This window comes from Pseudopodoces humilis, chromosome 5, assembly GCF_049639895.1.
Source record: "Pseudopodoces humilis isolate 2021_Gansu_Grassland_sample_001 chromosome 5, ASM4963989v1, whole genome shotgun sequence".
Classification (NCBI taxonomy): Eukaryota; Metazoa; Chordata; class Aves; order Passeriformes; family Paridae; genus Pseudopodoces; species Pseudopodoces humilis.
In genome coordinates, this window is record NC_142204.1 from 22,316,471 (window position 1) to 22,387,603 (window position 71,133).

The 71,133-nt window shown below is 44.1% G+C and overlaps 2 protein-coding genes and 1 long non-coding RNA gene across 7 annotated transcripts; 2 read left to right on the forward strand and 1 right to left on the reverse strand.

The window, feature by feature from the left end:
• The first annotated feature begins 7,892 nt into the window (after positions 1 to 7,892).
• LOC148184296 (uncharacterized) lies at positions 7,893 to 21,173 on the forward strand. 4 transcript variants are annotated; one of them, XR_015772536.1, is made up of 7 exons: positions 7,893 to 7,957; positions 17,027 to 17,145; positions 17,463 to 17,520; positions 17,818 to 17,896; positions 18,174 to 18,386; positions 19,195 to 19,282; positions 20,273 to 21,173. It is a non-coding gene; the product is annotated as an uncharacterized LOC148184296 (long non-coding RNA). The 4 variants fall into 4 exon arrangements; XR_015772534.1 differs by having other exon boundaries at positions 18,174 to 19,282; XR_015772537.1 differs by lacking the exon at positions 17,463 to 17,520 and having other exon boundaries at positions 18,174 to 19,282.
• Positions 21,174 to 30,380: 9,207 nt separating this feature from the next.
• On the forward strand, positions 30,381 to 38,497 carry RASD2 (RASD family member 2). 2 transcript variants are annotated; one of them, XM_088055863.1, is made up of 3 exons: positions 30,381 to 31,082; positions 34,473 to 34,773; positions 36,232 to 38,497. In XM_088055863.1, the coding sequence occupies exons 2-3, from the start codon at positions 34,503 to 34,505 to the stop codon at positions 36,759 to 36,761; spliced, it is 801 nt and encodes a 266-aa protein (XP_087911989.1). In that variant the 5' UTR covers positions 30,381 to 31,082; positions 34,473 to 34,502; the 3' UTR covers positions 36,762 to 38,497. The 2 variants fall into 2 exon arrangements, with proteins under 2 accessions (XP_087911989.1, XP_005527609.1); XM_005527552.3 differs by having other exon boundaries at positions 34,494 to 34,773.
• Positions 38,498 to 64,813: 26,316 nt separating this feature from the next.
• MB (myoglobin) lies at positions 64,814 to 68,760 on the reverse strand. Its single transcript, XM_005527553.3, has 3 exons — positions 68,600 to 68,760; positions 66,360 to 66,582; positions 64,814 to 65,662 (listed from the first exon to the last, which is right to left on the reverse strand). The coding sequence occupies exons 1-3, from the start codon at positions 68,692 to 68,694 to the stop codon at positions 65,516 to 65,518; spliced, it is 465 nt and encodes a 154-aa protein (XP_005527610.1). The 5' UTR covers positions 68,695 to 68,760; the 3' UTR covers positions 64,814 to 65,515.
• Positions 68,761 to 71,133: the final 2,373 nt, after the last annotated feature.

The window sequence follows — 71,133 nt, forward strand, 5'->3', positions numbered from 1 at the left end:
TTCTTAATGTGTCTTTTCACTGGGATGAATACTGGAGAGGTAGAGGGGATTGTTTGGGTCAGAGTGAAGTAGAAAATTTTAAATATATTTTTCTCAAAATAAAAAAGTGAAAACCCAAAAGTAAAGGCACTTCAGGTCATCCTGAGGCCTTTTTGCTCAGGCCAAGAGAAAACATTGTCTTCTGAATCTTCTGCAAATCTTTTTTTTTTCTTTTTTTTAATACAAAACTGCTATCAACTATCAAAACCCACTGTTTTGGAATCCAGTGATTGGAATGCTGTTTGAAAGTCTGAAGCCAGTCAGAAAATCTTTCATGTGATTTAGGCTTTTCCAAAACAGAACATCTCATTTTGCACATGTCTAAGTGACATTGCATGGCATTTTCAAAATTCCTCCTTCTCTTCACAACTTTTTTTTTTTTCCCCAGCCAAAATTATTTGTTGATTTTTGCAAGTAGTTCCATTTAGTGCTCGTCAAAACATTTTCCAGATGATCTAGTTGTGCTGGGGTGAGAGGCCAGGAGAAGACATGGGATGCAGCAAGGGCTATGTGAGGAAGGAACAGAGGGCAGAGGTGGGAATGGTTGAGCAGGGGCACAGCTGGTTCCTGGCCACTGTCCTCATTGTAGATGCTTAAATTCAGCAAATGGGGCGTCACAACCACTCAGGGAAGAAGTGGGAGGAAAATCTGGAGTGTGGAAGGCTCGAGGAGAAGAGCTGAGGGGAAAGAGAGAAAGAGTTAATTGGAACATCCAAAATAAAGCATGAATGTGTTTTCTGATGACAGTAAAGCCACACTAATTCATCATAGCTCAATAAGGAACTGAATGCAACAAAAGGGATTTAAAGCAGACCCAAGTCTATGCAGATGGGCATGCAGAGGGTTAAGCTCAGCCAGCTGAGCAACATCTTTGTCTGAAGCTGGCCAAAACAGGAATGGGGAGAAGGTGAAGTCCAAAATGCTGGCTCAATTTTTTTTCCCATTAGACTGCCAGTAGACTGTGAGCTCTTAATCTCACTTGCAATGAAGCAGGCTCTCTTTGCATTGCTATGCCTGTGGTGGCTACAGAAGCCAAGCCCCTCAATGCCCAGACAGATCCTGGAGGGGGAGATGTGTTGTGTACTCTGGTTCCACGTGAATAACTCCCTGAAAGCACAGAAGATACCCCTCAAATTCACTTCTGCCCTTAGGTAACACCATGCTTCTTGAAGGTAAAGCTTCTGTGTTCAAACAGTTTCTTCATGGCCCAGGGTTTGACTCAGCTCCCTGTGGCCAGGTGACAGGGCCAGGCCCAAGGCATGCAACAGAGCTGAACTGTGAAACAAAACGGGGACGGCCTCTGCAGGCAGCAAAGGAAAACTGAGACGGGTGCACACTAAAACATAAAGATCAGGAACACTAGGAAAGGGTTTCAGGAAACAACATCTTTAAAACTTGCAGTCAGTTTTCCCCTCTCCCCTTTTTCAATGGTGTCCTGGTTAGAGAAGTAGAGTGCCAGTTTAGCGCTATGGGAGTGTAACTAAACTCTGTACTCTACTCCCCTCTAGGTAATTTCTGATGAACTGTTGATGATGGGTGGTTTGCAGGAACTGCCCAGGGTACACCTGACACCTCAGGCTACAAGCTGGGTGTTAAATTAGATAAGTAAAAGGAGGCAAACTCTGGAGGCAGGGTAGTGTTTGTTTCTCTTCACAAATGACTTAGCTGTGATAACTCCCTCAGGGAAAGCACCAGCACGGTCACCTGGTCCTGAGAGGATCATCTCTTCTGATGGGTCATGATGGATGCAACGGCACCACCAGAACAGACAGCTGCAAAGACTTGGACCACCAAGGACTTCCAAAGTACCCCATGACTCACAGGATTACATCATTCCATTGTGAAACTCCCTGCCCTGGGTGAGGTACTGAGCATTCTCACCCAAACCTGAGGGTATATAATCTTTGGGTTTGGAGACCTGGGACACCACCACCACCCCTTGATAGATCCAGAGGAGTACTAGAAATTTACAGGACCCTTGCTTTGAACAGGACTGCAACCACCATTTGGTAGGACAGTGGCCACCACCCTGACCAACAGGTTCCACTCTGAGTTGGTGGGTTTAAGCCAGTTTTTCTCTGTATTGTTGCCTTTATTATAATCTCTCTAATTTGTAACTCTGAGAGATTTGAAATCTCTCTTAAGGTAATTGAGTGGGTTTCACTTCTCCTGACAGTTTACTTTCAAACCAGAACAAATGGCCATCCATCCCTCTAGGGCTGCTCAGGGACAGAAGCATCTGGTAGAGGTACACAGCACTCCGTAGATGTCACAGAAGTTTGAGCCAAGCAGATCTTCTGCGCCAATGGGGACCTGTGCTCCCTCCTATTATTTACTTCTTGGGCTGGCTTCCACAGCAAAATACTTTAGACTTGTTTCTGTTCATGTCTGTGTTTTTCTCTGATATTTAAGAAGAGATATCAGTGGGAAAGGGTACTCACCCACAGGGCTGGGGGAAGCCCACATATTTTGGATATTCCTCAAGGATACAGAAAATATCTAGGGATAAAGGAAGCCTGGCAGATTTGGATTTTTGCAAGCAGTGGTGATAGGAAGCCAATAATAATAATATATATCAATATAGGCCAATAACAATGATATATAACAATATAGGCCAATAAGAATAGAGGCTGGTGATTAAAATGCAAAACTCAAATTGCCTTACTCTTCCTTGCAGCAGGCCACGTGTCCCATACCTTGTGTGTAGGACACAATACTCTGACTATTTCCTTCCCCAAAGCCCTCCTGAGCCAGATAGAGCTGAATGTCCTGTGTCTTCTGATCCATGGTACCTGGGTGGGAGAGGCACTGCAGTACCACACTGCCACAGGAAGTGCACCAGCCTCCACAGTTGCTGTTTCCCACTGCAGCCCCTTCCCCATCCTCCCTGATACAATAGATATATCTGTCATCGCATAACAGGATTACTGTAGCATTACACAGAAGGATGCTTGAGAGATCTGGGCAAGGAAGATAGGGGAATTTCCAGAAAGGAGAAGGAACAAATAGTAGTCATCTCTCCAGAGCTAATTGGAGAGAGTTATTGCAAGCTCTTGTTTCTCCTCTGCATAGAGTAATAGTTGTGTAGATCTTCAGCTAGAGTAAATCAGCATTGCTGCTCAGCACACACAGTGAGTTGTTCTCATGCTCTCCCTTCTGTCAGTAAACTGAGAGCATCCTTCTCAGTCCAACGTGAGACTAAAATCCTTAAATCCCTGATGACTCCATTGATCCAGTCGCTGTCTCTGGCTTTGGCTGTGTGCTATATACTCTGACTTTAGTTCCCTGTTTCTCATGGGTGCCCTTTCATTTTATGAATGCTTTTCCAGTGAAAACAACAAAACAGGTAGAGAGCTCTTGGGTATGCTCAGAAAGGAAGAATGACTCCACAGTGAGTGCCATACCATGTTCAAGCCTTTGCTATAGGCTCCCCAGGCTTCTAAGCCATGAAAATGGGGTTAAAAAAATAAGTGTCTAAGCTCCCCTAGCTTTTAACCCATGAAAATTATTTCCTTGTAAAAATACCAACTAGGAACACAGGAAGTCCAGCTCTAGGGAATGTCAGAGAGTCTCAACATCTTCATTTAGTTTCACTTAATTTTACAAGTATTTAAGTGTGGCTCTGTCCTGCCTGAGTGGTGCAGGCAGAGGGAGAAGGCTCGCTCAAGCAGCAGAGGAGTCAGGCTGTGCAGAGGTTGGTGTTGTGCAAGGCTGATCTGTTAAGTGGGAGGAAGCAGCTCTTGGCTTAGGGTGATTACAGAACAACACTGCCTCAGCAGGATAAGGGCACAGTATAAGCCCCAGCCTGACCAACAACTGCCTGGATATGTAGAACTGAAGAAGGATTAGACAGCACTGCGTTCTGTAGTTACAAGCAGGGAAATACAGCAGGAAAAAAAAAAGAAACATGCCAAGGTTAAAATGAAATATCTAAGCAATATATTTTTAAACAAAGTATAAAGATCTGGTGAAAAATGTAGAAAGGTTTTAATTCTAACAAAACAGTGCTGCACTCTAGTTTAGCTGATTGTTTGTCTAATCCCTTAGTTTAAATTCACAAAAGCACTCTGTGTCATGGCAGCAGCTATAGGCACCTAAGACCAGCACTGCCATGGATCCAGGGTATTGCTTTCAGTAAAGGAGAAAAGTCACAATCCCCAGCAGCCTCTCATGGGTACTTCTGACACACATTGGACTCCTTGGTTTGCAGCTTTGACTCACAAAGTTGGAAGAAAATCAGTTCAACCACAAAATAAAAATGGTTAGTCTGTAACAAGGTACTGAGCTTGCACTTCCAGTAGCCCTGGAGCTCCAGGCTTTGTGGCTTTTTTAATCCTAATCCTCTCCCAAACCCTAATTGCAGCCTTTGGCTGAGACTTTGGCCATCATCATGGACTGTCCAGATCAGAAAGGTGTGTGACAGGTACCATTTCCCCTCCTCTCCTTCCTGATGGAACTGGGGCTCATTCAACTCCTTCAGCACACTGGTTAAGAGCAAAAACCTCTTGAGAACTAATTATTTTTTTTCTTTAACCTAACCCTGTTATCTTCACTGCTGGTACAGAAAATCATCAGGGTGAGGGAATGCTATAATTACTAGGTCCCCTGCCCCTCTGCTACCACTGTCCGTCCTGCAGCAGCCAGGGAGGCAGGGGAGGTAGATTAGCTTCCAAAGAAGACCCTAAAAACGAGGCTCTTTCCCTTTGCTGAGATGGCAGTCGCAGCTTTATTTCTTGGGATCTTTCAGGGTGAAGTTGCAGGAGGGAAAGAGGAAGAGGTATCGATAACCAGTCCTTTCTCAATGCACGGGAAAGGGGTGTGGGGGAATTTACACAACCAATAAGGGGAACTGGGGAGAACAAGATAAGGGAAAGAACTTAAAAGTCTACATTTTTGGGGGTACATTTTTTGGGTCATACCATTTTTCCTAACTGCATTACAACAAGGGAAAGGATTAGGGGACCTGGCTGGGGACAGAGGGCAGGACAAACCTACCAGAGATAAGTGGCCTCTGGATTTGAAACCACGCATTCCAGATCATACTGGTCCAGCAGGTGGGGAATGCTTGCCAGGATGCTGATGCTGTCTAGATGCTGAACTGCTGGTATCTTCTGTTCACCTATAACTGCTGGGCCTCACTGACATATTTCTTCCCTCACTACAGATATTTCCTAAAAATAGTCATATTAAAACTGAAGGGTATTTTTTTTTTTTTCAGAAAAGAGTAGTAATCAAACCCTCAACAATGCAAGAGATTACAGGTTTAAGAGGGTCCTTACAAAAGAGACTGAATTTAGGGAGTGCTAATACTTTCCCCTGCCAGCCACTCATTCAAACACAGCCTTGGTCCTTAGTAACTAGAAGTGGTTCCTGCCTGATGGATTTTTCATTGAGCAACATAAATAGAGGTGAAATGGAGAGGATCCTTGACACAATGGCCAGATGCCAACATCACAGCCCCCCAGTGTAATTTTCAATGGAATTCAATGGTTCAAATGTATTATGAACAGCACCTTTTTCACTTGGTCTAAGCATTTTCCTCCATGGTCCTCTCCTGGTGGTGAGTAGCTTGCCTTCCCACTATCACAGCTGTAGCTTTTTTGTGGGTAAGTGGAAGATTTCACTCTTGTGGGCTGCCAATTAGGTGGCTTTCAGTACCAGCTAGAGTCAGAGGGATGATTAAAATAAAGTGCAGCCTTTTGTCCTGTCCTTTGCAAGAGGAACTATCAGTCATTTCAGGGGAGAATAAAGACTTATCCCACCTCCTGCAGTCCAAAAGATGAATAGAATAACTTTTAAAATGTTAGAAATACATATTGATTTTCCACAATGCTCATTTCCCATTGAAAGAGACAACTTGCCTCTTATTTTGTATGAACCCTGTCGTTTTATTTCAGTGGTTTGGCTGTCTCCTGGACCTCTGTTTACAGTGCTAGTGCAAACTAGTGACAGTGTTAGTGCAAGCCTGGCTCTTACAGAATAGACATTTCTTTTCCTGCTGTTTGGCATAACTGTACCATTTTCTTTCCTCAGAAATGTAATACTATCTTTAATAGGAGGCTGACATTCAGGTATCAAAAGACCTTCCAAATTTTGATCAGACAGAAACCCAGGCTACTCATCATTTATGATCATTTGTAAGTTCCTTCTCAAAGAAGTGATCAGACTGCTCATGTCCTGGTCCTATTCCAGTCTGACAAACTTTAATTGCAGTTTGGGATGGATGTTTTGTTTTGTTTTGTTTTTTTTCTGACTATGGAGAACTTAAATCTCTCTCTGGACTGTTACATGGATGTCACATTTCATACCAGATGTGAATTTCCTAAAGTAAATCCTACTGTGTATAGAGAAGGCTAATGTAAAGCCTTCAAAGCCAGTAGCAAAACTTGCTATTGACTCTGGATCACATATCTATGGGCTGTAAAGATATTTGCAAGTTCTTTTGGATAAGAAGACCACATAGATATAGATTATCCCTACAGGCCAATACAAGTTTCTGCAATTCATTTGAGATGGAAATCAGCCTGCAGTCTTCAATGGGAGATAGATTTCAGAATAAATATGTAGAGTACATGTATTTTTCCATCCTTAGAAGTTTTTTGAAGGGCAAATATTCTTCTATTCCTGCATTGATATAAATCTACTGGGGGATGGGTCTCTCTCATCAGTTTCAACAATGGCGAAAAATACACAGCAAAGTGTCTGAATGACAACCAATCTCCCCCAAGGACAAGTTTCAACTCAGATGGTTTATCCCTGAAAAAAAATCCTCAGTTTCAGTGGATGGGCATGAAAACATTAAAAAAAAAAACCTTCTTTGGAAAGTTCCTGACAAGGAATTTTGTTACAGAGGATTCTAAGCACAGGCTGATACTGAGAAAGAGACTGGGAGGTATTTGGCTCCTGCCAGGCATTGTTTCTTAGTTTGATTAAGCTCTTAATCTTATGTTTCCTCTGTGAGTATCAAGCTCCAGAAAACTGCCTTATTCAGATGCCTAAAGGGAAATAAGATTCAACCTTAAACAAACAACAACCACTGCTCCATTTTTGATCATAATCTGGGGGGAAATGTATCATGAAGCATCGTGGCTCAATACCTCAAAAAATCAAGTTTGGGAGTCGGAATTTAAGAATCTGTCAAAGCTAATCACTTCAAATAATGCTGCAGTAGAAGATTGGACTCACCACAAGAAGCATTTGCAGCATGAGATAAAAAGATTACATGCTGAATGGTCTGATGTGAATAGGAAAGATGCTATTCCTAAAAGCCCTGAGCTCCCATGATGCAGTATTACAGCTTTGGACTGAAATGGTAAAGCTAAACTAGAACTGAGCACTGACAACGTCACAGCAATCAGCCTCTGGGATGAGAGCAGAATTCCTACTTCAAAAACTATTTTTTTTGTTGAATTGTGATTATTAGTATTTAAAACACCAGCAATTAGTCACTGAATCCAAGAGGCATTGTGCTGGGCTTCATTCTGTGCTCTATAGTGAAGAGCTCGTGCCACAAGGACTGACTAAAAAATGTGTTAACAGACAAAACAGAAATATTGATGGAGGGGATACAGGGAAGGAATGACCTGCTGAATGCTTAATATCAAATCAGCATCACAGCCAAAAATACAACAGAAGGTTTTAATCTGCTGCTTGCTTCAGCCAAAACTGCCCAGAGCTGCCTTCCCTGAGAATTCACTTAACACCAAAAGAATCTCATCTCAATGATGAGATGGTAGGAATGATTCCTGGTGGGAATAGGGAAGCAAATGACAGCAGCTGTGATAAGGTAAATTCCATGGGTTAGTCACCTGTTCTGCATTCACCTCTGAAATGACAAGCCTTTGGAATGAAGCCTTTGGAAAGCGACAGGAAATTCCTAAGGGAACAGGAAGTGAGTCCAGGACTTCTGAGGATACATGTGAGTACCTTTTCAGGGGATTAAAATCTGAGCATCTGTTCAGATGCTCAGACATCTAAAGAATAGTGGGTATTGGCTGCAGTGAAACTCAAGCTGGCAGGCTGCATTCAACCTTAGTCAAGCCATGCTCAGGAAAGGTGAATCCAGCAGGCAGAGAAAGGAGTTTCCTGGGGAGTTTAAGGAAATGCTGTTATATAAAGGGAGGCCACAACAGCCTATCTCTTGAGTCTGGCTTCAGCTAAACACAGCAGGAGGAAAAGATTATCAAGTTGGGAGAGTAGCTATTCCAGACACAGGACAATGTTAAAAAGTGGTAAATGTGCAAAAGTTTTCTACAAATGCATTTAACCTTTGAGCAACCTCTGCTGAGAAGACTAGTGAGGCAAAAACTAGCAATGCTTTTAAAGTGGAGCTTGTGAACTGGGTATTGCAATGATCTTTGCTATAGAAAAGGGAATAGAGTTAATTGGTCCTCCCAGGCCTTTGTTCTAAGAAGATACTTCTGTCCTTCATAAGACATTTTTATAGAAAAAAGCAATGAATTTTTTAAAAAGCTCTGTGTTACACAGAAATCTTGTAAAGTCTCTTTGCTATTGCAACATCATGGCATATTTTATAAATGTGGGAATATCTGATAACTTCTTGAAGAGGCTCTTGTGATCATTGAGTCATTTAGTCTTTATTATTTTTCAGCTGGCCATTTAACATTTTTAGTAATTATACTTCTATACTAAAACCTGAATACATTTGGCCAGAAATCCCCCCAAGTTCCCCTAAAATTCAGGAAACTGGAAAAACAAAGCTCCCCACCTGAACAGCGAGCCAGCGAACTGCAGTAATCCTAAAGTTCATAACAGACATATTTACAGCGATCTTTTGACCCACACATCTCAAGATGATTCATTTTTGAGAAAGTTTAAAGCCTGCCTTTAAAGGATGTCTTCACTACCACATACACCCATATCTGTTGCCTCTGGGGGAAAAAAATTAATTATAATACATTGCGTTGGTATTGATCATCATACATATGTGGTGATTATTCTTGATAATGCAGCTTAACAATATAATACAGCGTTAAGGTAGAGGTCTGATTACATGTCATTCAGCAAGGGTTGAGCCACTATATTTAGATGCTGACTAATTTGGGAGAGCACTTATCCATCTTCCTGAGGAATTTCTGCAGCTCCTCTTCCTGTGGGATCTGAAGAGTTCACAACAGCTGGGCTTTTCACTCCCAGGGTTCCTGCAAGACTGGAACATGCTGATCCCCCCATTCCACACCTTCCTCCTAGGGCTCCTTCCCTCCACTTGCACAGTGTCTTTCAGGTATCAACACTTCTGGCCCTTCCAGGGGTGGCAAAGCCCTGGTGTCACCTGGACAAGGGTGAACTGAAGGACATGTCCCAGAAAAACTGCATCTGTGATGATGGAGATCTGGTGTCTGTGGTGCAGCATCACCCAGATGTACACTTACACCTAAAATGTGGGTTTGACTTAACTGAACCCGATTCTTAGTTAAAATATGGGCACTTTATTTTTTTGTATGGTGTATGTAGGAAGGGAGGAGTAGAGAGTTCTTGAATGGGTATAAGTGCTACCCTTCAAGTTCTCCTTAAAGGTGCCCCAGTGTATTTCCAGTACAGGGTACTGTGTTTATCTGCAAGGTATCTCTAAGGAAGCATCCTTACCGAGGAGACATGGGCTCCCCACAGCTGCAGTGCAGCTGAGACACGTTTGCTGGGAGCTAGAAGAAAACGTTTCTCACATCTATGATGAGGAGCCATGGTTACAAAGTCCACAGGGACAGCAGAAGTCAGCTCAGCAGTGACTTCCTAGATTGAAAAAGATCCATGTCCTGGACAGACCCAGGGATTTGTAGCAAAAGCCTTTTTTGGAGCTTGTGTGAACTGAGCATGCAGACAGACCCACCAGTGGCAAAAGCTGGAGGAGGTATCAAAGGGCTGACAAGAGGTTGGCAAGGAGAAGCTGCAAGAGCAAAGCTAGACCAAGAGAGCCAGGAATCACCCATCATCCAGCTCAGAGCTACAGCAACATGAAAAGACAAGGCAATCAATCTTTCTAACTTACTTGGCTACATGATCAAGGAACATTAAGCACTGCATCACAAGGCTGCTGTACTTGGAAAGGTATTTCAGGTCCACAGTGTACTGAACCAGAGCGTCCCGAGCAAGACTGGGTGGGAGGTTATTGGTTGGTTCTTACAGAGACAGCAAACTCCTCGGCATAGGAAGAGAGGACCACACATAAAGATTGCACATGTGAGCTATACAATTCACTCCTTTAAGCAGACCCCGGGATCCAAGTGATGAAGCACATTTGAATGTGTCTGGCAAGAACACAATCCCACAGAGTACAGAGACAGCATGGTGCACACAAGGTTAGAGATAGCTGAGCCAGAGGACATGGGAACTCAATCTCATTTCAGCACAGGGAATCTGTGCACACTCTCTATCCCTGCTTTGTAACAGGTGGACAAACAAATAACAGGATCATATTTGATTGCCCCCCTCAGAAATGTCAGGTCATCATTGCAAGGGCAGCTGGCTGAAATGAATGTGTTTTTAAAATCACTGCATTTAGCTGTGCCTAAAGGTACCAAACAAGAAAGTTTAATCTGTTAGTGTTATTCATGAGTTTGAGTTTTTTGTGAGGTTTTTTTTTTCCTTTTCATTTTTTTCTTTTAAATTGTTTCCCGAGAAAAAAGAAGTAATTTTTCTTTCCCCCTTGCTACTTGTCAGTCTGATTTGCAACTAGTTACACACTGAAGAATAAACAAGGTGTTTCTTTTTGCAAATCAAGAGAACAACTTGGCCACAGACTTAAACATCTTAGTATAGTAGAACAATCATTCACTGCTTTTTAAATAGTTACATTTTTAAAATTCCTAATGTAAATATCATTAGGAAACAGCTTAGAATCCAGAAAAATAGCATTTTAACTGGTATTATAAGCTAAGTCAAACAACAATACATGTGCTGGACAGAAGTCACTTATCAAAATATTTTACATTAAAACATATGGTTTGTTACCCAAAGAAAATATGCTAGTGGCAGTTATTTTCCTTTTGGTGTTCATCAGGTCTGTAGAACTAGTAGATATCAGCCTAATTTTGAAGAGAACAGACTTCCCCTTTTCATTGTCTATGCTGCTTCTTAGCTTTGAGTGGGTTAACTGTCGGACTGATATAAACTGGAAACAAAAGCAAGGAAAATGTTATTCAGCTGCAAAAGGGATCTCGGTTGTCAAAGTGATCCACTTCGGTAAACTCTCACTCTTGGCAAATAGCCAGTTCAGCCAGTTTTTTTTTAATTTGTAGCAATTAATCTCTCCTGACAACTGTTAATTTTAAACCTTGGTCATTCACATTTCTTATGCTCCAGAGGAAGCAATGCAGATCCTTAAGGCTAAGAGAAGCCTCCACAGCCTGTCCCATCTGTGTCCCCCTGCTCGTCCCAGTCTGTGAAGGCAGCTGGGTAGGGTACAGCCAGGCATAGAAGGGACCTCTTGCATGGGGAGAGGGAAGAGGAAAAAGGCAGAAGATGCTACAGGCAGATGGTATAGGAGAGGAGGAGATGGCTGCCCAGGTGGCCCACTGTGAGTTAGATGCCTAAGCAATTAATTGGGAGAATTAGGGTTTGCAATTGGTTTACTTGTAGACTAAGACAGTGCCAAAACTAGACAATACACATCTGAAAAGAGAGTTATAGCTACATCTTTCCCAGGTGCTTTGCTGACTGAATTGCTGGGTAGATAGATCAAGGTAGAAAGATCAAGGTGCTTGAATACCACTGCAAGAAGCAGACAAGGACTGACTGTCTTTTAAGGCATGTGCATAATCATGACTTATTTTTGTTCTGGAAACAACTTATGTTCTTCCCATATGGGTGTTTTTGAATGCAGCCCCAAAATAACAACCTCCAGTTGGTTGGGAGTGAGAGTACAGAGGAATGAGCAAAGCTGTAAACAGCCAAATTCTCCAGAGAAATAAGTAGCAGTTAGGAGTTCCTAATCAAAGGCTATTTCATGCCTTTATAGGCATTATTAAACTTCTAAAGGGGCAAGTTAGACTTGGAAACTCCCCATCTAAGAAATCTGCTCCAGAAGGTCTTGGGTGGAAGTTACATGCCACCTCACCATGAAGTCTCAGATCCTGGGGGAGAACTGATTAGCAGCTGCTGAGGATATCATCTCAAAACCAGTTCCCATAGATTTGGAAGGCGTATGAAACTCCTGTGGTTGCTGGGCAGAGTGCCCAGGGATTACTTCAAGGCTTACACTGGATAGTCAGCACTGGGCCAGAGAAAGAGCCAGAGAAGCACCCTGGCAGAAGATATAAGCAGTCAGTGCCTGGGGGTACAACACTGAAAGGCTGTATAGGGCTGAGGAAGACAAGTCTGATGAGGACTCCACTATTCTCCCTGAAGGGTAAAGCTGAATGTCCATAGAAGAACACACAGCTTTTGCCTCGGTAGCAGCTGGTTTATCTGCTCCAGCAGAGGCTAGGAGTAAACTAACATACGTGTAGTGTGGATGTTCCCATAACCACACTCTGCAGTGAGAAAGCTGAGCCAGGATAAGATCAGCCCTGTCCTTCTGCTGGGGTGTAGGACAGACAGAGTTCATGGCCAAAGCAGCAGACTATTCCCTTGCCCAAGTATTGGAGTCTCTTGAACTGCCTTTTAATATTAAAAACTGATTTGTCTCCCACTGCCTCTGATGCTGCCTGTGGAGCTGTCAGGGAGGGGCCTCAGTCAGTTCCCAGCACAGGATTGTTGATTGCACTCACACCAGTGCAGACTGGCTGGGGGACCATCAGTCTTACCACCTAGGTAGTACCTGCAGCACAGTGTTTCCCCAGCTCTTCTCCCAGGTAAGCTGTGTGCTAAAGCACCCCCTGCACAAAGCTGGCATGTGGCACAGTGTTTAGGAGATGTGGAGGCCCATCTTCCCCCACACCCGTGCACAGCCTTCTGAGCTATGCCAGCACTGAACAGAGATGTTCCACCCGCCTGCCTCTCATATTTGTTTTCATCTGTCCAAATACGAGTCTGAAGGCTTGTAGGAAAATCCTGGAGTCCAGATCCAGGCTTCATATAGAAGGAGTAAAAATCACAGATATTTATATTAACATGTATAGTTTTTTTATATGTTGAAAACATATTAAGAAACCCAGAATTATCAGCTATAGCAGATTTTTACTGTACCTCTAATATTTAACTCTACATCCATGTTCACGTTCAGACTGGCTAATGTTTTGTAGCCATACATTTTGGACCTGGTGTAAAAAACATGGCATCAGTAAAATGCCTTATTTAATAGTCTTGAAAGAATAGTCTGATCTACCAGCAGTGAATAAAGATAGAAGAAATTGCATCAAGTTGGCTTTATCGATAAGGAAGAGAAGAAAACTGGAGAGAACTGGCTGATCCTCATGCCCCATTTAGGACTGGGGTCTTAGTGGCAGTTTTGAATCATCTCTAAAGTCTTCCTGAGCAAGTAGAAAAGGCATTTTCCAAAAATTACACCAACCAACGTATCCAGTGGTTCCAGGTATCCATGATATATCTCTTCTCACACGTTTTTTTGCTAAAACCTTCCTTTGGGAGAATAGGGAAGCATATTTTTTCTGGATTGCCAAGTATGCTGATGCAGAGACAGCTCATGAGCCAGGCTCTGACAGGGGTGCCAGGCTATCATTCAATGCTTAGACTATGGATATGGTTTATCCCAAAGGAAACCACAGCAGTCTTTCACCACTGAGCAGCTAATTACCCATAATGTGCTGAGATGCTTTGCAGCTACAGATGGGGGCAGAACTGGCTTCTAGAAGTAAACTCTCTGCAAGTCCTGCATCCTTGCTGTAACAGTAAATAGACAACCTCTCAGTTTCTCGTGGGTAAGGTCTAGTGTAAACTGTGATTTACAAGATTGAATATCTTTTCCAGAGTGGATTTACAGGCTCTGACTTTACCCTCTTCTTTTAACTCAAATAGGGATTTGCAGCTGTGTAAACGAAATGAGAATTGCATCTATATCTATGCCAAGAAAATGTGCTAAATGTTCAAATAGGCTGCAATAAATATGATTTAATCCTCAAAGTAGACACATTTTGAAGGATTTGATTTCCTTTCCCTTCTAAAAATCAAGCTCTTGCTGTGAGCCTGTATCTATAGAAAAATACCATTTGTGGGGTTCCCTGGTTCTTCCTTTGGCTTAGGGAGTACCAAGACCCAGAACAGCTCTGGCAGCCTCTGTCTTAAGACCCTTTTTAGAATGAGGAAATCTGGGTGAGATGAGAGGAGGAAATCCCTTCAGTGGGGAACAGAGTGTGAAGGGATGTTGCCATTTTGGAAGACTCCTAATCAGATCTTTGCAAGCCAGTATTTTTCAGATAAATCACACAGAGGGAGGCTCAGGACAAGGTGTCCCTTGCCCAGCCTAGATTAGCTCCGTGACAAGGACGCTTGTTTCTCTGCACTGTGACATTTCGCTTTCAAGAAGCCAGAGAGGCCAAGGCTCGTTCATCCATGTGCTGGTGGCCTTTCCAGAGTCACGTTGAAGCTGGGCTTGGGGCCATTCTGGCAGCATTGCTGGCTTGGGTTAAATCTGCCTGTTTATTAAGGTAATGTCCCCTTAACTCCCAGTGTGCTGAGAGTTTCCTGTGAGTATGCAGACAGGTGTGTGTGCACTGCAGGTGCAGTGCAGCAAGATTATGATGAGAGAAGCAGGGAATGTTATATCCCTATGTTATATCCCTGTGTGACAGTAACTCACTCTGGGGAGGTGGGATGAGGAGGACACTCCTACCAAAGCAAATGAGGGCCCCAGATCCCCGGGACATTTATGGGAGTTTCTGCCACGCCTGTGTTTGCACTGGGACTGTTTCACACCAGCTGTATGGTTTAATGAGAGGGATCTACCTCCCTGGCAGCAGGCTGGGGCACTCACTGGCTGAGCTGGGAGAACTGGGATGCAAAGCTGTGGTGAAGCAATCATTTATCATGAGCTGCCCAGACTCTGGCATGAGCAGTAGGTCCAGCTGGAGACAGCAAATCTCTATTGCTTAAAGAGAAAAAAGGAAGCAAGGAAAGAGGTTAATACTGCTTACCCTTGATAAAGCTTTTAGCTGCAAAATGTCACATTCTTCAAAACCCAATCAGCCAGTCATGCCTTAGGCTTTAGCAGCTGTATCTCTAATTGGACCAAGAAAATTAGTTGATCTGCAGCATGAAAACACAAAACACAGAAAAAAAACCAACAACAAAAACCAAACACAAAACACATGCTAATGGAATTAACTTGGTGAGAGGGTCTGTATGACTTGAGTGTTCACTTCATTGCCAGTGTAGCCTTTACAGCCCCTTCCAGATGACAAAGCCCACTCTGAACTCTGCCTCCAAAGCGCCTGAGCTCCTAAGATGTGGCAACCACACCAAATTGCCCCATAAAGAAATGCAGTTTTAATTGCTGGTATCAGTCAGCCTTGGAGCAGTGGAACAAGCATCTCACCCAGACGATTAACATTCCTGCTGCTGGTAGAGCTGGAGTCCAGCCTCGTGGAGGGATGCAAATGTTGACTGACACCTTCCCACACTCATTGTGCTGTTTTCTCCTTCCCGAGGAGAAGGGCATGTTCTCCTTTGTCCATGTCTGACAGCACCATATGTCACCTCTCTTTTTCCTGCAATATTAATCCAGTGGCACTACCAAGAATAGCTCCAGACCTCAGAGCAGGGAGGGAGCTGCCCAGGGTCCGAGTAAAAGCAAAGAAAACTATTCAAGGAGCCAGTCAGATGGACAGTTTCCCATTTTAAGCTGTGCATTCCAGATTTATTTATGTGCATGGCCTCCAAGCAGTTTTGATAATGGCAGACTAGACCTGGATTTCTGATTGTGAGAGTTCCCTACCCTGCTGTGTCTAAAGGCTGAAATGTGTTGCAGCCTGCCCTGGAGGACTCCTGAGACTCTTGTTTGTGAAAGGCAGGGCTGTGCATCTGCTTGGTCTATTTAGGGGTAAGAAAGGCTGGTGTTTATCGTGATGGTAACTCCTTGCCAGAAGAGGACTGCTCACTACAGGATACCTCCCAGAGTCTGAGTCTGTCAAGCTTTATACAAGCAACAAAAAACAAACTGGCTTTCACCATTTTCCCTGGAGATTAGTCTGAAACCAGATGGATCCCAGCATTTAGACACTGTCACGGCACCGGACAGAATGTCTGCTCCACAAACCATGTCAATCAGTTCTCTCTTTTCCTTGATGTCTGCATCCATCAGGCTTTTGTGGACTATGGCTATATCCTCTATTAATCGCCCCATTTTAGGTGTTTCCCATATGCAAAGGCCTTAATACCTATGGAGGGATGGATCTACAGCTGCTGTGTCTTTCAAACAAAGGGTAATTTCCACCAAGCAAAGAAATTGTTAGTGTAGTTGGAGATTTTTGACATGTATGTTTATCGAGGAAGTGTCAAATCCTGCTTCCATGCAGCTTCTTTCCTCTTGGGTCCTAAAATCTTTTAAAGAGCACACAGCACACCAGACTTTCTCCAGGCTCTCTTCAGAGCCTCTTCCAGGGCCGTTCTTCCATGCATTTCCTTTTCCAAATGTTGCCACCTGCTCTTCACAGGAACAGTAATAGGTAAAAGGCTTTCATCTGCCTTTAATTTGGGTAGAAAAACCTATCCATATTTGAGGTAGAAGATGCTCTTATTTTAGTTACTCCTTTCACAAAGGAGTTATTTTATAGGAAAGGCTTTATGGGTGTCTCTTTATGGGTATCTCATGCACAAAGTTTCATAATTCCTTTATTTGCAGAGGTATCATTGTATCAACATGAGCAAACTCAAGAGAGCAGAGGAAAGAAGTGTTCCAGGGTCTGTCACAATCATCCCCACTTTCAAAGAGGAGTACTTGCAGAAAGATTTGGGGTCCTAAACTCTTGAGTCTTCAGGGGTGTGATGGTCAGGTCACACTTCCAGCAGTTTGGGTTTGTCCCTGCTCTAAATAGGGCAATATAGGTATGTAAGAAAGAGGTTTCTTCTTTTACAGATTCCTGTGGTGGAAGTCCTCTGTCAGGGTGTGATTGAGGAGAGGGGGATGTGACTCTCTGGGAGATGAGAGTGATCTGAGCTGGACTCTAAGCAATGAGTTTCCCCAGTATCCTTCTGGTAAGTGCCCACACTCAACCTCACTATTCCATAAGACTGCTGGTCGCAGTCACCTAAATAGTAAGTGCTGCCTTCCAAGGCTATGACAGAAAGCAGTGCCAACCAAACTGCTTGTGTTTAGTTTCCTGGCTGACATAAATGACCTGTGGAGCCAAGACCAATTTGCTGCCCACTATTCCTCTCTCATGTCTCTTTGGACACTGTTGCTTTGTGTTTCTCCCTCCCAGGGAGAAATATGCTTTTTTGCTGTTTCCAGCAGTTAGCATTTGACACAACTTGCTCTTACTGACTTGTCTACATATCTCTTCTCTCTTTAGACTGCTGATGCAACTGTGGTTGGTGCTTTTGAACCTGGACTGGTCTGCAAATCTCAGGGTTAGTTGTGACTGCAGGCTAGGCTTCAAAAATTAACTGCTTTGCTGGAGTCCTGTCTGAGAACTGGAGAAGGATCAAATGTGTACACTATGCAGCCATCCATCTCCCTAGAGTTTCATAATATTATCCATCTGGTTTTTTTGCTTTCTTATGAGAAAGGCTCATGGGGTTACAGAGGTTCAAATTAACACATCTTGCTGAGATTGTGTTTAAAAATATTCGTTGTCCATCTGTGTGGAGACAAAAATCTATTTCTGTTAACATGGTTATTTTCCTTTTGACACTTTCTGTTTGCAGTACCCAACGTGGAACAAGTGTTGGAAGAAGGGAAGAGCTTAACAGCAAGTGGACCAGTGCCTAACTTTGCATGGGGCTGGTAAGAGTCTGTACTAGGGAGTAAGAGGGAAGTTTTGGGTGCAGGAAGGTGGCAGAGGAAAGGGAAGTATTTGTAGTATTCCCCCGTCCCACCCCCAAATGCCAGTGGAGGCAAAGCCTACAGTGGTATGGTGCCACACTTGGGGCGCAGTATCTAACAGGGCTCTGTTAAGTGCATGCTCACTTCTATCTTACTGGACAAAGAGGGACTGCAAAGGGAGGTTTTGCAGACAATGAGCACTGCATTGAGCACAGATTGCCATCTGCTTGTCTTACAGGGCTCCTTAAAGGTCTGATGGCAAGACTCCCAGCCTTTCTCCACAGCCACTGACTTCAACTCCATCACGCTTGGACACTGTATTCGTGATCCTCTTTTACTCTCCCTGACAATGGCAGGCTATAGAAAGAAGCAGAGATGTGAAGGAATCTGTCTGTCCTCTCATCTGAGGGCAGCTTTGGTTGTCAGGCCAAGAAAATGGCTGGCATGGATGGTAAATCCCTTTGTGAGCAGAAAGACTGAGGGGGTAGCAGCTAGACAGGAGAACAATGAGCAGCTCTGTGTCATCCCTCTGCCACCCCCTGCAAGACACCCCCTCCAAGAGCCACTCAGCCCATTTTAAATGTAGAGCCTGTCAACTTCCTTCAACAGCAATGAAGCACTGCAAAAGGCACTCACCATGTCTCCCACAACTCCCTTGAACACCTGAGATTTGACTTCCTAACTGTGTCTGTATGCTGGGTGACTCTTGCTGCTATGGCAAGGGAGAAATGCAAAGCCACAGAGGCACTGGAGAGAAACAGGCAGCAAATCATGCTTGACTGTGCAGTCCATGTGTGCTTGGCCTACGTTTTGCACCGGCTGCTGTCACAGCCTCAAAAGGCAATGGTGTGCCTACATAACTCTGGCCTGTTGTGTCAGACTCTCTTGGGATAGACAGTGGTCAGTGAGGAAGGGAGATGCTGTCTGTGTGAGGTCGGTAGCAAGATCTGACAGTTTGAGGGAAGCTGAGGGACATCTCCATTCCCACACACAGATACAGGTGATATTCCAGGACCTCTCTGCACTGCAGCTATGGGACAACTAGGGAATGCAAAACCTTTAGCTTAAGGAAGAGTTTAAAATTGTTCTGTAACATTTTTATTGGCCATTTATGACTTTGTGTGATCTCATTGTAGTTGGAACTGGCATGCTGCATCCTTAGGTCTGTGTGTCTTCCTTCACCAATAACCAGAGGGGAGGTGACAGTACCTGTCATGTCATTCTTAGGGCTATCTGCAATTTTCATATTCATTTTATAGCTGGGGTTGATCAAAAAGGAAGCCTGAAGGAAGTTTACAGACCCAAGCCACCAAATGTGAGGACCTTTCACTGAAGGCTGGCTTGCATGTAAGTGTTAGTTTGCTCAGGTGCTGGTGAACAGACTATAACCTTCTTCCTCACTGTGAACTCAACAAATCTATGCTTGCTTGGGGCAGGCTCTATCAGGAGCAGTGTTCCCCTCTAGAGATATTGGCACAAGGTGTGAACGTCCCTTTCTCCCTTCCCTTCTTATTTTCATGATGCTTATGTGCCACAAATAGGACAATTGTGAGACAGGAGTTGGGGAAGAGGGCTGAAAAGATTGTTAAAGGCAGCTCGAGTAGCTGTTCCCTTTCTGTAAGTACATCCTTCTTCAGAATAGCTGGGATGAGCCTGCCAGCTCCTGCCACCTTCCTCTGCTTTCATCTCAGAGAATGATAAAAAAAAAATGGAAGTACCACAAAAGAATGTGTATGGGCTGGCTTTGGTCCATCAAGCCATTTAATAAATTCCCTGAAGCTCAGAGTTGGAAGTACTGGAAAACTGTCTAGAGACAATTTCCATATAGAAAAAACGATCCAGCCACAGAGCAGTTGAGAACTGTCTGAGCTCCTCACCACCTTTGATGATGCTAAAGAGGCCAGGTTCGCTGAGAAACACATCAGGGCATGTTTGGCAGGCCAAGGCACTGAGGGATTCTAACCTGGACAGCCAAGGCTTTTTGCTTCTGTGGTTGCCATGTGGGAAGTCCCAGCACCTCTGACTGGGTGCTAATGGGGCACTGAAGGTGTTTGTAACAATGTCAATGCTGGCCTGCCAAGCATCTTGAAGCATAAGTCACCTCTTCCTTAATCATGAGACTGGCCTACAAGTTATTAATATTTATTTTCTGACTGAAAATAGGAATGACCTGCCTTTACTTCCAAACATTTGGATCTGTAGAATTAATTCCAATGATGCTTACAGAATTTTCTCTGTAATTTTTTTTCACAAAAACATTGTTTTGTTGTCTTTGTGTTGCTTTCCCTGCTTTAAAATAAAAATAAAACTGAGGAGTTTTTTCTTCTCATCACACAGATCCAAATCCTGAAGGACTCATCAGCTGTTAGGAGATTTACTGTAAAACCACAAGGATTTGCAGTGGTTGTTGACCAGCCATATGCTCAGCTCAGTGCAGTGCCCTTTTGCACTTCTGACCAAGCTGCCTATCTGTCCACTTTAAAGCTCTCCCTGCTGGCAAGAGTTTACATTAGCTCAGCTACAGCAAGGACATCACATTTATTCCATATTTGCCCTTTCCAGTATTCACAAATAAAATCTGTCCAGCGTGATAGATGCATTTGCTAGTGGTGCCTAAAAAACTCATAACCAAGGATGCAATAAGCCAAGATGAAAGCAAATCTCCAATCAACCCCATGAACTACTATATGCTGAAGAAGTATCTTGGAGATTCATTCTGCTAACAGAGCCCTGGCTTTTCTTCACCTTTTCATTCACTTAAATGGGGAGAACAGAAGAGCTGCTTAGCTGTTCACCTGAAAACATCTAGAACCTAAAACCTCCATGCTTTGTATTGGCAGTGAGAGTAAAAAACCATACACCCTCTTCATCTTCTCCTTGGAGTGCAGCATTACATCTCTGTCTGCAGACCTGGAGCATATGGTTTGGTAAAGGCTGAGTGTGTAAGGGCTAAAGCACAGCAGTCAGTGGGTCATCCATCCTATTTTTAGTCATGCACTCTGTACCTGAAGCACCCTTGGTTGGTTTGTGGTGGTGAGTAAAACCCGGAAAGCCAGTAACCTTTCTCAGGGCATGCTCTCATGGGTGATGGATGGGGTGAAGGGCACTTTGCAGGTTCCTGCTGTTACCCAATAGCTTGTAAAGCCTCCAGAAGGAAAAGAAAGGCAAGGGGGAGGCTTTGCAGGAAGCTCAAAGCTCTGTCAGATCGTTTATTCCTGCTTAATTGCCAAGGATGTGAGGCAATTGTTGACGAGGCTGCGAGAGAAGGGAAGTGCCCTTTCCCACCTTCTCAACCTGCTCGTGGTTGCATAAGCCTCAAAGCGCAGAGCCTGAGGTTGCTATGCCAACTTGCATAGTTCCTCCCATCCACCTCCCCGTCTGAGCAATGCCGTGGGCCTGAAGGAGCAGGAGTCCATCCTGAAACAGCAAACGATAGGATCAACTGGCAGCAGAGGCTCTGCTCCATCAGTGGAGCAGACTGAAGGACTCCACGAGCTCTGTGTACCCATGGCCCTTGTGCCACTGATGAGACACTGCATCAGAGCAACTGGTTTGCAACACTTCTGCTTCAATGTCCTGAGTGCATTACCTTTGCTGCTGAATTTGGTTTCAAGTCCTCACTGACAGCACAGAGTCTGTGCTGTTACCCATCAAAGGAATCACAAGTTCAGCATGAGTCTGTGTGCCTGCTTTCCCTTCTGTAGCATTAAAATAAAGTGCCTTTCAAAGGCACTGGGAAGGAATCGCTATTTCCAGGAACTTACATAAATGGTCTTCAAGTGCAAAAGTGGAAAATCTTGAACTCCTTAGGCTCTTCACCTACCTCCTCCCTTAAGAAGGACTCTATATGGACCTAGATTGTATAGTAAAGGGGTCAAATCCTTGAAAGAGAACAAAAAAGCAGTGTGACTTAGGTCTATGCTGCATAGAAGAGGCTGGCAAATAAAGCAGTTCTCTGTTTTTGCATTTTATCTTAATTAGCAGTGATTTCCAGCACAAATTCTTACGGTTAGCCCCTTTCCCATCTTTGTTTGACCTCCCACATAAACCACAAACTCTTTTGTCTACACTCCAGCAATAAATGGAATGGAAATCCTGATGAGTTAGTTTGCCAGTAATTAAATTTGTCCCTTCTGTTCGTTTCACAGATGTAGTTGCCCTCTGATTTGAAGCAAAGTACAGGTCAGTGCCAATGGGAGATTTTAATAATCTGGTAGTCTGACTGGGCACTGAAGATGGAAAGTTTTCTTGTTAATTGGACTGTTTTGTAATTATCTAAAAGGAACAAGCTCCTCTGGACAGAGGAAGGCTGGGAGAGTGCAGTGTGATGGAAAAGGTAATGGGTAAATTTATTCTCCTGTACACATCCTCTAAGCCTTCAGCCAGGGCAAACACATAGAAGATACCTTAGATCTTATTTATTTTGACTCAGCAGCTCACTTTGTCATTTACACACCAGAGAAAAAGTCACTTCGATAGACTTTCATGTCAGAATAACACTTTACATTGCTAGAAGTGGGGTGTCAGGCTAGCACAGCATGTAGCCTGGGCAGAAGACACAGACTCGTAGCAAGGAAAGGCTGATGCTGCCTTCCTGCTTCTGCTGGGCAGGGCTCATGGGGGGATTGCCCCAGCCTTAAAATCTGACCCCTGAGGAGGCAGGCAATAGCACTGCTGGATTCATACAAACAATTTTGATTGTAGCTGTTGCTAAAAACCTGAATTTTCCTGATTACAGATCATCAGAGAGATTTGTAGGCAGAGGAACCAGGTAGGTTCAGGAAAATTCTCCAATTTCACATTTACGAAAGAGGCCCATTTTTGGGCCCAAATTTGACCCCTGTCAGTAAATATGCGCAAACCCAGAAGCTTTGATGAGAGTTCTGATTTTTTACTTAAAAAAAAAAAAAAAATGCTAGTTATTTCTACTGCAGAGAAAAACCTGACCTTGCAGCACTCTCAGGGTCTCCTTCCTCTTATCTAGTTGGTTTTAATCTTACAGTTTCTAAGCCTGTTCTATGATTTTGAGGACCTGACATATATCTGTGGAGAGATTGTAGCAGGCAACATTACCTTTTAAAAACTGGGCCAAAGCGGTTTTGTGCTCTGGTTCCTTTCAAGGATGTGGATGAGGTTATGACATGTCCATTAGTGTACTTCCCAGGAAGGTTTTGGTGCCCTGCAATGAGGTTGTTATACACACATCTCTGTGTGCTGTGTCACCTCCTGGCTGTACAGATGATGCTGGGGACTGTTTCCAGTCTTGCAGCCTGAAGGCTATTATTGTGTGGCCCTCTGCAGACAGATAAAACTCACTCTGCTCATGCTCTGAACTAGCCAAAAGCTATAATCTCTCACCAGGACCAATTAACTCATGCTCAGCAGCTGGTTCATAAGTAATGGCTGCTCAGTTTGCAGTTAGTTTGCAGTGTGGGCAGGGGGAGCTTAAGTATGGAGATGCTTACTCTGAGTAACCTGGGAGTAACTGTTTAAAAACTGTATGCACATTCAGTTTTTCCATCTGCAAACTGCTAAAATATTTATGGTCCTGAGACACTGAGCTTCACTTCCTAGATATTTGCAGAATGTATGGAGACACTAGCAAAAAAGTTACACTTAGAGTATGTAGTATTACCTTATTATTATTATAATGGATTTTACTTTGGTTCTTGAGTACATGATTGCAGTCCTCTGAGAGGGGGAAGCAGAACAAGAACAAAAAAGAAATATAAAAGAACAACCTGTCATTATCACTTGTTCTTCCCTCAGAGTGATATTCCCATTCACTAGTTTCCTTTCATGAAAAATAAAGGCGTATAATATCTCTCAAATCAAAGGGATGAGGCATCTTTCAATCCCTGACACATTCTTATTTTCTTAATAAAGGAACTGTAAATGCCCAGGTTCTAACATGGAACCGATCCTTTAGATAGAGGAGGGCACCAAAACAATTAACCCTGTGTGAAGACACAGAGCTCTAATTCACATGTTCTTGTTAATAACTGCAGTGAAACCAAGTCCCAAATAAAACCTGTGCAGAATCATGCAGATGTAGAGCCAGACCCACCATGGAGCTCCAGGATGGTCACCTAAGAAGATCACTTAATATTAGACAGCTTTAGTGCTCCAGCTCCAGGAAGGCAACTAAGGGAATTTTCTGAGAGATCAGCTTGTCATCATGGAGTCCACCCATATGGCTTCAGGGAGAAGCACAGGATTTAGAGAAGCTTAATAGCCAGGCATAAAAAGACAGGGATGTCAGAAGAGCTGTTCTAGGAGGATATACCTGTAAAGACTGAGAGGTTTCACAGGTGAGTTAACTCTGTTCTCTGGAGGCACAGGCATAGATTGAAGGTGTTGGTGGAGTATGACGGAATGTGAAGAACCAGATCCTTAGAGAAACAATTTTCTGCCCTGGACAGCTAACTAGGCAAGAAGAGCTTCTGACTGGGAATGTTTATATGGAACCAGCCGATACCAAATATAGTGGCCAGACCCAGATTTGCAACTGCCACTTAATGGAGACCCCAATAGAGGAGCTGGTCACAGGCAGCACCACATGGGATGCAGAGGGCTAGGACTTGTCAGTCTCTCTTTCATGCCTTTTTCATGCACCTCTTCTTCTCCCATTTGTTTTGTCTTTGGTTTTAGCTGCATCTAATGAGGCTTAATTGTGCTTTTGGTTGGCTATTTTTCTGTGAAGCCTTACAGGGCTCTCATCCCCAGTCCTCATCATCTTCTCACAAGTCTTCCTTCCCCTCTGCTCCCCATTGCAGGTAAAAATGTTTAAGAGGTGATCATTAGCCCTGGTAGGGAGTCAGAATGGATGGTAAAAGAGGACAAGTAAGTACATATCTTTGGGATACAAGCAACATCAGTGGGAACACAGCTGTAGAAATAGCCCAAAATATACTGTTTTCCTCTCTGTCTTTTGGAAGGTGTCAGTCAGGGGAGAGCTTTTGTGGGCTTTTTGAATGAACCCCTTCCTACCAGCATCATTCAGCAGGAGAGACATTTGTTGTCTCCTTCACAGGTGTGCAGTTATCTGTGTGGACACAGCCTGGGAGCAGCTAGGGAAATGGGATGCTAAACGGAAACTGGAAATTGTGAAGTCTACCTACAGCCACTCCTTCCTGAAGCACTCTGTAGACACCATCAGGTGAGTGCTTGACTTGTCCAGCAGGATCATAAGCTACACAGAAGGATATGTTGGGGTTTGCTTTTACTCCATCAGAGCCTGAAAGACTATAAACAACCCTATTTGTTGAATACCTACTTGTTGAAAAACCCTACTTGTTGAACTCAGTGAATACTGAGGGCAAGGAAATTAATTGTACACTTTTGCTGTTTTTTTCCCCCATGTTCTAGCCTGAAGCTTTTCCAAATAAGGGGAGGGAAATTAAGTTTTAATTTTGCTTTTGAGCAGTTTTTTCAAAATGGGGAGAGTTTTAAAAAGTTCAAGAGTGAAATAAAAATGTAAGGATGCATGCATGCATGTCTGTAAGGAAATCTGGGCATGCTGTGCCAGTGGCAAATGGAAAGGAGGGGGACTAGAAATACAGTCTTTTCTCAAAAATATTTAATTAAAATGTAAAAAAACCCTGATTCACAGATGCAGCAAAAAAGAGGTGACTTGAATTCAATTTTCACAGCAATACTTTTCCATTTTGCAGGGATCTCAGTAAATACTATTAATACATTTTACACTGTAGGACACTGAGAAATTACATCCATGCACAAATTTTGTGACAGGACCAAGAATAGAAGTCAAACCACCACTTTCTAAATTGTATGCCTTCCACAGCTACATTCTCTCAAGTATTATTCTTCTCACTCATAACTAACGATCATTAGTTATTTTCCCAGTCACTGTAATACCCCTGGAGAGCCCTTCACTGAGTTTAAACGCTGGGGGGGAGCTACAGATAATTCAGAGGCAGTAACAGATCAGCTGCTTCTCTATTTGCTGTTCAGAATATTACTTGGTACCTGCAGTTTACTGGCTCCTGAGCACTAACTTTTCAGCGCTGCTGGATGGGAGGAGCACCAAGCAGGAGGGATGAACGTGGGAGGGAGGGAAGGTGAGGGGGTGGAAAAGTGACTCTGCTTTACTGAATAATGAGGAGAGTGAAAAGGAATGGGAAAAGAGAGAGAAAAACTGGTTTAAATATTTAATCTCCATTGCATTTGCTTTTGAAGAGGAGACAAAAGGCTTGGAACATCTTTTGTCTTGAACTAATTCTGACCAGAGATGAATAGCATGTGATTGTCACTTCTGTCACTTGCCTTAAGGTGGAGAGAAACAGATTGGTCCTGCTGCATCAGCCCAGCACATCAGTCTCCAGCTGCAGCCAGTGCCTGAAGCTGCAAAAGGTATTCAATTACTCATGACAGTGAAACTTGGCTTTATGAGCCTACATTGCCCTGCATCCTGGTGCCAGCGTGGTCAGCATGTGTGGTGCTTGAGAGCTGCACCCTTCTTTGGAGAAGGAAACTCCTTGGAGAGGCCTGAGGAGCAATTGTGCCTCCCCATATAGTAAGTCACTTCATTTAGGTCTTCACCATTTGAAACCAGGTGGCTAGTGCAACACACATCAACTCTAATTTCCTCTTCTCTCTCCCCACTCCTCTGTACGTCTTTCTACCCAGCCTCTTTCTGCCACATTCTTTCGCTTCCCTTGACTTGCCCTCTGTAGTCCTCCCTCTCTGCTCACCCACGGTCTAGGCAGGGCCAAAAGCCATACAGGTGCCTTGTCTACCAGTCACAACTGCACAATTTGTGGCACCTTCCACAGCTGAGGCAGCCCCACAGAGGAGCTGGCAGGACCTGCATGCCGGCATCAGAGACAACAGCTGTGTGTGCTAATGGACATCAACAAACCATAGAATCACAGAACAATTTAGCTTAGAAGGCACCTTAAAGATTATCTAGTTCCAACCCCCCTGCCAGGACTCCTTCCACTAGACCACGTTACTCAAAGTTCCAGCCAACCTGGCCTTGAACATTTCCAGGGATGGGGCATCCGCAACTTCTTTGGAAAACCTGCTCCAGTGCCTTACTACTCTCATAGTAACTATTGTTTTCCTTAAATCTAATACAAATTTCTCCTTTTCCAGTTTGAAAACATTACCAGTTGTCCTATCCCCTCTCCTTTCTTGTAGACTCTGCTTAGGTACTAGAAGGTGCTATAAGGGATCCCTTCTCCTTTCCAGGAAAGGAGAGACAGTCTCTCAGGCTGACTTCATAGAAGAGGTGTTCCGTCCCTCTCATCATCTTTGTGGCCCTCTAGGCCCACTCCAACAGGTCCATGTCCCTGGTATGTAGAGAGCTGAATGCAGTGCTCTAAGTGGAGTCTCATGAGAGTTGAGTAGAGGGACAGAATCCCTTCCCTTGACCTACTGGCCACATTTCTTTTGATGCAGCCCAGGATACAGAGCTGTGAGTGCACATTGATGAGTCATGTCGAGCTTCTCATCCACCAACGCCTCCAAGTCCTTCTCCCCAGGGCTGCTCTCAATTCATTCCCTGCCCTGCCTGTATTTCTTCTTGGGACCACCTCATGTGTAAGACCATGCACTTGGCCTTACTGAACTTCATGAGGTTCACATGGGCTCACCTCTCAACTCTGTCAAGGTTCCTCTGGGTGGCATCCCATCCCTCCAGCCTGTTACTCAGCAAAGCAGGCACAGCCCTTCATAACAGTGGTGGTTCTCTGTAGCCACTGCCTGTCATCCTCCTAAACAGCCTTCACTGGATAAAAACCTCATTTAGGTTTTCTTTAAAGACTGGAGGTGTGGGAGGGAGAAATGCCTCTAGAGAATAACACATTACTACCCTGGCTTTTAAATTGGTAAATATATGTAAGTTTTAAGAAAGGCTGATGGTCTCTGACTAACCAGAGGAAGCTGCTGAGACTGGGAACTTCTCTTGCTTTGGCAGAGACTTTGTCTCTCTGATTTACTTACTCCCTTTATAACCCTCAAAACAAAGAGATGCTGCCATCCTGACTCCTCAGATGAGGGCAGATGTAATGTGACTTCTCCACCAGAGCCACTCATGGGATGTCTTTAAAAAGGTAGGGATCTTTTGACCTCTGGTCTCCTGAGCCCTGAGGCAAAGCATGAAACCCAGCTTTTTGTCAACTCCTTAACTGGTAGCACACCAGAAAAAATGAAACAAAAAACACCAGCCCAAAAAGCTACAACAGTATCTTTCCAGCCTCTGAAGCCTCAGAGCTAGCAATTATCTTTCAAAAGTTATTACTTCAAAAGTAATGTATTATTTTACTAGGTGTTCGATAAGAGATTAAATAAAGCTAAGGTGCCTAGTTAAGAATGTTATTTTATTTTATTAGCGTTTGAGGAACTTAACTGGTTACTTGAAATGCTGCAGAGAATAGCTGAGTAGGAGTTTGGGCTGGGTGAAGCCAGCTAGCCAAGAGTTTTGCATTTGGTTTACAAAAGAGCTTGAGTAGGCTGAAATTCCAGGCGGATGAGATGGTCTCCACTATGACTACACTTCTCTCTTAGTAGAGAACTCGGTACACTTGGCATGTGAGCCATAGGGATGAAAGAGGAGTTTATTTTCTGTAGCACTACAGGATTTCGCTTTGCTGGGTTTTGTGGCCATTCCTGTTCCTATGGCAATGATACCAGGTTGCTGGTCACTCTTTTTGGATCAAAGCTACACAAGAGCTGACAAGACACCAGAAACAGTCCAGGTTTGATCTGAACTAATGAATTAGAAATGGGAAGCATCATATTTTATGTCAAAAATTTGTCTGAGCCATGAAAGTACTCCCCCACCTTTTGCCAAAAGGCTCAGGAGCCGACAAAGGAGACCTCGTACTGTGGTCCAAAGAGAGTTCAGTTCTGCTCATAACTCAGTATCAGCTCAATACTGCTGCAGCTCTTCAGTGGTGCTCTGCCACATCCTGCCCTTTCTTCCCAAATCTGAAGTTGTTTGCAGGATCTGCTGCTTCCCAAATATGATCAATGTTGTTTTGCCTTTGTGTTAGCCTGTGAGTCCCCAGATGCACATCCTGCTTAGGATGACCGTGACCCTGACTTCAGTGGGAGCTGCTTCCTCTCACAGACAGTTCCAGCTGGACTCATCCCACAGCCTGTGCTGTATCCTTTGAGGTCTGGGGGCACAGACACTCACAGGCATGTCAAGCTGTGCCTGCAACAGCCATGGAATTTCAGTGGTTGCTGTGGATGGCTGTGGATGGGTTCTGTGCAGCACCAGGACTGTGGGCAAAACAGGGAGGCTTTATTCCAAGGGTGGCAACAGAAACATGCCTGTGCTCTGAGGAAAAAGAGGAGAGAAAGTGAAGCATCTTGGAAATTCCTCAAAAGGTGCAGAAATTGGTGAGGGGAGAAGGCTTTGAGATGATACATACACTGTAGTTGAAAGATTCTTTGCATTCAAAAATGAGTAAATTTCTCAGAGGAAACAAAAAAAACACCCCAAAAATTAAAAAAAAAAAAGAAAGCAAAGGGAGAACTGTGGGAGACCTGAAACTCTAAATGTTCGCATTTAGAAGACTGTAAGACTGTGCCTTCCTTCTATTTTCTTACTGTCAAAATATCTTGAAAAATCTGTGGGTTTTTTCCTTTCTTGCCCCACCCCCAATTAGGAGTTTAAAGTGAGAAATGCTGAAGTATTTAATTTTAAATCTTTGAAAATCAAGCTTTTTGATATATTTTAAAATAAACTCATAGATCAAAACTATTCAGAGAATAAATAAGGAGAAAAATTCAAGTAGATCAGCAATGAAATAAACTGCAAACACAATGTTTTACTTGGGGTTGAACAAATGCCTTGAATTCTCCCTATTTTTAGTTTGTTTCTCTCTTTTTCCTGAGTTTCAGTTCCACACACTTTTAGTTTGTTTGACCTTTTTTAGCATTTCTATTACTCATCCCTAGTTTAGTTTTTAATTTACTTAAATATTAATGGAAGAACAACAGTTACACGTTATTCTTATTTCTTAATCAAACCAACCAGCCATTCTAATGTAAATGTCTTGAGATTGAGCAAACAGGGAAAGCATCCCATAGAGCAAAAGATTTACAGAAATTATGGACAGAAAGCCCCTACTTGGGGAATGAGTCCATCTGCTGCTGTCTGGCAGAAAAAAACTGCATGGAAGTATAGAGCTTTTAGAAACAGGTTATTTGCAAAGTAGATGAATTGTCTGTGTCTCTCATACACACACACTAACTTGTTCCCCACACATGCATACATACAGGTCTCTGGTGGAAAGACAGGGAATGTGCAGTCTGCAATGCACATGAACTTTCTGTTTAGAGGAGAAAAGAAAAGATTTTTCCAACAGGCACAAAATCCCACCCCCTCAGCACCCCTCCTTCCCCTGTGTCTGACACTGACTTCAAGGGAGGAGTTGAGCCAATTATCTGTGAGTCCTACAGAAGGAAAATCTGCAATTTGCCAGTAGTTGTGAGAGAGAGAGGGAGAAAGGCAGGGAGGGAAGGAAAAAGATTTAACTGGCAAACATAAAGAGAAACCCCTTCTATCCTAGAGAGAGAATATTTTAAAGCGAATCTCAGACCAGAAGAAAAGAAGCTCGTGGGGAGGGATGAGCCAGATAAGATCTGGGGAAGCATAGAGTCACCGCAGACAACTTCCATGCCTACCCTGATCTTTCTGCAGAGGATCTGAGGCGGCAGAGAGGCAGGGTGGGCCAGCTGGATGCACCCACTACCCTGCACGAGTAGGTGCTGCTCCTGAAATTCTTTCCCCACAGAAGAGCCTACAAAGTACAACTTGCAAGAAAAAGCAGTGTGAGCAGGAGAGACTGTTTCTCCTTTTCCTGAAGTGAGCCTGAGGAAAGAGCTCATCTGCCCAAAGGGAAAAACTGTCACAGGTTCTGAGATTCTTCTTTAGCTTATGTCGGTTGCCTGATCCAATACATACATCTATGGGGGAATGCCCTCTGGAGTCCTGCAGTCCTTCCCAATCCTGCTAAGTTCTTGGCAAATACTGGAGAAGAACTGAGCCCAGAACAAGCAACGTGGGATCCACAGAACAATAGCCTTTTACAACAGCAGCCACCTCTGATTAAAATTATCAGCTTCATCAGACTGCACCGAGACCCAGGACTGCCACTCCTAGGAAAGAAAGGTAAGAAATCAGCACGGAGTTTGAGGCGAGAGTAGGAAACAAACATCCCACAGGAATTATTTTGGAGTGCATGAAAATTACAGGGACACTAGTAGTGATTAAGAAGTGGCAGGTCTGTTATGCATGATACAGTTTGTGTCTGCCTATGTCCTTTTCAACTGGGTGCAGTGATTAACACTGTGGTGGCAACAGAGACACAACCAGCAGCTGAAGACAGAGGAGTGCAAGGGAGGTAGTTCGGAAGTCTGTTCATGAATGGGGAGCGATAGGGAGAGCATACACCCTGATGGGAGGATGGAAAACTAAGGTGCAATAGCTCTGGGCAGGTTGAATAAAGAATGTCTTCCTTAGGTATCTCCCTATTGGTGCTCAGGCTCAAATTTGCAGTACCTCACCGGCATTCAGACAGGCGCTCTCCAGAGCATACAAAAGCAGGTTCATTGTCATTCATTCCTATGCCTGCCTATAAAAAGAGAAGTGGTGGTTAGCAGATAGAGAATAACACAGGGAGTCAAGAGAAATGGGGTTTAATGTTGATTTTGGATTGTGGTTTCAGCTCTTTCTGAGCAAATGAGCTTTTCCCTTTATTTAGTGTTATTTAGAGATAACATTAATTGCCTGTATTTCAAAATTTCAGCATTTTGAAATCCCTTCACTGTACCAATATAAAATACTAATATAAACTTTCTAGCATCAAGCCAGTACATAAAGCAGAAGGTACCACTGGGAATTAATCTATGCTTAAGTATTTAATAAACTGGAAGGAAAATATGTAGATTAAAGCCAGCTGGAGGTTGTTTGTCTCCTCATTCTCTTCTGATTGATTTTGCTTTACTTAGTACATGAACATGTGGTCTCTCCCTGTTTCCTTTCTTCTGTCTTTAATCTTTTTCACTGTATGAGCCCCTGTGCTCCCCCTTGCCTCTCCTGGGTGTCAAGGCTGAAGTTTCATTCCTTTTCTGAGGAGGAAAGAAGGCAGACTGTGTTGAACTAAAGAAAGACTGGACTGAGGGGATAAGAAGGGTCAAATGTAAGCTCCCAGTTCAAAGGCACACTCTGAGTCAGGTTCGCAGCAGAGGTGATGAGTAGCAACTCCACAAATCAAAATGCTGAAAAGCGTATTTTGACTTTGAGTGAAATGAAATGCAATTAAGAAAGCACAGGAGTCTTGACTGAACGCCTTGACAGGGGGAACAAGGACAGTATAAAGTGTTCAGGTCCCTCAGCACGCATGTTCTGTACAGGACATAAAAGGCATTTGCTCAAAATGTGTAACTGTGTTCTCTCCCAGATGCTTTTGCACCGAGTTGTACAGAACTGCTCTCTAGCAGATGTAAACCACACAGGCCACTTGTCCTCATGCAGCTGCACTGCTCCATCATGGCCTGAAGAGCTGCCTCACCTCTAGATGCTGGTTCTAGGCAGTAAAGTTTGTAGTTTCTACAACTCATCTATTTCCCTGCTCTTCTCTGCCAAATAAATAAGCCTGAGAGGGTGAAAGGAAGCATTTTTTTGTCTACCCATGGATGCAAACACAGTACTGAACTGGCTGTGGGGGATAGCGTACATGTCAGAGACTGAATACGGTACTCCTGCAGTATTGGAGATAGGTCCTGTGGTAAACAAAACACCAGTTCAAATACCAGCTGTGCTCCTTGCTGTCATTTTTGCCACAGTAATCCCAACAGTACTGTAATTCTGCATGTGTGCGTCCATCCGAAGTTGTGTTCTGGCATTAATCTGGCTCTAATATTAGCCTGTCCTACCCTCTGAATGTGATTCAGAATGTAAGCTATTCTGAGGAGAACATTGCATTTTCTTTTGTGCATTAGGTAGGTCTGAATATGCCGTTGTTGTGCTGCAAATTATAGCAATAACAGTAAGTAGTCATGTTTTGCTGTTTCCTTGGGCTATAGCACAGAGCTTGTGATGATGCTGGCTCAGAATTCCAGAGACTTCTTTATTTAGCAGTGACTGTATCGTCACTGCTGCTTTGGTGCTTAGCACACATTAAACAAAGTAAAGTATTTTAAGCTCTTCCCTGAGATAATTGTCAGCTACATAAAAGCTTGGGAGTTAAAAGTCACTCAAGGGAAAGATAGGAATCCAGATCTGGACCCAGAAATGATCTGTCAGTGTACATAAAGTACTTGTATTGCAATATAAATAAACAACACCTAAGTTAAATAAATGGCACAGTGGCAACTTGATTATTCTTTAATAAGAACCTAGTAACCAAAATAAACTCTGTCCAAAGTGTGCCTCCTTTTCCGTTTACAGTCAGCTTTCCCTACACAGACACCGTATTTTTCTTTCAGCACACAGTTCATTTGAACAGGTATATGAAAAAGGTCTGAGCAGCACTTTTTCTTTCCTACCAAAGTTTCCTGCATCTGAGCACTACGTCAAAATGCAGTCTCCAGGGCCTCGAGACTCATTTTAGATGTCATGGGTTGGAAATCTTGTCTAATAACTATTTAAGATGGCTGTCTTTCATCTTCTCTCCTCCTTGTACATAGCACTGGTGCTTAGTAAAGCCAGTGGCACCCACAACATCTGTATGTATAAAGACTGGATTTCCTAAAAAAATCTGTGTTTCTGCAGTTCCACCCATTGACAGCCATCCTGCTGCAACAATGATAGTTTGCTTATAGGGAGTTCCCACGCTACCAGTCCAAACAGCAGAATTAAAATCTGGTTTCTAAAAGGTCACTGGAGGCACAGATCTTTGAATTTATCACCAGCCAGTGCTATTTTGTGGCTCACGCTTCCTGCATCAGCAATGAATATTGCATGGGACCAGCTATTTAAAGTTACTGAGATGTCTAGCTTGCTGATGTTAAGCATGATTCTTGTTTCTGTCTGACTTTTGGCTGATCTCAGAAAATTAGTATTATGGGCAGCTCCTATTTAGGCAGCCAAACAGAGTGATGTAGGTTCTAATGGCAGCTGCAGTGGCCGTAATATATTGGGGAATGTGACCTCTGTGTTTATATATCTAAATGAGAACCAAGTTCTAGTGAAAAATCTGGTAATCTGTAAGTGACAGATGGTGGGAAGGAACCTGGTGTCTCAGTTGAAGCGCAGCTGATAAATTCAGCCCTTAATGTTTAAATGGAACAACAAATTACAATTCAAAAGCATGTTATGTTCAGTGTAAATGCCCTCGTTTTTATATCACTTTAAAAGAAAAGAAAGAACAACAACAACAATAAAACAAAACCCACTCCCTAAAAATGAGACTGAAAAAGTTTAAGCATTTCCAGTGAAAAAAATTCTGTATGGACCTTGATTACTCTGCTCTGCTATGCAGGACTATGCTCTTTGGCAAGCTTGTGGTGAGAATCTGCCTTATTTTACCCTCCATTTGGTTTCTGATCTTTCCTCCAGCTCTTCTATTTCCTCTTTCAGGACCAAGCAATGATGAAGACTATGTCTGGTGGAAACTGCAACCTGAACGTGCCGGCCAAGAACTCATACCGCATGGTGGTTCTGGGAGCCTCCAGGGTGGGGAAAAGCTCCATCGTCTCACGCTTCCTCAATGGCCGCTTTGAGGATCAGTACACTCCCACCATTGAGGATTTTCATCGCAAGGTCTACAACATACGGGGAGACATGTATCAGCTGGACATCCTGGACACCTCTGGGAATCACCCTTTCCCTGCCATGAGGAGGCTTTCCATCCTAACAGGTGAGAAAGTCAGGGGGAAGGTCGTAAGTATAGATGTTAGCTTGAAAAGTATAGCCTACAGATGACTGGTTTTTGGGAGATAGCTAAAGGAACTGCTTGATTTGCTGCAAGATGCATTTCTATAGAGAGATATTTCCTGGCTGGTGTGTCCACAGCACTATAAGGAATGCATTAGCCACAATGGAGAAGTCCAGTGGGTGAAGGTCTGAAATTGAGATATTCCCTTTCCCTCCTGCTTTATATTTTTATTGAGGTCACAAATAAATGGCTGAATGCAATTCTGTGGGTATACAGAGCAGAAAAGGGAAAATCAGGCATGTTGCTATAAGACACACACAGTGAAAAATAAATATAAAATGCGCAAAAAGAGAATTCTAACCAATAACGTCCCAAGGATGTTTTTATTCCTGAAATTTCCAGCCTGATTTCCTTGATTTAATATTCCAGTAGAGGGACAGCTTTACACCCTTTCTCCTTAGTCTGCGTCTAATCAAATGTGTTTAAAGACAAAAGAAGGGGAAATGGTGGGATCATTTTGCATCTTCTCACTGTCAAACCGTTCCTGCAGTGGGCTAAAATATATAATTATAAAAGTGACAGTAGATGTATATTCAGCCACAGTTCACAGCAAACCTTCTTTCTGGATTCACTATCCACTTTTCTACCTGGCCAGTGAAACATGACATTCACATCTGACAAGGCTACAATCTATATTCACTGAGATCCTAGGACCATTTTCTAGGATGCAAATGTGAGCTTTAGTCCCTGAAAGCTCACTTAGCATGTGCCACATGAATGTCATTCAACAGGCAATGATTTGCCTTATTTTCTACTTGCAAAAGGAATTGTAAGTTGGGAAATGTCAAAAGGAGATGCCAGGGAATGTGTGTCATTTATATATTAGGGTTTTTTTCATGGTCTGCTTCTCTTGAGCAAATGCAATGACAGCAAAGCAGAGAAACCTCTTGTTCCTGACTTAGGTGTTCAGGACTGATTAGCTGTAAACCTTCAGTTCAGGTGTTGCTTTGTGTGTTGTGTAATTAAGGGGTTGAGTGTCTACCAGCTCTCCACTCTTTCTGGTGTCAGAACAGGATGTGTTTTACAAAGAGATACAAATGAAAGGAAGTAAAAAGAAGAGCAATGCAGCAGAGCTGAGATAGAAACATATTTATGAAAGAGATAAAAACAGGCAATAACTTTCAATCCCAGTGCAAACTAGGAATGCAACTGGGTGTGACTGGAGTAACATCATAGCCAAAAGTGTTTTCCACTATAGAAAAATGTGGGGAGTTGAATCAGAAGAACTAAAGTACAGCTGAGTGAATAGGTGCCAAAGGACGAAGCAAAAAAATATGGGGAGGAGATGGAAATAAAAAAATTGGTTTTTAAAAGTTGCTCCTCTGAAACTGGTGTGACCAACAAGCCTTTACAGTATCTTTTTTTTTTTTTTAATTGCAGGGGATGTTTTCATCCTGGTGTTCAGCCTAGACAACAGAGAATCTTTTGATGAGGTCAAGCGACTCCAGAAACAGATCCTTGAGGTCAAATCCTGCCTGAAGAACAAGACCAAGGAATCAGCTGACCTCCCCATGGTGATCTGTGGCAACAAAAATGACCACAGTGAAATTTTCCGCAAGGTACGCACTGATGAAGGTGAGAATCTTGTCTCCAGTGATGAAAACTGTGCTTACTTTGAAGTGTCAGCCAAGAAGAACACCAATGTGGATGAGATGTTTTATGTCCTCTTCAGCATGGCCAAGCTACCTCATGAGATGAGCCCTTCCCTGCACAGGAAAATCTCCATCCAGTATGGTGACACTTTCCAACAGAAATCCTTTCGGATGCGCCGAGTCAAAGACATGGATGCCTATGGCATGATCTCTCCCTTCGCTCGCCGGCCAAGTGTCAACAGTGACCTGAAGTATATCAAATCAAAAGTTCTCAGGGAAGGTCAGTCCAGAGAGAGAGAGAAATGCACAGTCCAGTGAAGGAGGCTTGCGCTTCTATCTGAAGAAAACATCCACATGCAGTGCCTTAAAGAAAAAATAGTCTGTGGAAGCAAAGAACGGGCTAGTGGGGTTTATTAAGAAAACCCAACACGGAGAAAGGATAACTTCCTGTGGATTCTGCTGAGTCACAAATGTAAATAACATCATCCTTGAAGATGACTGGGAATGATCATACACCTGAGATACATTTGCATTCTTTTGTCTTTGTAATGTAGCTCCTCTTCATTCCCCTTTTTGTTTGAAAAATACAGTCCTGAGAAGTAAAGACATTTCAAACTTATCGTTACAAAGAAAATCGATCAAAAACGCACAGAAGGCATTGACAGTCACCCAGCATGCAGCTCTTGCTAAGAGAGAGGAGGTTATGTGTGTGTGTGTATCTCTGTGTGCCCATGTGCACGTGTGCACTCATGTATGGAGCTCTCCTTTTAAAAACTGGGACTTGCATTTCAAAGGGCAGCAGTCTTAACTGAGCATTCCCAGACTGGGAGTGGACTCTATATGTGGATGCATGACTTTCACTCACTTCTGAGGGCACCTGCATTAAGAATTGATTTTATGTTTGTTGGGACAGTTACCATTTGACATTGACATGAATGTTGGTTTGTATTATAGATTTTATTTGGAATTTGTTGGGTTTTTTTATTATTTGGGGGTGGGTTTTTAGCAAAATCAGATGGCAAGTGCATTTGATATTAAACAGTGTCTGCTTTCTACCAGTGAAAGGTGGTTTTCCTCTGTAACACTTTCTAAGATGTGCATTGATTGAAAGTGAAATTATTCTGCAAAAAGCCAATGCATTTGGCTGCTTTGCAAGCCTGGTGTGATGTTGTTTCTCAAAGCAGCCACACCAGTTCTGAGTATCATAATACAAATGCCACTCCTTGCCTTGCTGGCCACTGGACTAATAATTCTTTCCTCTGCCTGTATCAGCTGAGAGTGACCACACTTACATGTAGAATGAGACCACTTCAGAGCCAGGATTGGATTATTTTTCAAACATAATAACTGAATGGTTATAGGGCCAGCTCCTTTATATTTCTTCTGCTGACATGCTTCTAGTAATTTTGTTCATAGTTTCCCTCACTGTCCAGTAAAGGTTGTCTTGATGGAAACATTTGCACTGAGAAGTCCTTCAGAACAGAAGCTTTGTCCTGGCTGTTCAAACGGGATTGAACTGACTGGTCAGATAAATCTGGGGCTGTCCATTCACTTCTTTCCTTTCTCAGCCCAGTACAGGCATCCTTATTTTCACCTCTCTCCCTGTGCTGCTTCTAGCTCTGTTGTTTGATGAGCTCCTGTACGCCCTCAGAGTCCAATATATTCTCTCAAATGTGAGCTTGCCACTCTTGCTGACTGGAATGAGCTGTGCGCACACATATCTGTGGGCAAAGCATGGCCCCAAGACAGTAAACAACAGTAGAATATATATGTTATATATACCTCAGAAAGACCTTTGGATATATTGTCCTTCCCTCACCCTCAAGTTCTGTGTTTGGCTACATCTGCCTTGCTGTATCCTAGGCAGAGCTATGAGCTAGTTTGTGCTATAATTTGACAGGAAACCAAGAATGATGATTGTCTGTAAAAATTAGCCTCTGGGATTCAAAATCCCATATTCATTTATCAACTCCACCCTTCATTGGTACTGTATTGGTAAAATACACTGTTCTTTTATTCCTGTTGCCAGGGCAGCACCTTTCTGACCATGTCTCCCTCCCTGTCTATAAATATGTACATGGTTTATGATTAAACCTGATTTATTTATTAGCTGTGTCCTGGTTTGGTTTTGGTTTCTTTTTAGTTTTAATTTCTCCAAGAATAATGAAGAACATTCTGTATTTATGTTGTACAGATATATCTAGGTAAGTGAGTTCTGGGTTGAGTCCTGATGAGATCTCCTGTAAGTTCTGGAAGAGCCTTTTATGTCCTCCAGACACACCAGGGGCTACACATTTGCGTGTTTGGAACAGAACTGTGTCTATATCCATATCTATCTTTCAATCATCTTTTTGACCACTAACTTATATATACAGATATCTGCAGAGCAGACAGTTACTTTTCCCTATGCTGCCTCCAAAATGAGAGAACAACTCTCTCCTTCCTGTACAGAGCTGACGTGTTGATCCCTTGTGCAATTTAACGTGATCTCTGCAGAGACATCACTGTTTATGTCCACAATCTCTCCAGGTTACCATCTGTACCTCCCAATTCTGTGAGTCCTGGTCCCTCTGAGCACATCCTCACCACTCCACAGACTCCCTACCCAAGTGTGTGACTATGATACATATACATGTATGTGTACGATCAGGCTCTGGGACTCGTGTGACACAAGGTTTTGGAGAGGGTTTGAAGATGGAGTGAGAAAGGCATAAGTAATGGATATTGGCTGGGCTAAGGGACCCTGGGATACTAAATGAGAACTCCTTGCACTATAAATTATGGCCTTACTGACTCTACATCTGCTCTCCCTGGCCTGCAGGATAAAGCTGAATTTTTAAAGTTTTCAAAATGTCTTTGTCTTACCACATTGACCTTACCATTATTTTCACTACTTATCCTGATCTCCACAAACACACTCTTTCCATCTCCACAAAGACACCAGATTTCCATGCCCTTTCATGTTCTCCTATTCCTGCCTCTTCCACCATGGACACAAAGCCACCCAGCATGGAAAAGCAAAATTTCAGTGACAACAGAGGCACAAGTGTAGGGAGGCTGAAGACCAAAGAGCAGATGCTCACACATATGCTGGACGCCACAGGAATGCCAGTGAGCCCCAGCTGCACAGTCCAGCTTGGCCAGCCGGTGCTCAAGGTGAAAAGCATCTGAGAAACTGGCTGGGAATGAAGGTGAAGTAGCATTACAGTTGCCCACAAAAACAAATGGCAATAAGGAGGTAATCTTATTAAAGTAATCCTAGTCTCTTCACTACATTTTGTTACTGATGGTAATTGCTTTTGAAGTTAGATTTTCATGCTCCTGAGAACTTTTTTTTTTTCCTTTTTTTGTATCATTACAGCCATTCTATTAATATCTATATATTATTTGGTCTCTAAAAGTGCTTAGAGCCCCTAAGCCAGACAGTATGTGTATCAGTTGTTTATTCACAGTTAGCAGCCATTATATTCTGTGGAAAGGTCTGGGACTGGGAAACAGAGAGCAAGGCTACCTTCCTGCATAGGGGACATAAGGAAAAGCAGGAGGAGGAAAGGGGAATTGTTTCTTCCCTGCTAACCACTGAATGCACCTGGCCATAGAACAGAAAAGGGAAGAGCTTTATGGGAAACTCTTATTATGTATGTTCAGAAACTGTGAGACCCTGAAAGGACCAAAGAAGAGACCTACAGCCAGGTCTCAGAGGCACTGGCAAGAGAAAAAAGAGAAACCACCTCTTTTTTTTCTTCTTCCCTTTGAGATTCAAGAAACCAGCATGGAACTTACCTGCATCCCAAGAAGTCATGAAAACGCACAGGACTAAGGGAAGGTCTGGAGGAAGGACTCTGTCTGAAGAGATGCTAAAAGAAGCCTTGCTTGGTCTTACCTGGTGCAATTAAGTTGCTTTATCCCCACAGCTACCTCATCCTACATTGCAGTACATAAACAACTAGTGATGCAAAACCTCACCTACAATTTTTGTGTATTTACTTTCAGGACAGCAAGCAGGGACCCAGCTGAGGATCAATCACAGCCCTGGAACAAGACAAGACTGAGATTTATTTTTCGTATTGCTCAGCACAGCAAGGTAGTCCTTGTCTTGAAGGAATTACCAATCAACACATAGGAGCTACTATAAATATTGGCAAAAATCTAATCAAGTCACAGGGTCAGTACAAATCAGGAAGGAAATAGTGATCATAATGAATTAAGTAAAAAGCAAACCGAGGGTGGACAGGACAGAATGAAGGCCTGTTTTGACATCCCAAGGATTAAATTAGGCTTCTGTTCTGAAGGATCCCCAGGAGAGCTGCTGCTACCAGGCCAGCCTGATGCTAGAGAGAGGCTTTCATGGAGCAGCCTCACAAAGGGCATTGCCTCCCTGTGACACTGGGGTCCAATATGTCTGATTGTCTGAGAGGTCAAAGGCCTTTTACAAAGGCAAGTAGGAAATGGTGGGATAAATTTCTAAAGGGCAGCAGAGGAGAGCTTCAAAAGGGGGCTCACAAAGGTAGAGTGGCAATAGGAGGTTGTCTGGGTAAATAATTGAAAAGATAGGTTTGAATGCAAGCTATAAAATGTACCTTTCATCTTTATTTCATACTTCTCTACATAGAAGTCAAAACCAAGATATTTTATTTAACCTTTTTGTCCTTCCTCAAATACTAGCACTGCTTACTGCTGTGTAGAACCCACCTCCTATCTCTCATTACACCTTTTTCTGCCTTAGATTTACTCTCCTGTCATCCACCTTATTATGGGCTGCTTTGCTAGCCCTGTCCTAGTGTCTTGGCTAGGGTAGAAGGTTACAAGAAAAGGTGTTTTTGAAGTAACTGATGATTATTTGATTTGATTTGAAATCACTGTTACATTCAGGGGCTTTATTAGCATTATTGTTTCTGTAAAATTACATGGTGGCAGGCTCAGATTAAAGGATCTCCTGGAAAAAGTATATAAAACATGATAAAATGTACATTTTCCCCACTGGTTTCTATAGCAACAGCCTTTTCTCTGCACTCAGAAAGAGCAGGGAATTTGCAGGGGGGAGATGAGTAGCAGTGGCTCTGCCCAGCTCAGATCTTTCACTTCTGAGTCCTCATGGGAAATTTTCCTCCCTTCAGTTTCTGTTATGTAGAGAAACCAAGACCACCAGCCAGATCTCCTTTGCAGACTATATGTCTTGTAAAGCTGTGGGATGGATATTTACCACAGATTAAAATGTCTTTTTGCATGATTTCCATTTCCATGATGTGATTGTAAACTGGGGCATTGCTCCTGGAATGGTGCCTGAGACAGGGAATACACATGGCAAAGTGCTATGAACCAGCTGCTGCACTCAGGTTTGGTTAGACCTAACTGTGAGCCTTGACCATCTCCACTCTCCCCTGTGCCTGTCAGGCTCAGTCTGAGCCTGAGATTTCCCAGAGAAACATTTCCTTTTGCATCACAACAACATCAGCCAAAGACCTTTCCTTACCTCTACCATCATTGGTCATCCACAGTGAGCAGAACCACACTAAGTCCCAGGCATCATGTTCCTAGAAAGTTCTTGACAGCTTGGAAGGAGACCAAGAACTAGCAAGAAAAACATTTTATGAGCCTAAGGGGATTGACTTGAGTAAGCCTTAAGAAAACTCTAAGAGGGATAATTCTGTGCTATGCAGGCAAACAAACTCTGAGAGAGCCTGTCTGAAAACCCCTTGATATGTTTGAGAGGTGGAGAGGACAACTGAGACATGTCTTTTTTTAGAGTTGGGCAGGGGGATAGTTCAGTGGGAACAGGAGTATTAAGCAGGAAAATGTAGGCAAGACAGCAGAGGAGATTTTAGGGCAGTGGAATCTACTGGAAAATTTTCTAAGAGATGTCAGGAAAGTCCCATTAGGAAAACACTGGGAGAAAACCTGAAACCTATATGGCCATCAGGGGTAAGCTGGTGTTGGCAGTGGGCAAGGCTGACTGAGCTAGCAGTTTATCTTGATGCCACACACTTGTTTCTGTCGTGGACCCTGAACCCAAATCTGCTCCAAAGAAATTTCCTCAGACTGTCCTCACTGCAGACTCCCAGTCCCAGAAGTGGAGGGTTGGTAGTTCACTGGTTCCCTCCCAGCAAACCACTAACAATAGAGACAAGACTTCTTACATCAGATCCTGCTTTTCAGAGCATTTCCACAAAGGTCCCTGGACTGCTTGGAGCAAACAGCTCCTTTGGCAAATAGTCCATGAACAGCTTTTTGTGCATTTGTTTACTATTCAGAAGTATTTGATGACTGATTAATGCCAATGGGTCCTGTGCTTTGACTGGGGTGGTTAACTAAGATTATCAGTTCAGATTAAACATGAAAACAAGGACAAATGAGATCACTGTGCTTCACGACATCATGTAGCAAAGTAAAATAACGTAAAGGAAAGAAAATCCAACTTGGGTATGTGTGATCACGTTACTCTGACCTAGAGGTGTTTCAGATGGACCGTATTTATTCAAGAGAGTCCTCTCACAAGTATTTGGCTCTCAGTAGTTAGTATAGAACACTAATTCACACATAAAAACATCAAATATTTTACACTTTTTCTTAAAAATATGTCTTGAGTCCATATTTTGAGGTTAAAAAGAAGCAAAACGAAAAACCCCTACAGTTTCCAGAGATGTGGTGGATGAAGGGGTAGTGATGGATAATTCCAGCTGCAAGAAACAATTCCTTCACACATCGGGACCTTATCTGGAAAAAATGGACAACTCTATTACAGTGGAACTTGTGGTCTTTCTGTGGTTCCACTGAGAACTAGAGCCACACAAAACCACAAGAAACACCTTCCCAGCTTGCATTTCAAAACCTACTAGCATCAAGACTGTGACAGGTCCCAACTAGTTCTTCAATGTCTTTGCAAAGTTTTCAGGAGTTTCAGAGTTGGAGTAAGCTCAAGCTGGTAAAACAACTGTGTGTTAGGTAACATGGGTTTCTGTCTTGTTCTTCAGGTCAGAGATCTAACTGCCCCTAGGAAGAGTTCTACCAGTTTCCACACCCTTTACATGAATCAGTGTCTTGGTTTCCCATCCCTGAGAGAGGGCAAATAACAGTCATGGGTTGGCTGAGAGAGGATAAACATCTTCTGGATTGTGAGGCACTTGGGTACCACAGTGATGGATAAACATGTTAAAAGGTGAAGAGGCAGACCGGAAACAAGTATCACTTCAATCAGGAGCTGAGCTGCTGCAGTGCCAGCTACACAGGAGAGCAATTACACTCTGCATAATCCCTGATTTCCGCTCTACCTACAGGCTTCTTCTCTTCAGCATCTGCTGAGCTGGGAAGTCCTAAAAGCTACAGGATTAAAAGGACACACTGGCAAGCCCCTGTCCCTCAGCCACTACATATCTGTGAGCTAAGCTGGAGTATGCTGTGGAAAGGTTTTAGCTCAGGGACCCTTGGGTGGATGCACAGCATACCATCTTCTCTCACCCTCTCTCTGCTGGAAAAACAAATGCCTCAGGAAAATACAGCCTTGTTAAACACAACTTGAGGGGTTAGATGATGGCATGGGTAAGATCAGTGGCAGTGCTTTTGGCTGGTCCAGGGCAGAATGTGTCATCTTTTCTGTCACAAAACAGTTTGTTCCTTGCTGGGTGGCTCATCGCCAAGGTAATAAATAGAAGTTTCTAAAAAGAAATAAAATAAAAAGGAAAAATAAACACAGAGCAACTACTTGTTCTGCAAATTGACAGGAGACTTGCCTGAGGCAATGGATAAGGGGTGACAGGGATGAACAGCTCTCTTGTGGAGCCTTATTAAAGAGAGGAGCAGAGCTCTTCTCAGATACTCTTTATGAGATGCTGCCATCTGGGAGAAATCCAGATCGCCAATTATCAGAGAGAACAATTCCAGCTGGCCACAACACTGTGAGGGCAGAAATCAGCTCCTTACACAATGGCACTGACTCAGACTGCTTGCAAATTTTGTCAACTTTGGGGCAGTTACACAAGGTCTGCCATCAGCCATAGTGGTATTTATTTGTATTACGGAGTCCTGCCAACAGACCAGGACCCTGTTATTCCAGACAATACACAAATGCACAGCAAATCGGAAATCCCAATGTATGCAAACACAAGGGCAGAATTCTACTGATTATCTCCTGTACTCCACAGCATCTCTCTTATATCCTATGATGGCTTCTACCTGTTTTCTACCAGTATCTTATCTGCAACCTAAAGTGAGAAGAAGCTGCTGTATGCAATATTAACCCACCACCTTCCTGGTTAACATCTGGAAGCTACTTATTTCAGTAGAGACCTTGGAACTACTACATTGTGGCAGTAGCAGCACCAAGACCTAATATAATTCAGTAATGCTCTTCCTTCAGGTGGTCTTACTGGAACAGACAAAGCAGGTGTAAGGATTATACACTGCTTCCAAAAAGCTCATGGGATGGGTAAATTCTTTATTATTCTGGCACTGGTTCCTCAGTGTTTCCCAGCTATCGTTGCCAAGGAGACTTCTCTTAGGCAAACAGAGCATCTTTGTGGCATGCTGTAGTCCAGTTGTTGTGCCAGCCCCAAGCCAGTTGTGGCCCATGGTTGTTCAGACCCAGCTCTGGACTGTCTCCTGAGATAGGCAGAGAAAATCTCTTACACCAGGCTATCATGAAATCTGAATCAGAGCAGGGCGAGGGAGTGAGGCAGCCATGTTGGCATTGCCAAGTCATGGCAAAGGCCTGCTGACTGCCCTTTCCTTTGGTCACCAGATGATATCTCAAGGAATGTCTTCCCCTCTCCTGACTGTGGGACCTCCCACAGATCTCAGGAGAAGGAAATGCATCATACACTGCTATGAGCAGGGTATGTACTCACTTTTGAAACACAAGTTGATGAAACAGACATTTTTAGTCACCTACAGAATTTAAATCTGAAAGCAGTGAAAAAGCACAAAGACTCCTCATTGACCCCTTTGTAGAGGTGTAGCACATGCAAGAGCTGTTATTTCACCTTGATCTCCCAGAGAGGAATACCTCCAGCACAGGCTTTGACAAAGCAGTTCATAAAACTTTGTAAAACTTTGTTTCCTCCCTCCCTAGGATGATCATTGAAGAAAGGGCTGCCCTTGTGCAGTAAAACCCTCACAGATGAAAAAGAACCCAGCCGATAGAGAGAACCCAGGTAACAGCAGGACACTGTGCTCTGCTAGAGAGTGAGCAGATGTGTAAGAAATGAACACCATTAGTTCAAGGGAGAGCTTACGGATGTTTTTTATCCTTCCTTGGGACTTCACATCTTCCCCAATGAATTTTCTCTTTTCAGATAAGAATTTTGCCAAAGAGGAAAATGTCTGAAAGCACCTCATTCATTAATGAGCCTTAAGTTTTGATGATTTTCCATGAAACTTCAGACACTGAATTGACTTTTGAAAATAAAATTAGTTTAGGGTCACTTGAACACTTTTTCAGCTTCATCCAAATTGGCTGAGTGAAGAAGGAACATTTAAGGACTGAGATTTATGAGGAGGAAATATCATTCTGAAACAAATTTCCACTAAAAAGAAAACCGAAAAAAATAGGTGACCTTGCCTGAGAGGTGCTTTAGTAGGGAAGATTTTCTTAGTAAAACAAGAACTGTCTGAGAGGCCCTTCTGCTTTCCCATTAATTTACATTAGGGGGTAAAAAAAAAAGAAAAAAAAAAAAGAGAGAAGCTTTCTGTTTCTTAAAAGAACTGAGAAAATTAGTGTATTCCAAAGTAAAATGTTTGGTTTGCATTTTTTCCCATGGTATCTTTTTGTCAACCAGGAATTAAAGGAAAACAGAGAGTGGAACTCCAAACATAATCTGTGCCCCCACCTGCATTTGCCTGGCTCTATACTCCCTACCTCTATCTTTGACCTCAATGGCTATAGGAGAATATGAAGCAAGAACATATAATGCAGCCAGCTGTGTTTTGACTACATGTATGTGGGATGCTCCAGGACCCCAATACAATAGATTATTAGCAAGTAAGTGATAAAACTATCTCTAAACTAGTTCCGTGTTTTGTGTCTGCCACTGTTCTTAACTAGAAGGGTCCTGTCCTCTTCTATTCCACTCCAACTTTTTACTAAAAGGCCAGAAGAGAAGGAGAGTACCTATTTCTAGCCCTGGTAAACTTCAGGTGAAATCTTCCTCTTTTTCTGCTTAGCCAGAATCAAGAGGAAATCAATGGCTCTGCCGAGCTGTGCTGATACTGCCAGATACGTCCCCATTTTGCATGTCAGACTTGTCCTCTGACTTTCCTCATCACCTGCATGTTGTTGCATACTGCAGAGCCATATTTGTGCCTTATTGATGGCTTTTAGTCCGTGCCCTTGATGTATGCTCAAGCCTGCAACCAGAGTCTCCACAGATACAGACACAGTTTCCACAGCCTTTTCCCTTTTGGCGTGTCTAGGGAGGCAGCTGAGGAGACAAAGTCTTTTTGTATATGTGGTACAGTGACTCTTCTCTGCAATATGTTGTGTTCCATCTCAGAAAGCCATCAGATGTAATTTCATGCCATGTCACACAGAGAGAGACAAATCACTGCCAGAACTGAGGGCTTTCCCCTATCCTGTCCTGCTTCACACAAGTCAACATGGTGCTAGGCAACATATTAGAAACTGTATGGTAAAGAGCCTAGATTATGGGAATCTTTCTGAATTTCCAGGCCACAGTGCTTATCTTGTCTGTGTCCCATACCAGACAGAATTGTTTTGGTCTGCAGAAAAATGAAACTTGTGATAATACCCTGAAAAGGGACTTGTGATATACTCCAACAGATGCATGGTGTCTTCCAACAAGTCCATTATGGGGCACAGCACCAGACCATACCAGAAATAAGTGTACAGCCAGCCAAAATGGCTTTAATTTCAGAAGTGAGAAGTCAAGTGAGAGCACTTTGGAAGCCTCACAGTGCTACACCGCAGCAATTATGCAAGACTCACTTGATAAACAGTGCTGTGTTCAAAGTTTGATTCTGGAGTACTTAGAGAAAAGCCCAGCTGAGCCCAGAGTTTAGGGTCAGTAGCCTCAGAGGGACCAGATTATGTTGGCACAACACTAACAAGCTTGCAGGGAAAGTTTAGGGACAAACTGGTCTTTGAGACCATGCCAGCAAAGCAGCAACCTCACAAAGGCCTGAAACATAATAACTGGTCCCCCAGTTGTCTGCTGTGACAGGAAACGTCAGAGGCTCATGCCTTGACATGACTCCAGCTGAATATGTGCATTAAGCCAGAAACTGCTCTGTGGTGGGATGTACTGTCTGTCTCTTTGCCAGGAGCTGAGTATGTCAAGAAAGGTCAGGCCAAAGGTGACAGGAGTCAATCTTCAGGTTACCCCAACACAGTTAAAGACAATTTACTTCCTGAAGCCTGGAAGGGGCAGAGAAGAGAAAACACAAAAAGGTGGGCAAAACATGGGAAAAATAAAGCAGACGGGGCTGTCACAGGGTAAAGTCTGTCCAGTGGACAGGAAACGTCTCTTTGGGATAGTTTTAAAAGTTTCATTTTCTGCCTGTGTTCCAGAGGCCAGAGGCAAGAGCATGACTATTTTTAAAGATAAGTTTGACGCATTATGAAGGACCTTGTGTGGCATGATAGGATGTTGCAGTCAGGAAATGGACACCCTGACCCAGGAGAGGCATTCCAGCACTGCGCTCCTGAGTTTGGGTTCTGGCTGTCTGTAGGCTTCACTCTCTTTCTCAGGAAGAGACAGGAAAAGAAATTTAAAAACCCCAAAGCTAAACCTTTCATTTTACTCAAACAGAAATAATTCAGAGGGAAACAGGAAACTTCGGGAAGCAAACTCAGATGAGCAAAAAATATCTAAGGGTGTGTGTATGTCAGATGTCCCCTTTAACTGAGTAGTAGTGCTATTCCTGAGATCTGGGACTTGACATCAGGCCAGCAGTAGTAGCCGGGCACCAATGGCCTATGACTTGCAGGATTGATGTGAAAGCACAAGCCCATGCAAGGTATTCCCAAAGTCTGTGCCTCCAATTAGGCTGTGAGAATACATTGCCAGGGTGAGCCCATACTAGCATGTAATCTGATGCAAGCCCAAAAAGCTGGAGGTGTTGATCCTGAAAGTTAAACAAAAACACTGGAAACTAATACCCCAATGATTTGGTCATTTATATCTGACCATAAAACTTGAGAAGCTGAACAGTGGTTAAAGAGACAACTTTCCTGTTGGAAGTATAGCCAAGTTCATCTTTGGCCAGAAGTCTTGACTATTTTCCCCAGCCTGGGGACCACCTCTTCAGAGTTCTTGCCTCATCACAGAAACAGCAAATTGCACATTCAGGCAAAGGGACACTACAAAACAGAAGCCACTAAGAATGTTGGTATAGTTTCCCACCTGGACAATTACAGTCTCCAGTGTTCCCCCAGAAGGTGGAGTGGCACAAGCCTCTGCCCTGCAGAGAGGAAAATACTGTGAGGGAGATTTCACTCGGTGTTCCTTTTTGCTCCGCTGCATCAGGATTTATTCTGCCTTCATCTTCCCTTCTTCTCTGGTCCACTGTCACCTCCCACCCTGACACAGAAGAAAGGGCTTTAAGGTGGAAGCTGTGTTATGGAACTTATAAAAACAAATGCTCAGAAGCAAGAAACATCTTGGTCATGACTTCATTAAAAAATTAAATGGTGCCAGGTTGTGTTCCCAGACTCCAGAACAGAATCGACCACTCTTAAATTGTAGTGCACTCCCTGTCGCTTTTTGACCCAGACCAAGGAGGGGTCCTACCAGACAATGCCTTTAAAAAGTCTGTGATTTAGGCCAGGCCAGGAACAATTCTTCATAAGGAGTTTGCAGACAGCCACCCTCTTCTGGAGGGTAGTGAGGTTTAATGTAAGTAAATGCAGACCTTTCCATTCCAGTTGGTTTCAGTGCCAGAGAAAGATCCTACATTTAGTTTTCTAGTACAGCTGCAGCCTACAGTATTGTTCAAGGAGCAGAGTAGAAAAGGCTACAGGGTTTGGAAATATCTCTCATGCAACCTGCTTATAGCACAAAACATCATCATCCTTCACATCTCTGTGACAAGGAGAGCTGTGGTTGCTTCCTCCATCTTTATCTCTGTTTATTAAATTGCTCATTGGCAAACTCATGGGAATAAACCACAACAGGCATAAAACTCACATTTTTGGAAAGTACAGCAGAGAAATAGCAGCACATTTCTACGTCTAGGGCTCTGGAGTAGCAAAAAGTATATGTAATGGGGAGGAGAAAAAGAAGACTGCTCAAAAAGAAATGAGGTGTGAGGGTAGGGCTATGTTGCTGACTCTAACCACGAGTCAAGGGTTTCATGCCAATTTACATTGCCCAGCTGATGCTATTGAAAAAGCCTAAATGTACATGCAAGTCAAGTTACAAACTTTCAGCTCCATTCATCTTTTGCATCAGAAGTACTTGGTGCACAACAGCAGTAAATTAGTGTCAGCTCTCCCACTGAGATAATTCAGAGGATCTTTTCCTGCCCAGCAGGGTCTGATTTTTCATGTAGATTCCATATTGTGATTAACATGGAGGCATTTTCTCATTTAACAGGAGAAAAAAAACCCAAAAACACCCTAAAATCTTCAACAATTTCAACAAATAGGGCTTTTTTGGGGGAAAACTTGCTTTTTTTCTTCTTCTCTTCTCAGTGAACTATTAATTTAAATGAAAAACTGTCCCAGCGATGGGCAATGATACAAAGAGATTGATTGATCCACCCTATTTCACCCTCATGTACCTTTTGGGGTACATGTACCTTCTGAGTGAGGCTTGTCAATCACCTTGGTACTTGATATTGTCCCTACCTCCCACACCACTGATTAGTGTCACTCACTGAATGAGCAGAGAGGGCGCGGAGGCAGATTCTGCCAGCAGCAAGAAGCTTACTTCAAATCAAACTTGCGAAATACAGCCTAAGATTAATGCCATGTAGGTGGAAGGAGGAGGAGAGGAAAACATATTTTTCCTTGAAGGACTCATGGCTTCATGGCTGCTTTTACTTCTTAAGAAAAAGAAATCATCTAGTTTAAGGAGGGGAAGAGAGAAGGTAGGCTGGTTTTTAGAACCACTGTGTGGTGCCTTGGTAGTGAAACAGCACAGGGTGAAGGGGTGAGGGTTATACCAGGAAACTGCACAAGTTGTGGAGGGTCTCTGTGAAAGCAGGTCATCCATATCCATCTACCAGAGACAGCTAGATTGTTTTCATGGAATTATTTCCACATGGCAGGAGCCCAGGGGACTCTGCAGCATGGTAGAGAGGAAGGGAAGGAAGAAGGAGAGAAGTGGGAGGCCGGTTTCCATGTCTGCATGTTGACAGCCAACATCTTGGAAGCTCGACGGAGAAGTCTTCTGCTAAATGTTGGCCTAAGAAGAGGTGACATGCGGTAGCTAGAAATGGTGTGGAACTGCAAAGAATTTAACTGGAATCTCTCCAAAGCTTGAGCATGCCTGGGAATTGGAGCTGTGTTAACATGCTGTGAAGGGTTAAATTGGATGTTATGGAGTTAAAAGGGGGGTTGGAAGGTCCTAAATCTTACCTGGTTGCGAATGAAGAACAGGAATTATACCTCAGACTGGGATGTGACAGAAATATCTGTGTTGCCCAGTGGTTATTCAGTACATTTGGAGGCAGGACTTGTCTGGAGCGAGACAGAGACTTAAATGTATGGCATGGGTTCCACCTTCTGCCAAACTTGGCTGATAATATTGCTGAAATAGGCACTGTGAGGCTTAGGAGCGCTTGCAAAAGGGTCCAGGGGAGCCCTAACACCCCAAAGTCAAAAAACAGTGAGCCCTCACCACTTCCACTGATGGCAGTGAGATCTGAGTGGAGGAAGGGAATAGGGGAGGCTTGCAATGGGGTTGGACTGGACTTTTAAAAGACCTGTATCACTGGAGTGTCATGAGCTTTCACATCTGTGGGATAAGGAGCCTGGACAGGTGAATTTTGATGTGAGAAAGGAAACCTTAAGGGGAGAGGACATAAAAGGCGATGGAGGACTGGGAGAGAGCTCTTATGGGTAGGCACAGATGCTCCTGCAGTCATTCAGGGGAAAGAGAGTACTTGGAGCAGTAGCTGCTCATCCCAGCATTAGTCATCAGCCCCCAGCCAAAGCCTGTCAGGAGCCCCAGCCAGCTTCAACAGCCTTGGCAGAAGCGAGGGGAGCTGTGCCCTGTGCCTGTCCTGCCTACACCCAGACCCACCTCCTCTGGCCTCTCTTAAAAGCAGCAGATCCTGGGCTAGCCTTGTACATGGACTTCCACGCCCTTCTTGGGGCACTAACTCCAACCCCAACAAAGCCAGCAGTACCGTTAAGAGGCCATTTTGTGAATACATACAATTAGGGATTACAACATACCTTGACTCTGCACCCTCTGACACTGCCAACAAAGCCCTGTTCCAGCAGGAGTCCTTTTCAAGGCATGGATGGGGTTCTCCACATGATGTTCACACTTTCAGGAACTGATCATTTCACTGCCAAACAAAAGCCATACAGCTGGATTCCGTGCACAAATGACTCCATCTAGAAATAGATGTCAAATTAAGGGAAAAGATGCTTCCAAAAAATCATTTTGTTTCCTACAGTTTAGAAGATTTCCTTTTTTTTTTTTTTAATTGACATTTCATGCAAAGTAGTTTGGGGTTGGTTTATTTTTAACTGAGTTTGTAAATTCCTACACACTAAGCCCCCAATACAGAAAGAACAGAATCTGCTATTTATTTTTGATTTCTTTTTAATTGCAGAACAGCTATCACATTTTCCACTCCATCTTTTGTCTCAAAGCCTTTCATGCCATTGTAATTCAATAGACTTAAGATCTGTTTATAAGGGAAGCTGCAGAGCTCAGAAGATCCAACACTAAGCAGGCCCTATGAGTTTTTCAGTGCTCTTAAGGACAGAGAAATAAAGAAGAGAATAAAAAGAGAAGTAAAAAGTTTTCAGTTGAGAGGTTAGTGCAATGAAATAGTTTATACCCCTGCTGAAGTTCATCCAACAGTCAAACAAATTACCTGTAATGGGGAAAAAAGAATCAGTTCACATAACAGATTGTCCTGCCCTGCAGAGATCCCTACAGCTTCATGGAAAATCATTCCTCAGAGCTGATGAAGACAACAGGACACATGGAGGAAGAGAAAGCCATTTGGAGCAGGTTCATGTCAGCAGGTGTGATTTCTTGGTCTGTTTTGGTGCCACATCTTTCTTCTTGCCTTATCCATGTTCAATGGCTCAGGACTACTACTCTTCACTAAATGCTGGGGTTTGATGGAGAGGAGGCTCCCCATCCTTCTCAGGCCTCCAGAAACTGAAAAGCCTCCTGGAAAAGCATGTTTTGCCAGAGTGTTGGGCTGGAGTTGTCCAGCTGGTTTGGCACTGGGTTTCATCAGGATTTCCACCCTCTTGCATTTCATTGTCCTTCACCTGCAAATGCCTGAGCCTTTGGTACAGGGCAACCAAAAACTCGGGAGAGGCCAGTGGGGTAGGTGGAGGTGCAAGTGGGTGCCAGAGCATGGAAGGAGGAGAGGGGAGACTGAATTCTCCTACACCACGCTCAATACAGAATTGAGCCACGCTGTGTGTCAGCACACTGGCCCTCTCTTGCGGGTGAGGAGAGGGGCTAGGGATATGTGTGGGAGCAGCAAAGGGATGAGAGAGCACGTTTTCCTTGCCGGGGGCTATCCAGGGAGCATCCCTCACACTCCTCCACCATGGCAGGCAGCCGGGATCCCACCGCTGCTCTGCGCTGCACAGCCCCCGCCATCCATCCTCACCCACAGCTCTGCACAGCTCCCCTGACTGTCTGTGGGAGACGATGGGGGAGAAGGGGGGGGGAAGGGGGGAAGAAGCCAAACAGAAAACAAACCAATAACAACAAAAAAGGGGGAAAGGAAAAAAAAAAAAAAAAAAGAAAAAGAAAAGAAAAGAAAATAAAATAAAAGAAACAATCGAAACACTCACCCGCCCCCCGAGGCGGGGGCCGAGGCGCCATGGCGCCATCTCGTGGCGCTTCCCCTCAGTGACGGCCCGCGCCATGTCCGCATCGAGGCCTCCGCCTGTGGCCAGAGCCCGCTCCATCCGGCCCCGGGGTGCTGCTACCAAAATGCAAATTCCTGCGCAAAACGCAGAATTCTGTGGAACTGGGTTATTTGAAGGGTGGGGGAGTTGGGCGGCAGTGATGACCCCCGAGCAGCGGGATCGAGCGGCCCTGAAACGCGGCTCCCACCCCTCACACACCCCGAGCCAGGGCACTGCAGCCCCTCGGCCGCAAGGCTGAGAATGCTTGTGCGGCTCCCGGCGGCCCAGCTCTGCCAGCGGGCCAGGGAGGGGTTTTCTGACAAAACGCGTTTGAAATCAACAAATGTCAGTTTGTTAAACCTCCTGCTTTAACTACTGTGAAGTCAGGTGGCGTGCTGGTAACGAAAAGCCTGAGTAACCATTCCTTTGCTGCATATGCCAGGTGGGAAAATTCTAAGCTGGGAAATTGGATAGCGCTAAGGTCTTCATCTATGGGCAGCTTGCCTTGGCAGAGTTGCAGGAAGGTTTCCATGACCAATAATGGAAATTCTGGTCAAAGGAAGAGGGAAGGCAAATTAAAAGTCCTTGTGAGCAGCTGGCAGGCAGCTACTGTCCTCTGTAGCTCACCTCAGGGTGCTTGGTTCACATTTTGAGAAACAATGATGATCCCAAAGCTCAGGAAGAGACGACTGTGAAATGAGTTCTCAAGTTCTATTCCAAGCATGGTCCTGAAGTGCAGCACCAGAACTGAAAGCTCTGGTACCTTCATTTCTGAATTAATTGTTCTTGACCTTCTTAGTCACTGGACTTGATGCAATGAGTCATAGCTGACAGAATATGACCATTTGCATTTGAACTTTTCCCAGGGAATGGTTTGATGCTGTTTGGCTTGACTGGAAATGTGGCAATCCAACCCATTATATCTACCAAAACACGGGAAGTCTGTTGTGACAGTATCAACCACTACATCTTATGTATAACTAAGTGCTTCTCAGATGACATTAGAAAAATAGATTTTTTTTTTTCTTTAGAAAGTAGTAGTGATCATCTGAGGTCATTTTTTCTGCTCTTCGATACAGCATGGCTGAAGAATTTTCCTTCCATAAACTCCAAGTTGAGGTCACAATGAAGCTCATCTCAAGTGTGTCATTTGGGATAATTTTCTGCAACTGAATCCGTTTTTGTTGCAGTGCTTATCTCCTTTCTCTGGCTGTCCTGAAAGTCAAGCTACCTCCTATATTGAAACCTTCTACTTGCTAGAATCACTCTTTGAAGTCCTTTGTGTCATCGTGCCTAGTCCTACAGATAGAGCACACTGGCTTGCACAATTACCCAAAGGAGTTATGTGAAGAACAAATAGATCCATTTGAGTGCATTTTGTGTCTGACTGGTTGCTTCTGTACAGTTTAAAGCTGTGTTGAGTATGAGACCAATGTAATGAAATTGTGTCACATTACCTTGTGCAGCAGGATGGAGCATCTGGAAGCAAATGAGCAAAGTCTGTCCTTGATTGAAGTGACTGTCCCCTTCTGGAGCAGGTTAAGCGTACAAGAAAAACAGCAGGAGTCAACAGCTGCATGTCAGGCAGGCTGTGCTTACACCCAGCTTTTCTAGAGGCACTTCAGAAGCTGTACTACAAAGCTGGATGTGGTCTTCTGTAACAGTTACATCAATGCAAAGGTGAACCTCCAGCAGAAGACAGGTGACTTAAAGAATGGTAGTCATGATCTTATTTTTTTTACATTCATGGGGAGTGAAACAGATTCATTTTATCTTATTGGAAAATTATCTCAGTGCAACTCTTGCTGTCAACAAATGTCAGCTCAGCAAGGTTGTCTACAGAGCACAGACTATTTATCTTTGGTCTCTTGTGCTTTGTCCTAATACTCAGTCGTTCATCCACCAGTTATAATAAAGATAATGCCTCAAATGGATCAAAAGGTTTTCATTGAGGAAGGATTTCTTTATTTTTGGATAAATGATGTCTTGTTGAAGGCTGGGGAAAATGCTCTACATGAAACTCTGAAGCCAGTCATCTGAATGTGGAATGACATAGCCAACTACTATGTCTCTAATAAAGAAGCAGGTTGAATCTGAAGATATAAATGTCCTTTCCCCAGTTCCAGTTCTCATTTCAGTGTCTGATCAGATCTCCAACATCTGGCTAGATGCTTCTGTGTGAGCAGCTGTTTCACATCTGGGACATTGGACAGTAACAATTAACTGAATGGAAGAAAGAGTCTGAACCAGGAATCACAGTTTTATAGCAATCTTTGTTTGAAAAGAACTTTAGGATTTACTGAAGAGTTGGAAGGAAGAAGTCCCTCCTACTTGGACCAAACAATATCTCCTCCAGTAATGCATGTGGCAACATCCCATGGAAATAATGACAAGAAAGAAGAAGTAGTCAGTGGTAGTTAAAGTGCTTTTATCTTTTTTCTTTTCCCATTTTTCTTTGCTCAGTTTCCCAGGGAATTTCTTCCTGACCCAGTTGTGCTCTGGTACCAAACATGACTCAAACTGCTACTTGACTAATGTCATCATTTACAGTCTCCCTTCAGTGTGGGTGGGTAAATTTGCTTCTCATCTCTGTCTTTGTTGCAGGCCTAATCCCAATTACTCAGGGAAAAGTAAGCAAATGAACAAGGCATTTCATGACAACTAGTTTAGGCTGTACTGGGGAGTTGCATTAATTCCTCCATAGAACAGTTTTCTGAGGGCACAACAGCATACAGCTTAAGAGTGGAGCAGAACTTGGTATCATCCCTTGCCACTAGTATGTCAGCTACACCACTCGGCTTGGTGTCATCTGCAGAACTGCTGAGGATGACTTGATCCCACTACCTGTGCCATTACTATTAAATTGTACTAATACTGAATAGTTTTGGTACCTGTGTGGATTTTCCAGGGTTTCGTATGGACTTTTGACCACTCCTGCAAGGGTCAATACACACTGCAAGGACACCACTCTGCCTTCTTAGGCATGCCTAGTGCATCTTTTGCTCTTTTCTCAGTTTGCTCCAGTCCCACTCCAATAAGAACAGCCTAACAGGGAACAACTCTTGTTGTAAATATGAGCCTTGGTTTACACAGTAATTTGTACCAAAAAAATTCCTATCCAGAATTCTTAGTAGCCATCTATGGTATCCTACCAGGCAGAGAAACCCTGCACTTGGCCAGCTCTGACACCAGTCAGCCAAGTGCAGAGGGTGCACTTGTTAAATAACTTGTTAGTTAAATAAAATGGTTCATTAAGAAAACAAAAACCGCAAACAAACCAAAGCATATCAGCAGCTTCCCAAATAAAAGTATCTGGCTGTTTCCTGCCACACTTACCCACCTATAGCAGCTTCATAGTTCTTGTTTAAGGACCACTTGCTGAGATGAGAATGAGTTTGCTGCTGTTAACAGGGGACCATGGCTGACAGTCATATCACATGGATTTAGCCATTACATCTTTGAGGATGCAGAGCTAGGCCACAAGAAGAGCAGTGTCTCCTCTTTGAATTCTCCCCTGTAAGGGGGAGAAATGAAAGAGACTGAATATGCAGCAGGGACTGTAAATGGCAGCAAAATTTCCCCAGGAAACCTAGCACCAAGCCCAAACCACCAAAGAAGGAGCCAAAGCCCATGTGGCAGGAATTGGGTAACTGTTGCTGAGCAGAATAGAGCCCACCCTTTGCACAGCAACACAAGCTCATTTTGATTTCCATGGATATCTGCTTCCACTACATCTGCTGTGGGGAATTGCAGTTTGAAGGCTTTAAATAGATTACAGTTATTGCCACAAAAGGCACTAATAAAAGGGGCTCATACTTCAGCTGATGAATAGATGCAGAGCTGATTTCCAAGTTTGTACTGCATCGTGAGCAGAAAGAAATCACTAATCCTAAGCCTGTGGCAAAGAATTTGCTGTATGAATCCAGGTCTTTGAAAGGTCTCACACCCACTGAAATTGATGAGTATTGAGAGGCTGTGTACGTTTGGGGCTCTGGAACAAAACATTTAGTTCTGTGTGTTAACTATAGCCTTTGTGCTGTACACACACACACCCACACACATGGGCTCTCATCACAGAACTAATTGTAGGTAACTGCGGGTAAGCACTTCCAACAGGAGGGAAATTAAATGCCCAAAGAAAGGTTATTCTCTAAATTTATTTCTAAGATGCTCTGCCCTCAAGATACAAGTGATCTGTCTCTCCTCTCTCTCAATAGACACTCTCTAGTGTGTACTATCTCGTATCTCACCAACACCAGTACTTGAAAGGATGCTGTGCTCTGCAGCACTTACTCTGTTTTGGTCTATTTCCAATGATGAGAGGCTCTAACGCACTTTTCTCCATAATTAACCCCTTTACTGATGGTGATGCAGCGTTGTCCATCTCCAACCTGACCATAGACAGAAAGAAAAAGCATTGCCTCTATTTCTTTTTTTCCCCTAGTGTATGCTGCCAGAAGAATTGGAACTGAAGACTTCCCAGTTGTGAGCCAGTGTGTGTATGAACAGGGATGTGATGCAGTCAGGAAAGGAAATATTTCTCGACTATCCTCCATGAAATCTGTACATTCCTACCAGCCAGGCACAGCTGCAAGCTATCCTCAAATCAGAGCAATAAGGAAAGAAAACCCTCTTTCTCTTGTTGCACTCACACTCTTTCAGAGAGAACTGGGAGTGAGGGTAAATCCAGATGTTACTGTCAATGAGGTGGGAGGAGAGGTTGGAAGCATAGCTTGCAGGAAAAACAACCCCAGGCTCTCTGAACACCACACAGCAGGCTGTCACATAGGCTGTTGCTCCCAAGCAGGTATCTCATGCTTTGCAATATGTCATTTAATGCTAGGCACAGAAGTATCTTCTCCCTCCACTCTCCATTTTTCTTCTCAAAGAGGACCCCCTTGGGAAGGAGTGGTCCCATTAAGACAGTAACATCCTCAAAGGTGTATGAAGGCTTTTAGACAGCCCTGGTTGCTGTAGTAGAAATACTCCAGGCTGAGCCACTTGCCCAGGACTCTGGCACACCAACAGAGAGTTTGGTGGTTTAAAAGGATTCATCCAGTCATGTGTTGAGTGAGGAGGGCTAGCTAAGTACAGTCAGTATGAAAACCAGCAATGGGTTTTTTGGTTTCTTTTTTAAAGCCTACTCCTTTAGAGACTAGGCACACAATCCAATCAGGCAGGGATCCATCACCGAAACCTGGTCTCCTGAAGGCAAGCCCTTTTCAAAATGGAAAGGCACAGCTCATTTTTAAAAGGCTTATGAGCTGAGTTATTTATGGGGTAACAGGCATGCACCTGAACCTTGTTCACTAATCACGCTATTGGACAGAGGTAACTGGAACAGCATTTTTTGGAGGCCAGATTAGGCAAAATATGACTGGATCTGCCAAAATAGGCAGAAGAAGGTCACTTCTGTGGATTATAAATTAAGTTAGGCAAATGAACCCTGGATGGCTTAGACCCACCCAAGATGGTGGCAAAATATTAGAAATCAAGGAGGGGATTACAGATTAAATTGTAAGCATGTGCATAATTACACAGGAAAATCTGAAGTTTATGCACTAGGATTTAGGGACCTCTCTTCTTCTGGTGACATATTTAGATATCCATGTCCTTTATTATTTCAGTCTGGGAATCTTCTTCTCTTTGGAAGTGAGAAGATTAGCAATCTCCCAAGTGCTACCATAGTTCATAGTTCATCCCCAGACAACTTCATGTCAAGTTCAGCCCCAAAGTCCTTAGACTGCTTCATTTTGCATGCAGCATCTGTAATCTGTCTGTAATTTACACTGCACCCGCATTGTGACTGCACGTCTTTATACAGGATGTCCTTTGACAACTGCTAAAACACAACCACTTCAAAGCAAGAACTGCTCACTGGCAGATGGCACAACTTCACATGTCTTCCTACACCAAAAGATCACAAACATCCACTGCCCTGCAGTCAGCAGCCTGGCCTAGCGGATAGATGAATGAAAAAAGCCTGAAAACAATGTGCTCGTGCCTCTCTGCCTCAGTTTACCCTCTAAAATGGGCTTAATTGCACGGTACTGTAGATGGAAAGCACAGACAGACCTCTAACTAAGGTCTGTGATAAGAACAGTAGAGCAAATTACTCAGGCATATTGTAAGAGGTGTGCTGTTTCGGTATTTTACAGACTGAGAACTTTAAACTGGATGAAACGGAGTTCTTAATTACCATTAGAAATTAGAACAGAGTTTGTCCCAGATGACACAGTCAACAAGTTTCTGATATAAAACAGATAAGGAAGCTATGACTCTGCTCAACTAGAAAAAACATAGTAGGGAATATGTTAAGAATTCTTTTCTAATTACTCTTCTTGTTATGAGCTAGCAATTTTTGACTGTTATGAAGAACTCCATCTCAGGACAGAGGATTTTGACTGAAAAGGAAAAGAATTGATGACTTTATGCACTGAGCAATCATTTCTCATCTGGAGAGGGAACATAGCAAAAGACATAGGACACCAGCTTAAATGTGACATGCTAAAATTAGCTGGGAAATTAGTTGAGTTAGCAAAACGTGCTATTATCAAGGCAAAAACAAAATGTGCAAAAAGTTTCTTTCTCATGATTTATGGGCCAGCTTTTTGAAAGCATCACATCCATAATCAAGCACCATGAGAATACTCCATCTTTCTTCCCATACAAAAGCACACCAATTAGCAGCTTGAGTTAGGAAACTCCCTCCATTGCATTACAGCAGAAGTGTTGTCAGAATGATGCTATTGCTCTTCAGGAGGCACTAATAGAGTAAATAGCCTTGGGGGGGGAAGGAGTTGTGCCTCCATTTCCCACCTGGATTTAATTTTTCTTTCTTCTTTACGAACCCTACAGATTCATTTGCCCTCAGAGGGGGAGCTGAGGGCTGCAAGTGTGGCTCTTGGTGTGCTCTGCCTCCTTTTCCACCATCTCTGGACAGCTGGTCTGAGCATGACTGGTGCAAATGCTTTGCTCAGCCACAGACTCTGCAGGGACACCATATGGCTGCTTTACACAAAACTCTGTGGTATTTTTACTCCTTTATACCCAACCAACTCACAGTTAATCCATGGCATCCCTCAAAGGGCACCAGACTATTCATCCAGCTGAGTGAAAAAACACAGACTCACTTTGACACTATATCAGCTAACTCTCCAGATAACCCCAAAGCTTGCCAAGAGGACAAGACTGATGTCATGAAAGCCCTGAGCAAAGCAATCCCAGATCTTTGTGAGGGTATCAGCTCCAGGAATTTTCCACCCTTCTGGTGGGAGCTTGGATGCTGGAATTTATCTTGAATAAGGAAACATGTTAAGGGAGGACAGAAGATATAAAAACTTATTAAAAGCACCATTAATGACATATACTGGGAAGTAACGGAAGATCCACAAGCTAAGCATGGAGACATAGAGAGTTAAGTTCTAATCATCCAGAAGGTATTCCACCCAAATCTATTCTAACACTTGAACATTTGAACCTGCTTTAAGGACAATCTAAAATAAGATCAGGCAACCAGCAGCTGCATTCATACTTAGCTTTCCTTAGAGAAGGGAAATGGGAAACAAGCATAATTTCCTTTAAGCTCTCTTCCAGACATAAGGTGCAGCTAAGATACACAGTATGCATCTGTCCCCATCCTAAATACACATTGCCTTGTCCATGAAACTGCAGCTATGCTGGCATGCCCCATGCCAGGGCTTGCCTTGCCTTGCCCAGGAGAGCCCCAGACCTGCCTGTCTGACATGGCTTATCACGGGTGGTCACTACAGGGCAGGAGGGGAAGGTGGAGGCAGCCTGTTCTGTTTATTTATTTTCAGGAGATGAAAGCCAAACTGGGAAAGGACTTTGGTAAAGTGCAGTCAAGTGACTATGAAGTACTGCTTTAAAAAGCCACAAGGTCACCTTTGCTGGCATTTGGATAAGGATTTTATAGAAGTCACAGGACTGGGAGATGGACTTGTTGTGTCTATGATCACAGGGGAGGGAGGGATTTATGTTCTGGTTAAGAATGCTGTATTGTTGTGACTCTTTTATGTTCATGAATGCTCATTTATTAGGCTGTTGGATAAAAGAGGCTGATTGGGCTTTTTCTTCTCACTTACTTAGTTCCAGGTGACTTCCTTGACTCTGTTGGCACAACTTTGTGAAATTTAACAGCCCTGCTACCCACCAGTATTCCCCAGCTGCCCTGTCCTCACATACTGTCTTCTCACTTGGTTAGCCCTTAGCTATTTCAAGGCTGCACTTCATTTGAACACAATGTGAGAACTCATATATATCATCCTCTCAGGTGAAGAATGCTGGAATCTGAAGGACTTAGACAGATGGGCTTTGCTATGATGTGTGTTTTGAAGCTGGTGCTTGTGTATAGATGTATGTTTGTGTGTGTGTGTGTGTGTGTGTGTGTGTGTGCTCAGTCTGAGAAGCAATACAGACTCTGATTGTTAAGCCCTGCACAGCCTGGAAAAGCAGCCTTGAGCAAATCTGAGACGAATGAGTCCAGGAAGAAGGAGGACATGCTCTGATGCCATGAACCTTCTAGAAAAAATGTTATGGGCAATCATGTCTACATCAAAAAAAACCACCTGGTTCCACTACTTCTTTTCCTAAGTGGCATAACACACAGGACGGGTTTTGGCCAGGTGGTAGAAACAATAGGGATCATGACAAAAATAATCCTCATCTGAAAGTATGTAGTATAGGTGAGCATTTGTCTGTTTATTAAGTAAATATCATATAAGCATTACATCTTTCAGGCACTGTCTGTGCTTCAATTCCCAGAAACCAGACTTATCTGTTCAGTGACTATTACATGGACTAGAAACATTCCTGCCCTTTCTTCCCATTAGCCCTGCAGGGAGATGCAAATATGAAGAATGTCACAAGCTTCACGTTAATGTGCTAAATATTTAAAATAATTAGTCATCGGAGCCCTATCCCTTTCTCCCACTGAGGTGACCAAGAGACAGATCACAGGATTAATAGTATGGTCCCCAGCACTTGTTCTGTGATGCCACTTGACGTTGGCAGGTGTATTGGAGTCAGGCAGGATCAGCAGGCAGAGGGAAAGACAAGGCGGACAGGCAGCACAGCCTGCAGTGTTGTTGCACCCTGGCTGGGGCTGACAGCTCATTTGCACAGCAAGGGCCTGCTCCCCTCATCTGGGATTCTGATGAGTGGCTGGTGTTGACACTGAAGCCCAAGAGAGCCCAGACAGGTCACTGGCTCAGTGCCATGGGGAGTTCTGCCATGCAATGGAAACCGCAGCAGGGTGAGGGGCCACAAGCCCGACCTGGCTGCAGTCGGTGCGTACGTGCTGGAGCAAGGAGGCTGGCAGCCACACAATCCACATCCCATCGTGTGACTGACACCACATGGTCCCAGCAGGGAGGGGGTTGGAGACAAGTCCCTGGGACCCATGCACCTGATGTGAAGCTATTCCTGGAAAGGAAGGAGGAAAATGTTTGGGCTTGCGCTGATATTGTTTATCTCCACAAAAGGACTTTGTCCCATATATGAACCAGAAAAGCTTTACATGCTAGCAGCAGAGTGAAAGGGTCCAACAAAGACTCTGAATCAATACAGCACGGAGCTAAAAAATCCTTTCCCCGCCATCCCCTTTGCTCTAGGACACTTCCCCTGCCCTTAAAGCAGGGGCCGTTGCAGTCGTTTTATAGGCTCTGTGGGAATTACATACATCCCTGCAGTTCTGTCAGGACTTGGCCAAGGGCATACTCTGTGCCTAGAGTAGCAAAGGTGCAGAGATGTGGATTTCACCACAAACATCCCAAATCACTGAGCCTGCTGGAGTTACCTCCACTGTTGTTGGTACCCAAACGTGCTGGTTCATCTTGGCTTGCACATCTTCACTGAGCCATAGGCACAACCAGAAAACCTCTGTCAGGCCCTACATCTGACCAGCAGATTTAAGGATGGTCCCCCCTAGTGCACTGACACAGTGGGATGAGGCAGGCAGAGAGAAGGTCAGTGCTCCCAAGGGACTGACATTTAGTCCAGGTACCTAATAACCGGTAACTAGGCACAACACACATGCAAACTCTCCCTCCTCCACCACACTCCCCTACATAAAAATATCTAGACAGCTCCAGTCCCACTCAGACTGATAGAGGCAGCTGCTGTACTAGAACTTTTAATCCTGAAGCAGAGTCTGTTGTCACTGGCAGGAAATCTTATTGTGTTGGACAAGCAATCTTAGACCTTAATTAAATATACTGCCCTCCCCACAAAACCAGGCAGACTAGATTGGAGTCAGACGAAGCACACTGCATAAGCCAGGGACCACCTGGCTGTAACTTCATCTAGGTGATAGCATATGCCTTTGTGACCCCCTCTGAAAGGTTGAAACACCAAGCAAGCTCCCAGAGGTAAAGTGAGGATTTGTAAACAGCAAGAAATCAGATATGCACCATTCTGGGAAGGAATTTATTGTTCCTTCTCCTTTCAGAGACTGAATTCTTTTGGCCTTTGCCCTGACCAAAGACACAGCAGATCATGCTGGTTCAGGATTGATTTTTAAGGGAGGTGGTGGCTCCTTCACTGTCTCCACTGCACACAGCATAGCAGGGAGTACCTTGAACTAGGTCCTGCTAGTAGCTCCTGTAACTGAGCACCTCATTTCTCTTCCTTGTGCTTGCCCTCACACAGTCTCTGTGAGATAAGGTACATTACTTTCTCCACGCGAAAAAGAGTGGCTGTGTCACTTCCATGCATTTCCCCTAGCTACAACCCTCTGGTATTGGGATGGGGAGAGGCTGAGAGGCAGAGGGAGGCATCTTGCCATTACGTCTGTCCCTTAAGGTCCCCCACAGGATGCAGGTGTACATCTGTAAACAGAGTGTGGCATGCACTGCAGAGGCACCTCAGCAAAAATTCAAAAGGCTGCAAAGACCAGAGTTTGGGTCTTTAGAACATATGTTGCCATTGCAGCCTTCCACCTGAGCTGATCATCCCTCCTTTCCAGTGTCTGGAGAGAGCAATGCACTGCATTGCTGCTGGGACCAAAGGCTGCTTGCACATGCCACCTCCCCATAAATGAACAAGGGACCTTCCCTCACCACGTTCCTCCAGCACAGTGGTGGCCACGGCGTTTAGTCAGGGAGCACTTCTGAGCTGAGGCTGCCGTCTTGTGCTGTGAGGTCTGGTAATCAGGTCATGTCCCCATGGTGACATCTGAATGCCCCAAATCCCTGGCTAAGACAGATGCCACGTGTTGCTCAGGTCATGGACTGACAGTGCAGGTTGCTCTGCAGCCAGATATGTATGCAAAACACCTTTCCATTTTCTCCTTCTCCCCTAGTTCTCACTGGGGTGTTTGTACAGCCAGGAGCAAACACACGACTCTGGTGCAGGGATTTTTATTTTCTGAGAAACACGAACTTCATTTCTCAGTGCAACAGACATTCAGACACATAGTGGTGGCTGCTAGAAGCCTACAGATCACAGGGAGTACTACTCTTTATAGTTTTGCTAATGCGAGTTTAACAACTAAACCCTCCAGGGCTGGCAGGCACTGGAGACTGACTGGCTGCATTCACCCCCACAAAGCAAGGTAACACTGTGCTGGAAGCTCTCCATAGTAACCTGCTAACAGTTTCACCTGTGGGAGGAATGGGATGCTGTGTCCCTGCTTCCCATTCTCACATCTTTCATTTGAGTCATTCCTTCACTCATTCACCACACTCAACACTTCCCTTGATCCTCCACATCCCTTCATCTCTGGCCATGCCATTTGCCTCTCAGATGAGACTGAGTTTCAGGGAGAGAGTGAGAAAGGGGATAAGGTAGGCTGAAGCTCACAGATAACCCCTAATGTTATTTTTCCTAAGAAAGCAGAATATTTCTTTTGTATACATGAAGCCAGGAAACGACAGTTTATCACGGATATCACTCTGAGTGCCTCTATGCTGCCTGGAGTGACTCTTGGCCTCTCATCAAAGCTTTCCCACCCATCAGAGATGGCCAGTTGTGAGATGTCCAAAATAGCGCTGGGGAAAGATGCGTGGCCAGGCTCTCCATCGTGGTGCTCCTTTGTGCGTATGTGCTAACCCTGGAAACCGAGCTCCTTGTACTTGCTGGCCATATCATTTCGGAACAGCTCCAGAGCCTTCTTCATTGCAGCCTGGGAATCAGCCCCAAAGTCTGCAGCATGTTTTTCGGCAATGACCTTGATAATGACTTCAGAAATGAACTGAGAAGAAGGAAAGAGAGAAAGAAAAACTGAAGGGACACTCAAGGTTTATTTTCAGAAAAGCCAGACTAAGAAATAGGTTGCAGAGCCTGGAAATATCTCTGAGCTAATTCAGTAGGCCTTCCTGCAGCCTCTGGAGAGACAGTGAGGTCTACTATGCAAGGAGCCTGGGCTAGGCAGAAGTACTGGGCTCTATTCCTAGCTCTGACACTTATCTGCTTCATAACCTTGAGCAGACCATGGCCCTTTCCACTTTTTGTCTGCCTCATCCATTAAGACGGCAAATTCATGTCCTGTGTTTGTATAACACTTAGTTTTATGGGTCTTGGTCTGCAATGGATTCCCCAGGGCTTACTCTAAAACTGTATGTCCCTTGTGTCCAGTCACTGACAGTCCTTATGTAATGCAGTTTCCCAGGCATGCATAGGCTGCATGGGCTGGTTTATTGTTGCCAAGGGTTGGTCAGACTGTGTGTGGTATTTGGAATGGGAAATCTAAACTTGGATGTTCACATACCATTTGCATACTGTGAGCATTTTCTGTGTCTCCTCCTGCTTGTACACACAGACACTGGACTTGAGGGAGAGCTCACTGAAGACCAACTAGTCATCAGTAAATGAAAGCCCAACTCTCACATAGCTGTCTTGCACACATTCACTGCACATCAGACACTGAGACTCCTTGCCCTCTTCCATACCTCCAGATATTTGACAGGGATTTTGTGCTTGGTTGCATGGGTCTGAGCCAGGGGCTTCAACTCGGCCTCATGATTACCCTTCGCCTTCAGGATTTTGCCCAGTTGGGTAAGAACAGTAACTCCGTGTTTCTTCAGATCTTCAGAGCCCTTCATCGCATCAGGGGTCTTCAGGCCTTTGAACTTTTCAAAGCGATCAAGGGTCTCAGGATGGTCCTGAAACAGTCTGTGGACAAGAGCAGAGGGACTTTGGAGAGGAGAAGCTCCTGACATACCTCCCTTTGAGTACTCAATCTACTTTAACCCCATCTTCTTACCCATTTCTGAAGATGATCACCACTCTCTATTTCCATTCCCTCTGGTCATGACAGAGACACTGCCCACAGCTAGAGCAACAGAGGAAGTGTCTGTATTTTTTCCATATAGTTCTGATAACTCTTTGGCACCTATCCCCTGGATTATGTCAACAGTTTTAAGACAGAGACAAGAGCCTAGTGACAAGAGCTAGTCATGATACTGAGAGGTGAGTTCTTGTATTCATGTGAAGAAAGACCAAAAGCAAACAAAACTGCCTGTCTTCACCAATTTACTGTTGTTAGAGAGCCAGCCTATAGACCCCTGCCTCTCACATGAACTCTCTTATCAGCCCATGATTTGTTGGCCAGGAAATGAGAGCTCTACTAGCTTCTAATAGCAAAAATAAAGGGGAAAAAGAAAAAAAAAAAAAAAAGAGAGAGAAAAAAAAAAACCAGCAGCAGCCCCCAGCCTCAAGTCCCTTGTATCTGGAGATTGTGTTTTCTTGAATGTCATCTGGATGGAGTGTTTACTGTGCCCCCAAACCCTACGATTGCAGACAGAGGAATCTGGTTCCTGATCTTTTTTCCCACCCTCTTTCCCTTGCCTCTCTCCTCCCTCAGAAACACCTTGGAGGAGACCTGGGTTGGCAGAGGAACACAAAGTCATAGGGTGACATGTATTTATTTAATGCCATGCTCTACTCTGTGAAACTTGTAAGAAAAGTCATTTTTTCCATTTGGAACTGCTTTTATTAGCATGTGGCAAATTCAGAGCCAAAGAAGCCACTTCAGAGATGGATGGGTGACGATGGCTCAGGTTCCTGCTACCCCTTCAGCATGCCTGCTCTGGATCACAAGAGGGGAAAGCCATCATATTTCCACCCACTTCATTCCCACTCCATTCCCTTCCCTTCAAATGGCAGCTGATCTGGGACATGATAAAGCAGGTACAGAAAACAGCCCCCTGTTCTGGCTCGTCTTTGAAAAACGTTTTCCAAAGCTTTGCAGTAGATATGCATGGAGGGCTGGGCTCCTTGCCTTAGCCTTGCTTAGGGTAGAAAATCCCCCATGCAGGTGCCAGATCCCCACTGCTGTCCTCAGTGTCTGCACCCTTCCAGCACATTTGGGTGTGCACAGTCTAAGAGGAAAGCTGAAGAGAATCTCCTCAAAGTTTGCATCCTCTCTGACCTTATGGGACAAGCTAGGCTCCAGTGTCCACCTAATTTTCTTTCCCACTTTGCAGTATCTGGGGGTGTTCACCACTCTGAGTGTCAGGATCACAAGGACAACATGGAGGATGAGGTCCTCTCAGCTGGAGACCTCATAAGCACTTCTAACACCCGAATAATGCAGGAGGGAAGTAAGGGGAAGGATGTGCCTCATTTTATACTCAGACATCAAATTCATGAGGTAGTGGACAAGTGTTTTCACACAGATTTCTGGCCAAAAAGCAGGATGGGCAGGGCTCTGCCAGGTGAGACTAAAGTGGGGAGAGGAAAACACTCAGGTACTTTAAAGTTAATTTTACTGAAATAGATTCCAAGAAAATTGCCACAGAGGGTATGTTCCTCTCCTTTCATTCCTTCTCTGCCTCCCCATATTGTTTCTGCAGAGCATCTGAAGCTCCATGACACACACTTTGCTCCAGCATTTCTCACTGTAGTGCTTGGGAAATGAGGATCCCAATAGAGCTTGGCCACCAGAGGCAGAGAGACAAACCACAGCCATGTGTTAAAAGCAGCACTGGTCTGCTCCTGCACCCATAGAGAGATGCAGAGATAGAAGCAAAGCCACTTTACACAGTGAGTAACTTTTAACACAGAAAATAGCAATGGAAAAACCACCACCCTGCAAGAAAGAAAACACCTTGTTGAAATAATCCCTGACAAGCATGTCTCTCATCCAAAGTTCTCAGCTTTACTCTTAGAACTGAAGTTCATTGCCTACCTCATTAAAACTGCATGTCCATGGCCAGCAAGGTCGGACTCCACCTTTCCCCAGATGGTCAGGACTTGCTGCCATTCCTGGTCACTAAGCCCCATGGTTCACCAAAGACAGGTCCTGAGTGCTTCCTGCAGCCGTTTGTCTGTCCCCAAAGGGTAGCTGGAGAGCTCACCCGTGGGATTTATAGCCCCTGCCCACAAACCTACACCTGTCAATCATCAGCAGGACTTCTTGCTCTCTTTCAGGCTTGTCTAACCTAATCAGCCTCCCTGGTTTTTTCCTAGGAAGCTATTTTGGGCCAGGTACTATTGTGGGTGCCACTGATGGCATCATTTCTGCTTTTCGTATTGGACTGGCACATGTCCCACTCTAGACAGAAAGGGCACTGCCAGAATGCTGTGCCAGGAGCCTGTCCCAGGTTCCCAAGGACCCAGAGACAGTGTCAAGCTTTATGCCAGGAGATTCCTGAAGAGTATAGTCATCTGCAAGACCACCCTGCTTCCCTCTCCCCTGGCCTGCCAAGGGCAGGCAGGAGAAAAGGCCAGGGCAGCCAGTGGCATTGACTCCATCACTCCAAAGGCCTTTCTTTTCCCATAATGGTCTCGCCATCCTTTTCTCCTTGGGTAACACCCCTTGTGGCATACCCTTAGGAGGTAACCATAATCAAAGCAGTCCAGTCATTTCCCCACCTGCTGCAGGAGGAATGAAGGGATGAAAGCTGTATGGGAGCAGTTCTCCCACACCTGCTTGCCATGATACTGCTGCCTGCTCTTCTGGGAAACACCTAGGATTACCTGATGGCTGAGTCTGGATATTGGAGCCAAGAGATGTACAACTAAGCCAGAAAGTTAATTTGCAGCAGACCAGAGACACAAGGACATAGCAAAGCTACATTCAACACCCACCCAGCCAGCAGTTCTGGTCTCTGGATACTTCTGTCAAGCCAAACAAATTTCAGTCTTGGAAGGAAAAGCCACTGTGCTGACAAACCATGTGGATATGCTTTGGGACGACTCCCACACTTTCTCCTACCTCCTTGTCAGGACTGGTAAAGGCCTGGCACACCAGTGGAGTGATCGTTCCCTTCCAGGGGCAGCTGCAGTCAGAGCACAGCCGCATAACAAAGCCCAGCCAGTACTGCTATTCCCTAACCGTGCAGCTGCCTCTGGATGTTTCCAGAGAAAATGCATGCAAAAAATATCGACCATAGGCTGAAGACACCTGCCTTGGAATTCAGAAGAGCATTCAACTCCACAGTCTCTACCACAGTGCTGCAGGACCCAAGCTGCATCAGCGCCTCTGTACCCTTCCACTCCCTACAGGTTCCCTGCTCCAGCCTTGCAAGGGGAAAGGAGTGCCCACATACAATGGTAATGGGGCAGCAAGGATGATGGAGGCACAGAGCCTCACATCCCTTTGAAACACAGAGGATTAAAAGGAATGCTGTGGGTAAGAAGGGTGGCAAAAGCCCAGTGGAGGTGTCAGCTGGCATCCAAGCCTTGAGGTAAGGACACTTTGGCCATTACATGTTGCAAGCCTCTGTCAGCCAAGTCAGCTTGAGACTCTGAAATCCTCCCCTTCCATCTCCTCTATGCACCAGCTTAACATCCAAAAATCTACTTCCAATACTTCAAGATTTCATCCTGATTTACCTGTGCAAACATCAGGTCACTACCAATTACCCAAACTAAGCTCAACTGGTGGAATAGAGGATAGTACTCCTCCAACTCATTCCCTGTGCAGTTCTCCACAGGGCTGAGACAGGGGAGATCACATATCTGCAACCTCACTCCCCACATCCTGACAGCACTAATGAAGCATTTGTACCCTTCCAGGCTTGGGCAGGATCCTGAACACTGACCTTACTGGTTTACACACCTTTCAGACACAACAGGAACACAAACGTGCTCCCGGTACACGAGAGGCTGCTGCTTACGCACCGAGCCCTGTATATTCCCCAAGCTGGAACTACGCAGTTGCTGTAATAACTCCATTTGAAACTGGTTGACTTTTCACCCTCTGCAGCTTTCCCCAGGGCTGTGAAACCAAAAGTCCTAGTATGGGCATTAACATTAAATGGTCAGAAGACTTCAAATGAGTATGAGATTCCATATTGCTTTTTTTTCTGCAAGCAAAGTAATAATGAAATGAAAATACAAGCTGTTCTCCCTTGAGCTTAAATAAATAGTCTACATAAATACTAAAAGTTTTTTAGTGCACCAGACCACCCCTCAACCCCACAGCCACCAAAAGGACATAACATTTTAGTATCTACAGGCCTCCTGTCTTACCCTTGGGGCAAAATCTATCACTTGCATAATCATCCGGATAAACACAAACCACAGAGAGCCAGTATATTGGCTGCCTCCTTTAAAATGCGCCGGGTGACTGAATAGCAGGTTTCAGGCTATTTATTTCAGCACACCGGAGCCGTGCTGGCACACGCGGCTGTGTCTGCACCCACACCTGAAGCTCTCTCCCATAGCCAGCAGGAACGGACCGCGGATGCTTTTGGCGAGGCTTTGGGCTGCATCGCC

Coding starts and splice junctions, on each gene's coding strand:
- MB (XM_005527553.3), bottom strand. CDS start 68,694: ATGGGGCTTAGTGACCAGGAATGGCAGCAAGTCCTGACCATCTGGGGA. Junction 66,583..68,599: donor GGACATGCAGTTTTAATGAG/GTAGGCAATGAA, acceptor TCTTGTCCACAG/ACTGTTTCAGGACCATCCTG. Junction 65,663..66,359: donor TCCCTGTCAAATATCTGGAG/GTATGGAAGAGG, acceptor CCTTCTTCTCAG/TTCATTTCTGAAGTCATTAT.
- RASD2 (XM_088055863.1), top strand. CDS start 34,503: ATGATGAAGACTATGTCTGGTGGAAACTGCAACCTGAACGTGCCGGCC. Junction 34,774..36,231: donor GAGGCTTTCCATCCTAACAG/GTGAGAAAGTCA, acceptor TTTTAATTGCAG/GGGATGTTTTCATCCTGGTG.